Source organism: Melospiza georgiana, chromosome 12, assembly GCF_028018845.1.
Source record: "Melospiza georgiana isolate bMelGeo1 chromosome 12, bMelGeo1.pri, whole genome shotgun sequence".
NCBI lineage: Eukaryota > Metazoa > Chordata > Aves > Passeriformes > Passerellidae > Melospiza > Melospiza georgiana.
Window position 1 is genome coordinate 11403234 of NC_080441.1, and position 72089 is coordinate 11475322.

The following is a 72089-nucleotide window of genomic DNA, read 5'->3' on the forward strand; positions in this document are numbered from 1 at the left end:
GAGACTTGTGTGTAAAATAAAAGTAAAGCTGAGACTTCCTGAAAAGTCAAGTGGTTTACTGTATGCTGCCACTGACTGACTGCCAGGTGCTCCATGTGGGTGTCTCAGGGATAGTGTGAGCTGCAGAGATGTGTAGCTGTGCAGGTAAAGATGGAGGCATGCTTAATACTAACCATTCCTCTAATTTGCTAGGTACTTGTTTAGGGTTCACTTATAGTCTGTATAAAAGTTAGAAGATGGCTTGCACTCAGAGTTCGGCATTTAGAACTGAAATGAGCATTAGGGAGGTTTAGACCACAGAGGTGGTATGAAATATATGCATTCTCAAACTGCAAAGCCAACCAGAGTTACTTTGTTCAGGATGTTTCTCTAGATATGCCGTGTATTTAGAGGTTCATGCAGCTGCAGTGCTTGCTGAAGGAAATGAATGTGGTGCTTGGCATCTGTCAGTTCATTAATGTGGAGATGGAGTGGGTTGAGAAGGCCACCTGGTAGTTTACATTCTGGTTTAGTGCTCTTAGCTTGCACTGTTTACCAGGAGGTGTACTTGCCAAATCTAAACTTAGATGCTTTGTAAGATGCTGCCTCTGGATGGCAGCGTAAAGATAGTACTTCTAAGTTGCTGTTAAAGGAAATTTTTACCAATTCATACAGCCTGATGTAGAGCTGATTGGAAATCTGTGTTCATTAGGCCAGAAGTACTTGGCTTCTCAGGTCTCTTCAGCTGTAGCTTTGAAATGCCTGCAAGAAGGGCAGCAGAACTTGATCTGATTATTTTACTTTCTGTGTGTCTCACTCACTAAAATACACTGCACTGAAGCCCATTCTCAGGGGTGCTGTGTAGTGTATAGTGTTGTAGTATTGTAAGACTAATAGACTGCAGAAACCTTATGGTTTTCAGAAGTGGTGAGAACTGTCCATGTCCTTTTCCTCACCTGCACTTGAGTGCAAGGCTGGCAGTGCCCCTTAGAGCGGAGGGCAACAACCATTTTTGAAGATGCAAGGCTGTGTAGAAAGTAGGAGTGAACTACTGTGAGTTGTAAGGGCTAACTGTTCCTTCAACTCTGTCCTTAAAGTTTCTGCCTAATGTTTCTTCATGTCCTGAAGAGTTGTCAGCCTTAGCCCTCTTAAAACCAAGTATTGAGAAGGGGAGTAAAGTTTGGGATTTTGGGAGAGTTAGATGCCCAGCTGGGCACTTCTACTCTCTGTCCTCTGTTCTGGTTCAGGAGTCAGATACTGAGAACTTATCAGGTTGCGATACCTCCCATTCTGAATGGGTGAATAGTTGCAGTTTGGGGATTAATCCAAGTTGTTCAAGTTTTGGGGTGTTCATTCAGTAAAGAATCCTTGACTCCAAAAGTTGCCTGTAGTTAGACTGGTCTAGGGGAAGATCTGTTGCTGCAAGTGTTGCCATTATTTTAACTAGAAGCTTCTGTGAAAGATACTCTTTATGAAAAACTATATGTTAAAGAACCATAATTAGTTCTGTTTAAAGCAATAAATTCCATCTTGTTTTAGTACAAGATACAGGCAGAAAAGTTCAATCCTCTTTAGGTAAGAGCTCCTGTCCATTTCTTATAATGTTTTTAACACAGACAAATTTGTTTTGATTTTTGCATATTCTGAAGATAGTTATGCCAAGCTTTTCTTGCTGATAATTTTAGGGTTTTTCTAAGTACACCTTTAATTCTACCCAATTTGTAGTAACTATATTCTAAGAGAATTTATTAATTCTTAAACTGTGCATTTAATCAGACCATTCATTTGGGATGTGATAGCTAGACTTAGTTGTTCCATGTTGTTATTGTTAGTAGCTATTCATGTATCTAAATAAGCACATAGTGCTACCCCTTCAGAGGAAAAAGAAGGGTTGTTTATCCATCAGATGCTTGAGAATGATTTTTAACCTTTGTGCTTTGTGTTCTCATTCACTGTAGCTCATCCACTGTAGCTGCTACAACTAAAAGTTTCCTCTGCCAGTCTGAACAGGTCTTATATTGTACAGGTTTCAAAGAAAGATAGTGCCTCGAGGTGCAACAGATGAAATTGCATGCCAGGAGTTCCCTTAGTTAAAAAAAATGGCCAAGAACTTTTGCAAACCTATTTTGACTTTCAGATTTTAGACAATATTTATTCTTTTCACATCTTTGGGTAGATTGAGGGAAACAATTCCTTAGAAGGGCATGTAAAAGGCTTCTAATTCAGATTCTGCTTTAGCAATATTACTGCTCATAAATACACCACTTCAGTGAGAAAAGGATTGCTGTTGGATTTGAGACCTGTGATGGCTTTGCTGCCATAGCTGACTTCACACAGATATATGAGTAATAAATTATCTGTAAATTTGTACTCTGCTTAAGCCTAAAGAGCATGGAAGTGAAATCATAATTAGAACTCACAAGAGCTGCTTTATCTCTGCTTGTCAAATCCCCACAAAACCTTTTTTTTGTTGGTTATATTTCTGTCCTGGCAAGTGAAGGGAAAATCAACTTGCTGAAGATAAATGGTGAAATCTTTGACTTGGATGAGCAGTAAATCCTTAGCTAGAAAACTGCACAGGTGTTTTGTTACACAAGCTAATGAATATGAAGACACTCTTCAGGACCACCACCAAAATAAATCTTTGTTTGGAACTGAAAGGCTGAACTTATTGGCATTATAAATAAAGGTATGAATAATTTTTTGTGTGGTTACAGCAGGAAGATTATTTAAGCCATCCTCCTAGAGCAAAAGGATTTGTAACTGATGCTTTGCTATATGTTGAATTTGTTGATTTAGGTCAGAGTGAATTTTTAACAGCAGTGAGTCTTTGTAATTGATAGAATTATTCAGTATTTATGCTCCTTTTTCCTGAAGCTGAACTTATGCTGACAACTGGTAAGCTGTTGTATTTGAATGCAGAGGGTGATATTAGTAGCATTAAGCATTTATTCACTGTGTATCAGCTTTATTCTAGAAGTATCTTTCACAGATGTCTAAGAAGTAATTGCAGGCCCTACTGTGAAAATTCTCTTCTGCCACCCCTAAATCATGAAGAAGAGCAGCTTGAAAATCTGCAATTTCCACAGTGAGCTTTCATGAGCTACAAAAGACTGTTAAACTGCTTCTCAGCAGTAGAGTTGTGTGTATTTGAGTTAATTTAGATGCTGTAGAACACTCACATTGTTCTCCAGTTCAGTCAAGTTCCTGTCATCAGTGTCTGTTGCAGTTTTCAATTGGTTTTGAAATTCTGGCCATCTTTATTTGGACAGAATTTATTTCAATGATTTCTGTGCATCTTTTTCCAACTAGAGGGAACAATCCTTACCTGATGAGGCAGCTGACAATGTTGTGTCAAATAACTGTCTGGTTCCCTTCAGGACAGCATCTGTTTATGAAGTTAGTGTGGGCAAGTTAAACCTCACTGAAGCTTCATCATTTAAGTCTCTGAGGAGGTCTTAATGCATTACAGGTGACACCAGCATTTAAAATCAGCAGCTGTCCACAATCAGGTTTTTGATTCTTTTCTGACCTCCTGCTGCTATCAGAATGGAGCTTTCAAGAAAAGCATGCAGTCTGTCAGTACAAACTGCATGGCTGCATTCAGTAATGTCACTTTGCTCCTCTAGAAAAGGGAGGACTTGTCAAACAGGAAATTCTCCATTTGTGATAAAATTATACATAAGGAGGATGTCAGAATAAATAAATTGTTTGAGCTATTTCTCTTTTCTTATCCAGTTGTCTGATACCTGATTTGAGAAATTATTTGGAAACAACTTGGGTGATGTCAGAACTCTAATTGAGTTACCTACTGTGCTTCTGTAAGAAGCCTCACCTTCTCCTGATTAGTAATTTGTAAGTGTCAAGGTTTGGAAATGATTGGCTTCCCTCTTTAATCTTGCTTGTGGAAAGAGTATTAAATTACTCTTAAACTCCAGTATGCTTTAATGCTAATACATTATTAAGTGCTCTAGTGTAGGGGTTTGGGTGCTCCCTTAAGCCCTCCCTATGTGCACACTATTAGCTGTTAGGTTTCCCTGCAGCTGTGGATATGTAGTGGTAAATCACTTCTTTTTCACTTCAGTTTTGCAAAGTCCCAAGTTACTGTTCTCTCAGCAGCAGCATTCATCTTCCTGGGAGTTTTTACAAACATTTTGTCCAACACTGTTGTGAGTGGCAGCTGGGAGGTGGGGTGGGAATGGAATATGCTGAAATTACCTTGTAACCAAGGTCTTTGGGCCTGATGAGAAAGGAGTGGAATCTGCCCAATGCATAAGGCAGGCTTTTAACCACAACACATTTTGAGGATGACTTAGGTTATTCATTTCACTGAGCTGACTTGTAACAAACCAGGAGTGGGAATGTGTACTTTTTTTCTTCAAACTGAAAAACAAACAAACAAAACTGCATTCTGTTGGTGGCATACAGCAGTTTTCCTCAGTCCATGTAAGACACAAAAGACCAAGCTTGTTGTGGAAGAATTATCCTTTGACCAGTAAACCAATACCATCCCTCCTTTTATATACTAATGAAAAGAACTTGTTCTCTACACACAGATTCAATGAGTGGAAGCTGTCAGGAAAATCCAGTGAAAGGATTAGCTAAACTTGAATAGATTAATTAGAGCCTTTGGTTGTGTCACAGCATAGGAAATAAGCAGTGATAGTGCCTTCATCTCTGCAGGTATGTGAGCAGGGAGGCAACAGGAGCACAGTAAGGAGCAAATCCAAGCAGTTTGTCATGAGTTCTTAAAAGCTGCTTTGATTCCTTATTCATCTTGGTGTAGTTGAAAACAAAAAGATTTTGATCGATATGGAGATTGTGACCTTGTGCTCAAGATAATACTTGCTATTATATCAAGTATTTTTTATTATCTTCTGTCACCTAAGACAACGTGTCCTACTGGCCAGAGCCAAGAACTGAACTACTGAAGGCTTCTGGCTGCCAGGTAATAATACAAGGCAAGAGTCTTGCTTGGTTTTCCAACTGCATCATGTGCCAAGTGTAACTTGGAGCTCCCCTGAGGATTGGAGTCATTCAGTTTTCCATATCTGGAAACCCAGAAGGTCAATTTTCAGAACTAGTGATGGTTAACTAGTTTCTTAAAGTAAAGTACTGATGGTAACCATCTAAATCTTGCTCTTAATGTAAATTTTTCTGCATTTGGAATGTCATTGCATCCATTTTCTTTCTGTGATTGAAGTGTAGATAACTTACTGTCCATGTGCAGGAGAAATTCCAAGTATTCCTATGCATAGTGTGAAGCCTGGAATTCCTTGGCATTCATGTGAGATACACAACTGATTCCATGACATCAAAAATCTCTAGCCTGTGGCTGCTGAGTGGTTTTCAAACTTGTACTAACTTGTTATTCAGTATGCAATCTCCTGTAGTGCAGTTTTTGTGCCTGCTTTGCCAAGTTAAAAAAAATGGCCTTGAGATTACAGAAAAGTCTAAACAAGAAGAAAGCTTTCACTCAGAGTAGGTCATTAAGCTTTTTTTTTCCTCTGTGCCGTCATGTTTTACTTTGGATTTTATTTTAAGCTATACAACAGTAAGACCTCTAAGTGGCATGAATTGATCTTGAGATAATATAGGTTCTGAGGGCTTTTTTTTATTCAGACTGTTTAATTAAGAATACCTTAATTTGGTGCAGATATAAATTAATGCAAATGAGAAGCACAGTCTGCCAAATACAGCTTTTGTACAGGAAGATAAGTGACTCTGCTGGGGGAGTGCTTCTTGATAAGCTTGTGGGTGAATAGATCTTCCCAGGATTTATGCCAAAAACTTACTACCATTTGATTACAGTGGGTATTTGAAGAGTTTTCTGGTTACAGACCTTTAGTTTCCCTTCACTACTGTCTGAGGAAGACCATGTTTCCTTCCCGCAAGTAATGCATCTGAACTGGATATCCAAAACCACTTGTCAAAAAGCATTCAGTGAGTACTCCTGACTCTCCCAGACAGGCTAATATTGTAGGTTAAGTTACTCAGAACATAAGAAATCCAGTCTGAATATATAAATTGCTTTGGAAGATAGTCACAGGTTTAAAAAGAACCCCTACATTGATTAAATCAAAGCACTTTGGTGCAAGCAAGATAAGGAGAAGAAGGATATTTTTTAGAAACTTTATATATGAAACTTTGAATGGATACAAGTTTCAACATAAGGAAGAGGCTGTGGGATCTCCACTACTGTAGTTATTCAATGTGCAACTGAACAAGGACCTGTGCACACTGCCTAAGCTGCTCTGCCTTGAGTGATTCCTTCCATACCAAATTATTTCATTTGTTTTATTAATCAGATCTATTTCATGTGGTCTTGATGTTGAATCACTGTTAAAGACGTGTAAGCACTGACAAAGCAGCTTTCTGCATACAGTAACAAGGGCAGAGATTCCTGAGCTTAATTGTCTAAAGATTCACCTTCACAACATCGTGCACCTCTAACTTGTATTGTGAAGGGGCCAGGTAATCTCACACCATCTTTCTCTCCCAACTTCCCTTCCTCCCTTTTCACCCCAATAGTTCCCTTGTACCTGAAAACTGAAAAAATTTCTATTAGAAACATTTTGTGGAAGCTGTAAGGAAGACTAAATGAGTCTCTTCTGTTCCATAGGCTGAATAAATCCTTCTCTTTGTGCAGGATCTTGATCATGCTTTTTCTGTATGTGCTATTTTAACCTGTGTGTTCTGCGACACTTTTTGGTTTTGATAAGTTTATTATTTTCCCCCACCTCTTGGAGGCAGCAGAGGTTTTCCATGTTGCTCTCACTGTTCCATCCTTGTAACACAGAATCAGTGCTGCAGCACAGTGAGCAAGGTTTGTACTGTGAGGGAAGGGAATATTGAATGTAACTAAGGTTAATCCCTTTTAAACAAAGCTTTGTTAGAGAGATTAATCCTAAAACTGGTTCACAAGGAACTTGCTTTTTTAAAACTCATTTTTAAAAGTGAAAGAGATCAGATACCAAATTCATAGGATAACTCGGACTGAAGAGGGCATCAGAAGGACAGGGACAGCCATGAGGTCAGACCACATTGCTTGTCCAGCCTGATCTTTGAAAGCTGGGCTAGGAAATTCTAGGAAATGGCTCAATAATCCCTGTTAATGAAGAATTTTGAGTTTTCATGTAGAAACATCAAGAAACTGGTGACAAAAGCCACGTGGAAGATCAGGAGAGACACTCTGGTCATGTCTGGAGTGTAACACCACTGCTGGCCTTAAAGCTCTGCCTTTTGGTGCAAGATGCTTTAATTGATTCTGGGATTTTGTAGTTCCAAGTGAATTAAGTTACTTCTGTATTTTCAATCTCATGCTTCCTAGTATGTTTAGGCTAAGAGCCAGGACATTCCTAATGCCAGGTAGGGGATGGGTCATGTCTCTAAATGCTTCTGTGGTAATGAGGGCTAGAATTCAAGTATGGGTGTATTTCAGATCTGACACACGGACTGGTTTCTTTCTTGATTGAAACTTTGTACATAATGTTCTCTGTTGATTGCTGAAGGGGAGGACCCCAAATGCTCAGTTTTTCAAACTTAAAGCATAAGCTCTGTGTTTTATACAATGCTGCACCTGTTCTCAGAATAAGTTGACCCCTGAAGTGTTTCAGCTAGTGTATCTTCTAATATGGCTTATAGTTTTTAACTATGAAGAGGTCTGAAACAGGTATTATGTAGAAATATTCTACCAAAAAAAGGATTTGTTCTAGAAATGTCACTTGTGTAAACACATTTGTTAATCTGAGATCAACACAGGGCTCTAATGTCCCCTGTTGAAATGGGGGTGGAAGAACACAATCTAAGCAAATGTGGTATGGGAGGGTTATTTAACTTGGATCTTCTCCGTGAACCAAACTTGTATATCCCTCTCCTTTGAATCCCTTGAAATCCACCTGACTGTCACCTTCTGCTAGACTGCTGTAGCTGGTTTGGCAAGCTTTGCACTGGTGTGGGAATGCAGCTACATGAAATCTAGAGGTTTTTAAATGTTTTTTTCTCAGTAACTAAGCTATGGGGGGAAGAATTAATCACATAGTAAGTATTTGTCTAATAACTAACTCAGATGTGCTCATAACCTTCAGGCTTGGTTTAAATTTTGTGCAGAACCTGACATCTACTGGTGGGAAGCATAACTTCTCAGCTGGAGATGTGCTGAAGAGCCTGTTTTATAAAGTGTTGGTGCTTTTGGCTATAAGTGTTGCATTGCACTGCTTAAGCATAAGTTTGGAAGTCTAAAATGAACTGTAAAATACTTACAAACAAACATAGGTATTATTAAAGGTGATTGAACTTTCAGTTAACTGTGTCTGCTTTGAACAGACACAGTTAATGTAGAATGGCTAGAGGACAAACTTCATGGGTTTACTTTTTAATTTTCTGTAATAACATTAAATATTTCATCCAGTCTTATGCCAACTAAAAACAATTTTTCCCCTTATGTTTTCAAGGCTTGCCATGGATGTACATCTTTATCCAAATGTGATTGCAGTGGAGTAAAAGGTGAAAAGGTAAATATTCTTCTTTTTATTTTTTTTAACTCTCAGATCAGTGCACAAACCACTGAGCCATATGCCAGCTTCAGATAACTGGATGATAGTTCTTTGCTTCTTGCTCATATATTTTTTTCTTTGATGGTAGTGTGGGTATGCACCAAAGAGCAGAGCTGTGTTAACAGTCAGGTATTGAGTCAGACTGATTTGGTCCATCTCACAGTGTAAGATGTTCATATCATTATTTTCTCAAGAAGGGGGATTTAATGCACAGATTTTTTCCATCTATCTGACTATTTGGGAAAAAAACCAAAAACCAGAAGAGACAAATTCTAGTAAAATAGAAAGAATTCCTATTTAGCCTGCCTATACTAACTAGCTAGTGTTGACAGGCTAAGGTGTGGAATGTAGCATAATGGCTATTCTAGTAGTGCTTCAGTGAGATTGTGAAATGAGTGAGTGTGGGTTGTTTTCTCTCTTTTCTTGCACTGTCATTTCATAAGTAGTTGATGCCCACTTGTGTGTTCTGAACTTGTACTGCTTTTCACCTCTTAATTTGTGCAGCTGTATGCAAAGATGATGATTGCTGTCACTGTCTAGATATGAACTGCACCATGGCAGTGACAAAATCTAGATAGAGCTTTCCCAACACAGTTAGCTGCCACCCAAGTAAGCAGCTAGTTAAAGGCCAAACATGTATTCTTGGATCAAGCAGAGTAAAAATCATCCCCATTGCAAAAAGCATCTCTGTGTGCCACATTCAGGTGCAGCAAGCTGTTTAGGTCTGCCCAGAAGGCAGATGGCATTCTCAGGCCAAGAGATGCATGTTGACATATTGCAGCTTTCCTTCTTCCTTGCAGCTTTGGCTTCCAGTCTCACTGCCTGTTCTCAGTATATCTGTACAGTACTTCAAGTTTGTCAACATTATTTCTTATTGTTTTACAAATTTTTTCTTTGAGGAAACATCAGGTGCCCAGCATTTCTTTTGGGTACAATGCACTGTAGATAACCAGCTCAGTACTGTGAACCCAGCAAGTACTTGGTTCTTTCTCCAGTGTGGGGGAGCCTGGTTGGGAGTAAATTGTGTTTAAATAGTTCCCATGTAGCTGCTGTTGTCTCAGGGAATGAATGGGATGTGATCACTGCAAGGGGCAGAGGCTGCTCAAAATGCTTCTACTCAGTCTTGTAAACAGTTTGCTTGAGATACAATGGAGCTGTCTTAAAGGTGTGAACTGATAACAGAGTTTGAGAAGCATGTCTTATCAAACTACTTACCCTATCTCAGCAAGGTTCTAGGAGGGTTTCAGTGCTCCAGATGAATTTCTGACACATTTCAAGGGTGGTTTTTTACTCGCATAAACAAATGTAACCTTTAATGAACAAAAGTAATTCAAAACACTGGCCCTGGCACTATAATGTGCTGGTACAGTGTTTTACAATTGGCTCAGGTTAAACAAGGCAACTGTCCAAAATTCAGGTTAATGCTCAATGCCACACCTGCCATCCAGATAGCTCCAGACAGATGAGGTCATTCCTTGGCATTTACCTGCTTTTAGTTCATTGAGTACATTCCCTATTTACATACCTAGTGAAGAATGGTATTCCCTTGATGGCAAGATTTCCAAGTTAGATTTGGTTAGCCAAACATGAACCTGGTTAATGTTCCTAGAGAATCTCAGATGCAGGTGCCCAAACCAGATGCATCCTAACTAGTCACAAATTATTTCAGGTTCAGTTTAAAGTCACTTAAAGATCAGATTTCTGTGCCCAGTGCAGTTATTGCACCTACAACTTTGGAGAACCTTTCTGTAATTCTAAGTTGGCTTTTTTTTTTCCGGCACTTGTCACAGCTTTTTTGTGAATTCACTGAGTAAGTAGCTGTTGTCTGGATAATGTGGACCTAATGCAATCTGTCCTTAGAATGGATATGAAATTGGGGAATTGTGATTCATTTCCACTGCAGCCAAGGTAAACAGCATAATCCTGAAGCATGTCAGAGGGTTTTTAAACAGTCCCTCTGAAGCTTGCAGACCGTCATGTACCTATGTAAAGGAAGGATGAAAAACAAAGCCCACATTTCCTAGGTATGATGTCTTGCTAGTGGAACTTGTTGGAGCATACATGTACACACCTCATTGTTAGTTGCCCTATAATTACAAAGCCCTCAGTATTTGATGCATTGCTGAATTCAGCAATTCAGCTTTGGGGAGCCCCCAGATCTGTCACTGAAATTCTTTAGTGCTTTATCTTCTAAATTCTTTGCTTTGGTTTGCTTAGGTTTTGAATTATTGTTTGAATCTTCCTAAATTCTTGTACTACTACAAAATGCCGAGGGCTGTCCTAAGATGATTAGCTGGGTCCCTCACCATGTATCACTTAGTTATACATTTGATCTAAGTTTCCAAATCCAATACTGCTTCTTTCTGCAGTGACCTCTGAACTAGGATTGATATGTTTTGAAGAATGCAAGTCCTGTCAGAGGGGATTTCTCTGTTTGTCTTGATTAAATACTACATTTTTAACTGTGTTAAATTAGTACTCTTGGAGTTGAGGAGGAATTTGTTGGCTAGCATTGTAATGTGAGGCAGCCATTACTTTCCTGTTACTTATAAAGGTGGAGAACAGTATGGGTGGCTGTGGCATCACCTCTTCCATGCTGTGTATCTTAATCTTACTATGGACATTTGTACATGAATTTAGTTTTAAGCAGCCACCCATAGTTCAGTGGTTTTGAACTCTTTAAAGTTTGCTATTTTTGTAGCAAGGGCAGGAAGAGCAAGTATATGCCACTCTTATCAAATGTTACAGCCATGCTCTTGAATGTGTTTAGACATTAAAATGGGCTCCTCAACTACTGCTTTTCTGGGTTTTGGGGGTGTTTTTTGCTCCAGTTTTTGGGTTTTGATTGTTTTTGTTTGTTGGTTTGTTTTTTTTTTTTTTTTGCCATGAGTATTTCTCATCAATGTAAGTAATTATTCTGGTTTCTCTCCCCATACTGTCTGTATATACTTTATATTTATTTCTAAATATGGGATTTTGGAGAACAAATTCTAGAAATGTGAATTACTTGTCCATGCTTTAAAACTGCACCTATCCCTGCTTGTGTCCTATTATTAGAGTACATGGAATTCTGCCAAACTTTTCTGTATCCCTGTTTAATTGGCTATATCTTGCTGCAGCAAAGCATAATTTTAGGGTGTTTCCCAACTATATTTTATTCTTTCTCTGCCCCAAGCCACAGTCATGTTCAAGCTTGTGAGCTGATGCTTTTGCCATATTGGTGTAGCTGATTGAGGGCAATTGAGATCAGAATCTGATTCATTGCCCATTCCTCAAGCAAATGATGGTTTATAGCTGGGGCAACTTTATTTTGCTATGGAAACAATCCTGTATTTTGTATTTTCAGGATTGGAAGAGGAGATCTGAGCTGACCTAAACCTTTGCTATATATGTTTTAATTTAGTAGCTTCCAGTCTGAAACAGGAGGTATCAAACCTTCCTCTGTTCTTTCTGTGTAAGCACAACTGGCTACTGAGCTTTTGAATTTATAAGAAAATTCATTGCACACTAACCAGAGACTTCAATCGCATTCTATCCCCAACAATGTCATGTCTTTTTTGGCATTGACTTGTTAAGTTTCTTTTCCATTTCAGTATGTTCCCGCAATGAGCAGGCAGTTTTTTCCTGCCAAATTTGTAGCATCCAAATCTTCATAAAAATCAGTATGGTGTGGGCAGTAGGAAAAATCTGGAGGCAGAAGCAACATGTGAAAATGATTATCACTTGTGGAATCATCTATAGGCTGTTTAAGTAGAAGACAGTTAAAAAAAAACTCAAAGAGAACTGGATCAGCATAGTTTCTCTTCCCACAAAATTTGCTCACGTTTCTTTAACCAATTTTTAAATCAAAAATAGGGATTATAGTGCGGCTATTTCCACTGTAATTATTTTAACTTTGATGTAAGTTCCCTTAGGATGTGTCTGATGTACTCCCTCAGCTACCCCCAGTCATAGTCCTTCAAATACTCTGTTTGCTTTTGGGAGTAATTTGCTGGCAAACTCCACAGGAGTTGCCCTGGCAACAGTTTCCTCATGCAAGGCTCTCCTTTTTGCTGCTCACTTTCAAAGGAGGCTTGGAAAATACTCATTTCAGTTTCGATACTACAGTTCACTAGCATCTCTTGTTGCCTCCTCTGTTCCTCTTAGCTGTTTGACTTCATGTTTCTCTTTCTTTGAAGGCCTTGGCTTCCCCATTCCATGACTGTTTGGAGTGGAGACCTTGCCATAGCTGCATTTTAGACAGCAGTTCTTCAGCCTCAAATGACACACAAGGCCAACCCTCTGCTAGAAGTCTGTTCTAGCAACCATTTGTAGGTGCTACTTGCTGTAACAAAAGCGTGAAGAAGAGTGACCAGGTTCAGATTAGGAGGCACTCTAGCCTGGCTTGCCCCTCACACATCTGACATGCCTCTTGTACACTGGTATGTTTTTTTCAGTGTACAAACACAGTTCATGCCAGAGCTTGCTCCAAAATCTGGTTTTGCCTAATGTTTTCTTTATCTGGCACTCCCGAATTCCTCATTTTCTCTCCTTCAGGGACACACTAACCCTTTCAGATCCTGGTAACACTCCTCCACTTTTCAGACCAACTCTATAGCATTCAGAAGTACTTGTATTGGGTTTGCAGGGCAGAACACACTATGGAAACTTGTAAACCTATGAAATCAGTTTGAGTATTGTAATTAAAGGTAAATCTGTCTGTGTTCAGGAATTTCTTTAGTTAAGCAGGTGAGATGTTTAGTCACTGTTAGTTTGTCAGTGTGATAACTTCCTACAGAAAAGCAGAAAGATAATGTGTGTTCTAAATTTTTCTATAATATATTTTGTTTATGTCATATTTCTCTTCCACCACTACCTATTCTTTTTGTAGGGTGAAAGAGGATTCCCAGGCTTGGAAGGACAGCCAGGTTTGCCTGGATTTCCAGGACCAGAAGGACCACCTGGTCCAAGAGGCTCAAAGGTAAGTCCCAATTCACTTGAATGGTATGAAGGTACTGGGCAGTGTTAGCTTAATTGTAGTGCTGATCCTAAGCAATTCCAGAACTCCTGATTATCATTGGTTTAATAGGTAAAATCTTCAGCTGTTGGGATATAACAGGTTTTTTGGTTGATTAGTTTGAATAGTCAGCCAGTGGAAAAAGATTGCTCTGAGTTTGCTATGCAGTTCTTCACCTGCACAGGTGCTTGGCATCACTGCCTTTCACTAGGTGCTGCCCATGAGGGTCAGAGAACAGCTTTGGCAGGTGCTGTGATGCAGCTTTGTTAGTCCTTGCACTAAGGAGATCCTGGCTTGGCTGAGTTTACTGATAAGAGCAGAGTTTTGCTCTCAGCTGCCCTAGGGCTCCCACCATGTAGGTAAACTGTTGTTTGCACCTGGTGGCATTCCTGGGATGGGATTCCTGGGCTGGGTTTGGGGTGATGGGTGGGGTGATGCAAATGAGGGCCTCATTGAACCCATGTGCAGAGAGCTGAGGAATGCTCCTGGCTTTCCCTGGAGGGCTTCCATTTACTTCTATTTACTACTGAATTGCATCCTTAACTCAGATGGTGTAATTCAGCATATATAATTCTGAATATATTTACCTTTAACATACATAATGATAGCCAGGATCTGCCATTTCTTTTATGAATGCTCATAGTATAAACCTAACAGAAGTACATAAAAAAGAAGCAAAGGAAAAAATAGGCAGGTGATAAGAAAAAAATAGGGGAGGTATACACTGAAAGAGAAGGTTGATTAGATATAACAAGAGTGATAACAAGAGTGAAACAGCCCAGAGGTCTTGGACTAGAAACATTGCTACACTTTTATTCCTTTAACGCATTTTCTTAAGATTTCGATGCAAAGTTCTGCATTGTGATTCTGTGATGATCACGATGCAAGGTAATACTGGTATGCTCCGACCCGTGTTGAATCGTGGCCGCCCTGCTCTGCCCACAAGGGGCCGCTGGAGGATGCTCCGTGGCTTGGCTGACCCTCAGTGTCAGGGACCTGACAGCACCGTGGCCTCTAGGAAAACTTTCCTCTAAGGCATGGTTAGTCAGCTGGAACAAATACTTTAGGTTAAAATAATTTTGAGCCCTTTGACTCGGGAAATGACAAATACTATAACTTTTAGCCCACTTACTGTGAACATGTAGGAGAAAGTTAAGGCTTACTGATTAATTTGATAAAAACACAAACTGCAGCTTGAATGTGGGATCTTGTTTGTTTCTGTTGTTGTCTTTTAGGGTGATGATGGTCTTCCAGGGCCTATTGGACCCAAAGGAATCAGAGTGAGTATGGATGCAGTGTTAGGGTGGTATGGAATAATGGATAAGACTGACAGGCATTTGTGTGGGTCCTAACAGAAGTGGTGATTGACAAGAAAAAAACTTAAATCTGAAGAGTAATCTACCCACCAGAAGAGATTGTACTGCTTTTTATAATTAATGCAAGATACATATTGTTTGTATTTCACAAACTGTTTAGGGAGAGCAGCCCTAATACTCATTTGATCTGTTTTGCAATACAGGACCTAAGCAAGTGCCAGTACTTTTGTTTCAGTGTATTCTGAAGTAGAGGCAGTATGTATACAGTCCATACAGGAAAGGTGGACTTGTCTGGAAGTCCTTTAGATTTTGTGCCTTTGCTTTTTCTGTCAGACACCTCAGCTGATAATAATTGATACATCTGACTTCATTGGGCTGCATCCATTTTTCACACCACAAGTGTTTGTTTATTTTCTCTTCATATCTATAATCTATTACTTCAGTAATTTTGCGTTATCTTTTCTATGTTTTTATGGCTATTTCCCTGAAAGATTGGTAAGAACTTTGAATGCCATGTAAGCACGGCATTCTTTTTTTTTTTGTAGAGGGCGATTTGGATGTTTGTCTGTCTTTACTTCTATCTGCACAAATAAATTATATTTAATGAAATCTTGGTAAATCCTTTTGCACACCCATTCATACTGAACTATTTCAAACACATGGTTAATTTCCTTCTAGGGACCGCCAGGGCTTCCCGGCTTTCCAGGAACACCAGGACTTCCTGTGAGTAGCAATGGGCTCTGTAGACACAAATCTGTTCCCTTTTGTCTTTCAAGCCCAGAAAAGCATCCTGCACTCTTAACTCTTCTTTCCCTTTTCTACTTTAAAGGGATTGCCAGGACAAGATGGGCCACCAGGACCTCAGGGTATCCCAGGATGCAATGGAACAAAGGTGGAATTCCTTAAAAAATCTTAATGCAACAATAATATAGTAAAACATTCTTGTTCTCCTGGCTGTACCCAATGAGTTTAGACTGTTGTGTGCAACAGTACTTGCTGTTACTGAGTTGTGAAGGTAATTCCAAGATAATTCATTGAGAGTAGGGGTCATGGTCTGGTACTTAAAGCACAAGCTTTGCCAGAAATTGCCAGCACCAAGACACCACACTGTGTGCTCTGCAGCCATTGTAGTTAAACTCCATGTTCTAATCCTCACTTGTATAAGTTGCAGCTGAGAGGTGTCTGATAATTACCTCAGATGCTGTGTCTCATCATTGTAGTAGATTCATGCTACCAAGAAAATCTCATTACTTAACAGTGAGACTTTTTAATTATAAATTTTTAATATTATATTGAAAATACTGATTCAGTGTTTATGTTGGAAGGAGAAATTTCATTCTGTCATGCTGCTTAGCTCCATGTTGGGATTTTCCCAGGGTAGGAGTTGATTTTCTGTAGCATTCTGTGAGTTTTCCATCTCTGTAGTGTAGTGCTTTGCCTGGAAGTATGCAGAAACACCTGACTGTGGAAATTTGTTTCCATCCATTGTGTGAGTTAACTAAGTGATTATTCTATCTTGTTCCAATAGAATTTTCTATTCTGGAGTCATAAGCTAACAAACTATACTTTTGAATCAGAATTTGTTTATCTGGTTTTGTTATGTTTTGGTTTGGTGTTGGCTAATCATTTTCTTCATCCCTAAGGGAGAGCGTGGATTCCCAGGCAGTCCAGGTTTTCCTGGTTTACAAGGGCCTCCTGTAAGTAAAAGATTTCCCAATCTTGTAATCCACTGAAAGACTTCTACTGTGAAAAATAAGATAAATATCAGTCTCTTTTTGCAGTTTTTCTTTTAATAGATAGAATTTTATTTTTAATATTTAATCAGAGCATTTTAAATGTCCAATGAAAGTGAGTTTTTCTGCTGCATGCTGTGGTAAAGCTTAAAAACCACTTTGAATTCTCACATGCTGAGATGCTTTACCACCTGCAGAAAAATACAAATACATGCATATGTGTCAGAGAAGGTCTTGTATATCTGAAGAGTATTACTGGTGATTAATGGGTGAGCAAAAAGATAAAGGGTAGAGTGTTTTATGTATAAAGCACCAGGATACAGCAAGTGACTGTCGGAACCAAAGTACAAACAGATGTAGTAGACAGGATGGATAATAGGAGGCAACATAGAAACATTGCTAAGAAAGGAAAATATAATCCTTCTAATGCTCAGCATTCTCTATGAAAGTTCTCTGATTTCTCCATTTGATTCTGAAATTCATTAAAATTTTATTTTCCCCTTTTCCATATATTTTTATAAGTTTCTGTCTTTAATGTTTGCCTCATGGTGTAGATCTGATTAGTTGATTTGCAAACAACATACCATTGATTTATTTCTATTGATCTTAATTTTTGTTTGTGTTTCTTTTAAACAAAGGGACCCCCTGGGCTGCCAGGTATGAAGGTGAGTGTGCTGTACTCTCACATCCAGGTACTTACCAGACATGGATGTGCAGTGGATCTGCTTGTTTCATGCAAGACTGTGTGCACCCACTGGAACCTGGAGAGACACTCCTGGTGTTTCCAGGCCACTCCAGTACAGCTAACTGGAAATTCTGCAGTGGCTTTGTTTGGGTCAGTAGCTCAAGAAGTAGCAGAGTGTTTCCTGAAGCTGTTTCCTTGGGCCTGTGAAGTGTCAGTGTTGAGGCATCAAGTTAACAAAATGCCTACAAACACCCAAATGCACCATAAGTCTGTCTGTGCATACTCAAAACACTCCTAAAGACTAAACAATAGTGACCTAAAATACCCAGTAACAAGAGTAGTACAACATCTTTTTGTTCTTTTGAAAATGTCTTTGTATTCTACATGTTACATAGGTGGTGTTTTCTCCTAATTTAGAGTCTCTTGATCTGATGTTGAACCTTTTATTTTTTGAATTTTGTTGTACCTTTGACCAATCAAGCATGGGCCAAAGCATCAGTTTTGGCCCATGCTTGAGGTCTATTTAGGAGGAAACTTGACCCACAGAATTACACTGTTAGACATGTCCTGAGAGGACAGCATAACACTGGTACTGGAAAATTTGGACTATAAAGCTGAATTATCTTTCTTAGCTCCTTTTCCCAGTTGTTTTCAAGATATTAAAGGACAATCTCATTAGAACATATACTTTCAAAACAAAGATATTCCCTGAAATCAATAAGAAACTACTTCAGTATGGACCACAAAGCATAATTGTTGTAACAGCACACTCAGCACTAATCTCATGGGATGGGACATTGAAAAAAGCTGAATGAGCCTTTTTTCTGTTGTGTCCTGTCCACTGCTTTCACATGAAGCTGGAATGTTTCTTTTGTGAAGAATTGGTATTTCAATCCCCTAATCTTTTGGAATTTAAATCAATGCTGCTATCTTTGTACAAATTAAATCTTTTAATAGTTGTTAGTTTAGCTGTTTAGAGTCTTCATCTCTCCTAAACAGAACTATTCTTGGAGAATCTATGCTTATATGAAAGTTTACTGCTAGGGTGTAGCATAGCTTAGAGTCTTAGGGGCCACTGTGTGCCCTTTGGAGCCAAATTGGTTGTAAGGAATTGTAAAATGTATTATTAATAAAGACAACTGTATTTTTTCTAGGGTGAAGCAGGTGAAATAATTACATCCTTGCTGCCAGGACAGAAAGGTGACCCAGGATTTCCAGGTCTTCCAGGGATACCTGTAAGTCGCATAAAATGTTATTAGGCTGTGTTCTGACAGACGATAACATCAAAAGTACTCCTATTACAGGAAAATTAGCAACTTGATGCTTGGGGATTCATATGTATTCTTGGAGGTGCAGGGCTCACATTTATTGTACCTCTGATTTATGGCTTGAGGGAAAGTGTGTGATTCCATATTGCTCTTAATAGGGTGACCCACAGAAGGCAGAAAGGTCCCCTGGTCAGGAAGGTGGTATCTAGCAGACAGCAGTACTCAGTTACTGATTTGCTTCTCTGCTTTTCCTGCCTCTTCCCCCTTCCTAGACATTCTTTGTATCATTTCTGGAGTTCCCTTCCCTTCTTTACCCTGAGTCGGTCCCATCTGGCTTTCTGGCTGTAGCTGCTGTTTTGGATGGTGGGAAGGAGAGAGTAATGCCTCAGCTGTTCTCCTCATGTTGCACCTCCTGAGCAGTGTTTCTGCTCTCCCAGCAGTGCTCTGTGAAAACAGCTAGTGACTCCAGGCCCTGTGCTTCCCCACTGAGCCATTCATTGCTTTAGTGCAAGAACAAGGGGAGCCGAAAATGAGTCTATCAGTCTGAGCTGGGCAGGAGCCAGGCCCCCATTTCCTGGGACAGAGAGGCAAGCCCCACGCCATTCTGTGACCAGACTGAGCCTGTTAGCATTTCTGCTCCTCTGATCTGTGCTTCCCTATTGTCTCTTTCTGGCTGGGAGGAATCACAAATACAAAGTGTTTTGTTGTTCTCTCTCAGTGCATGAAGAGAAAGAAAGTGCAAAAGTAGTTCAAAACAAACCAAGAAGCATTCCCTTATCCGAGCCAAAGAGATGCATTGATGTTAAGAGCAGAACTCTTCTAACATGATGTACACTCATTTAGGCCTTTTCCCAAGGACAGATTGGTAGGGTAGTGGTAGCTACATTGATTTGATATGTATGGGATGTCAGCTGTTGGGGTTATTTGAACTTAAAGCTCTCACTGGGTTTTTTTTCATAAAAAAGGTGCCTCTCATGGCCTCTTCCCCTTCCTCAACAGGGCCCCCCTGGCTCCGTGGGAATACCAGGTCCAGTTGGCCCTCTAGGGCCCCCAGGTTTGACGGTAAGCTTCTTTAACCTGCTGTTCATCAAGCCTTAAATGGGACAGTTACTGCTTCATTTCAGGTTCTCAGAGGCAGTCAATAAAGTGCAGAGATCATGGTAGTCAGGACTTGGTGAGGACAGCAGCAAGCATGCATTCAGTTCAGCCTGGAGCTGTTACTGTGCATCTTAAATAACACACTTCTGAAACAGCCTGTTCCCAGAAATCTCTTTGCTTTAAGTTGTGCTGAATCATTGTGCAGGCTTCTTAATGTAAAACATGAGAAAAGATTTAGCTTATTTAGACTATGATGTTTTAATACCTGTTTAATTTCATTTTATGGTCTCACCTAAGGGAAGTTTCTTACATATTTGTGATGTTGAATAGCATGAGTTTTCAAAGGCAGGCAAGGTGCCTTGTCAGCATGGAGATAATTCACAGGAATCAAAGCCACGACATTGTTGGGGGTTTTTTTTCTACAGGGTTTTGTAAAGTGCTTTTAAGTGACTTGGTTTTTTGTTTCCTTTTTCAATAGGGACCTCCTGGTCCACCAGGGCCGCCAGGACCCAAGGTACTGTCTTTGTCATATTGATGGACTGTTTTCTTTCTCTTTTTGTTTGTGGCTTTTAAGGGCTGATGAGTTATACTTTTTGCAGGGTAATATGGGTTTGAATTTCCAAGGACCCAAAGGTGAAAAAGTGAGTAGGTGATCATAATGATATTTTTACTTATTACTTCTAAATACTTGTTCTTGCCATTTTTGCTTGTACTGCCTGTAATAAGCTGCATCTTCCTACACATTAGGGTGAACAAGGTCTTCAGGGACCTCCAGGGCCACCAGGACAAATTGGAGAACAGAAAAGACCCAATGACATTGAGTTTCAGAAAGGAGATCAGGTGAGTGGGACACTACAACCATCTGTGGTGAGCATGTGATCAATCTGCAGCCTCTGTTGGTTTGGTTCATATATGCTCACATCCTGCTTATTGCAGAGGTTCTATTTTTTCCTCAGTGTACTGAATATTCCAGGCCTGAGTACTTTTTCTTTAATAGAAATCATGCCAGTCACATTATATTTTATTTCTCTTAGTAAAATAACTATTCTAAAACTCTATAAAAGCAGTTCACAGTAACATTAAAAGCAGTTAAAATACTCCCATTCTTTGGAACACCCAGAATTGCAATTTCCAAAGCAGTCTGGGGATTCAGATTCCCACTAATTAACCAGCTGTGTCATCCATTGTGAAGAAGTCTTTCAAAATTTTAATTCAATTTCTTCTTTTTTTGTTAGTGATGCCCCAAGATCTTTATTCCCTGTGGTCTGAATAAAGTGCTTTCCCTGTTTCTGGCATCTCAAAAGTAAATATCAATCATATTTTTGCATTAAGCTCAAAATACTGGTTTGATTTGTATGGATCCCTCTCTACCCAAAATGTCAGAAGGTCATTGGGAGAGTTAGCATTTTTAAAGTTATTACACTTTTTTGGTCTTTCTTTTTCACTGTGGAGCATTCTGCAGTGCTGTTTAATTGTGGGTGCCATAGACAGTCTGAGCAAAACCAGCAGGGCCATGGGTGCCTGGATGTCACATTTTCCTTGAAGTTTTCGTGATGTTCTGAAATACCACCCAATGGAAGGGCAATAGAAGAGTTGAGGTAGATACTTTGAGGAAAGTGTTGAGTGATGATTTTTGTGCTCTGACTGTTTTGCAAATGTCACTGTAGTAACTGAACTTTATTAGTTTCTTCCATTGGTGTTTGGGTCACTTCCTTCCTTTCCATCTTCATATCTTGGGAGATGTGTCAGAGAAGAAAGCTTTGGGATGCAGCAGTATTTTATTTGAGCAGGGTGTAGGGCAGTTCTGCCTTTCATCTTGATCAAAACCATTTGTTACTTTTCCTTTCAGAAGAGCATTAAGCACCACTGAGGCATGAAATAGAACTATGTGCTGCTGTACACTTGCAGTGCAGTCATCCTAGGAAGGTCTCTGGTTTTGTCTGTAACTGGTCATAGGACAGAGAGTCAAGAGCAGCATTGTGTGTCTTTATAATTCTAAGAAAACACAAAGTAACATTTTGACCACACTGTTGAAGCAAAAATTAATCTGATTTTATTGGGGTCAGAGTAATTTGCTTCTGTCATTAGGGACCCCTGAAGGACTAATTATACTGGCACTAATTTATGAAAATGCACAAAGTAAAAGCATTCTACCTACATTCCTTTTAAAGCACTAAGAATTATAAACATTCTGAATGCATTGCCTTTGACCAACATTTAGAATGATTTCCAAGTTTGCAAATTGGTTTTTATTTCAGCAAAATTTATGCTTGGTAGTGCACAATCAGTAAAAAATGTCAACATTGCAGTGATTTTTTCGTGAAATGCATGTGGAGTTTTTGTATGTGCCTTCACCTATGGTCTCTGACTAAAATCAAGTGTGTAGATGGGCTTGAGTCTGGGATGGCTCCAAGAAAATAATGGAAAATGCTCAGAAACTTTTTGTGGATTCAGTAACCTGTAACTGTTCTTCAGGTTAATGGTGAAAAGGTGTAATAAGACAAAATAGAAATGAGAACTTGTTAACACAATGATCCTGTGATACTTTTCTGACAAACACACTTTTATCCTGATGGCCTCTGAATTTCAGCAATTACCAGTCATCTAATGACTGTTGCTCCTATAATTTCAGCAGGATTTGGCATTTGTTTTTTCTTTCTTCCTTTTTTCCTTTCTTCTCTTTACTATTGGATAGCACCTGCAGGGCCACCAAGCCAGCTGCAAGAGGCAGCTGTGTTTTTAATGGAGTGAATCATCTAAATAAACAGGATGAGCAGTTAATAAAATTTATAGATTCACTTGAAATTCCACACAAAGAAAGAATAATTTTGATCCTTTATAACTTGGAATCTAAATGACAGCAAAAATATTCTATTTAAGAAAAAAGTCAACTAAGCTGCTAGGGAGTGATGGAAGCTTTAATTCTCTTTTTCTCTGCCCATGCTTGACAGGGTATTCCAGGTGATCCAGGCCCACCAGGATTTCCTGGGCCTCCAGGCCCTCCTGTGAGTAGAACTCTTAGTTCTATTTTGTTGCATCTGTATCAGAACTGTAACTTCATTCTGCTCTGGCTTGTGGGCTCAGTTTAAGATGACGTTTGTGTGTCCAGGGTCTTCCCGGTGGTGTGAAAGGTGAAAAAGGTGAGCAAGGAGAACCAGGCAAAAGAGTAAGTAGTCTGTTTAACCAAACATTTATCTTTCCATTCAGTGTTATCTTTGACAATTAAGCAAATGTTGAATTCAGGTGGGGCCATCAGCTTATGGGTAAGAGACTTTTTTTTCTCCTTGTAACCTGGCAACTCACAGATGACACACAGGGGTCATGACAGTGCTTCTAGCTGTGGCTCTCTGTGCTTTCTGATAGAGTTATCTGCATGTAGATCTTAGTTTAGGGGGCAGGAGAAAATAATTTAAACTATGTTATATGGATAGTATGTGAAAACCTTCAAAGTTGCTGGACTGCTTGTCTGAAGCAACAGTTTTCTGTTTCCTTTTAGGAAGGGTCTTCATTCAGTTTGCCCTGTACTGGGTTGCCAAGCAGCATGAGATTGGTGTGTGCATGTATATATATATACACCTTTTATATATATATAAAAGCTGGTCCAGGTAAACTCATTCTTGGTGGGTTTGCTTGTGAGGTGAATCACAAAACCAAGTCTCTGAGTACTGTTAAGACCAAAAGTAGTCAGATTGTCACTTCCCAAGAGACTGCCTCAATTTATGTGCTATCTGGGGAGGGCACAAGTCAGGATAGCTTTTTCTAAGGATAGCAAGAGTTTGTTCCTGATCAGACTCAAATCTATCCTGGAATTTAAATGTACTTGTATATCACAGCTCAGAAAAGCTGAAGAAGATCATAGAAGTGCTAGGAAATAGGATAAAAATAATATGGGCTGGACCAGCAAAAAAAAAAAAAAAAGAGGCTGTAACCAGCTTAAAACATTCAGTATCTTCACTTCCACAGCGTCTGAATGCATTGTTTCATCAACAAAGTGCCTTTGAAATTCGAGGCACAAGTTCTGCTCTGGTTAATTGGACAATATATAAACACTTTAGAAACATGCTGGCAGTAGGTTTTCCAATTTCCATAGGAAATAAATACAGTGGAAAAAATGTTTGGTACTGCAGATAAAATCCTTCATAGTTGCTGAGATTTACAGAAGGGCTTTGATTTGTCCCTTTTAAAGAACACAAAAAGCAGATTTACCAAACCACAAGTCTCATTATATATTGAGTGGGCTTTGAATTGTTGCTTCTCTCTGCAAAAGTAAATGGGAACCACATAAAATTGCAAAGATCTGAAAGGATAGAAGTCCTGAGGGGATATGTCAGATGCCTTTTGCCAAAACCTTGTTTACCAATATTTTTGTTTGGTTTTATTACTCTGAATCTGAGCATGTTGCATGCTTGAAGTGCAATTTTGCTATTAAGTTACTTTAAAGTTGCATTTTAGGGCTCCATATGATTCTGTGAGGTCAAAGCCATTTCAGATATACTCATAAAAATTTCAGTCTTCATCTTCAAATAGTTCTGCACATTCACAGGAAATCTTAAAACCTCAGTTTTGAGAGTTAGAACTCGTCACTAGTGAAAACAAACTTCACAAATCACATTATACTCTGATTCACTAAATCTGTGAGGTATTATTATCAATTTCTCAATGACTGAGCTGATCTTGGCACTGAGGAAGATTCACTAGGAGAAGCTCAATCACCTGCTCTAGTTCTGTTTCAGCAGGTGCCCCCAGACATGACTTCTATGACTCTGACAATAAAGCGCCATTTCTCTGCCCAGTGAATCACCTGGAATAAAGTGGAGCTTGCCCTGGTTTTATTGCAGCAATGACAAATCTGTTCAGCAAGAACACGCCTTTTAGAAGTCACTTCTTTTAGCAGAACTTCATCTTATATTTTCATTGATACTAATGAGAAAGTCATGTTGATTTAAAGGAGAGTTAAAAGTCCAACACCAAGTTTTATTTAGTTTCTCTGGTCACATTATACTAATTTACTGATTAAATATAGTGTTCCACTATTTAGGGATTTAGGATCCGTTTTCCAAATAAAGAACTTCTATATTGCTAAAATAAAAGGAGTAGTAAGCACAATGAATCAGCAGTAGTTAACTGGAGATCATTTTTTGCTGTATTCACCTAGCATTACTTTGAGACTGTCATGTCTTTGTGCTCTGGTTTTCAAAAAGGAAACCTCAGTTTAGGTAATGCCATTGGTTATGGTTGATGTCTTTGTGTTGTTCCAAGGACTGCATTCTGGATGGAGTTTGGTTTATTGAAAAACGGGAAACAAGTAACATAATTTCCATAAGAATTCTTTACTACTGAAACATTTTATTTCAATTAATATTTGTCTTTGAAGGGAAAGCCTGGCAAAGATGGAGAACCTGGTCAACCTGGTAGGGATGTGAGTAATTCATATGTTTTTAATCCAAACATATCTTTATAAGCTTTTGATATGGAGAAGATCTGAGTGTGATTATATTTCCCTTTTCTTGAAGGGTTTACCTGGTGGGCCTGGAATAAATGGTGCTCCAGGAAGAGATGGTGAAAAGGTATGCCAGGATTTTTGTCAATATTCCTGTAATAGATGGAAAATTTGCCATCACTTAGTTAATTTCTGCCTGAGTAGTAATTGCATTGCCTTTGCTATTACAGTGTTGAGAAATATTTGCAATAGCTTGTTTATGTAGTGCTGCACAGTATCAGAAATGCTCTTAATTTCATTGGTAGGGTGAAAAAGGTGACATGGGTCCCCCTGGTCCTCCTGGAATTGTAAGTTGCTGATCCTTTATTTTGTTGCATTTGCTTGACAGTGTTGTTTAGTTGTAGTTCTTGGCTGACTGAGAGTCCTATCTCTGGGTACAACACCAAGAGAACCAGAAAATTTTTCATACATACAGTAACAGAAACAATGGTTTCCTTCTTTCAAGATCAGTTCTGTGTTCTGGGATTTGCTGGGTCACAAACACAGGCTAGACTATAACCTCAGACCAGCAGGACTGAGTCAGCCTCACTGAAGCCTGTTGTAACTATGTTGGCTTGGCAGGCAAACAGCTTCCTATTGGGGAGTGCTCTTTACTGGAATTTTCCCTGGTAATTCAGTGGAGTGGGGAAAGCATCCTGTCATTGGCATAAGGTTCAAAGTATGTTGAACTTTCCCTCCCTCACATCTCTTTATGATTCCAATGACTCTTTTCTTGGCAATTAGCTTTACATGAGCATGTAACATTTTCAGGTTGTTCCAAGACCAGGCATTGATGCAACAGTGGGACCAAAAGGTAGCAAAGGATTGCCAGGACTTCCAGGAGCCAAAGGGGACCGTGGATTCTCTGGTAGGCCAGGCCCACCTGGCTTGCCAGGATCTCCAGGTAGGAGGGCAAGCTTTAAATGAAATTGTATGCTCAAGCATGTGGTTGGGTATTTGGCTTCACAGCCTTTACGCAATCCTTTTAACAGAAGGCAGAAGATTTAGAACAACCTTTGAGCTTGAGGGGTTGAACTTCTGGGGATAACGTGAGGAATTCTGAGCATTCATTGCCCTTGCTGTGGTGAACTGAGGATGCTAATCAGATACCAGCTTAATGCTTCTAGGGATAATCTGTCATATCACTCATCTATCATTAATATATGTTGTCCATTGCATTACACAGAGAGAGTGTTGTGTACTACATGTCTGGTAGGAGGTGATCTGAGTCTACAGTGGGAGTGAGCAGTGACACCTGTATGTGCATTATACATGCACAGAGAGGAGCATAATGATTCTAATGATACAGCTTATATATGGGGGTTTTTTGTCATCAAGAATTCTTTCATTAGTCCTGGTTTTTGTTTGTTTTGTGGGATTTTTTTCTAATCATAAACTTAGTTGTTGAGTCTCAGGTCAATTTTTCAAACAAACATTTCCAAAAATGTGAGATATGTATCATTGTCATCCTTACAAAAATGTGATGTAAACCATTAAGATAGCAAGGAACTAAGTCCTTTCTGTCTTAGGGATCACTACTGTTGGACCTCCTGGCCCACCTGGCTTACCTGGTGAGAGAGGACAGAAGGGAGATCCAGGTTTACCTGGGATTTCTATTCCTGGGCAACCAGGAGTTGAGGGACCACGAGGACCGCCAGGACCACCAGGTCCCCCAGGGCCACCTGCACCATCTGTTGCTCCTGGTAAGTGATGATCTCATAAACAGCAAGTAGAAGAGACTAAACAGCTTTGACATTTGCTTAGGTTTGGGTTTCTGTGGTTTGTTTGTTTGGGTTTTTTAATTCCACCTCCAAAGATGTTGTTTATCAGCAGCTGAAGTCCATGAGATTCTATTGCTATAGGTTCTCCAAGTGGCTCCCCTTGCAAATCAAGACATCTGTAGGAGAACCTTAGGCTTAAGGAGGGGTACAGAATTTTTTCCCTACTAAGAGCTGTGATAGAAGGAGAGTCAAAGGTGTAACTTTTCACAGAGTTCCAGTTCCATTTCATAAATATTCTAGTGTGTAGACCATGTGAAATGAGCTTTGGAGTGGACACTTTGGATGAAAGCACTTAGCTTTTTTTTTGGTATAAGGAGAGTAGGGAATGGCAGATGGAATGTAAGAACTGGAAAGCTGTAGTGGAGAGTGGCTAACGTGGTTCAGGAAGGAATTTCATGTCTAGATGGCATTGGCATCTGAAGTGTCCTTGCTCTGATGATGATTCATAGGCATGTTTTTATGATATGAGGCTGAACATTAGAATGAAGTGTAGAGATGGAAGTGTGTAGGCTGTGGGAAGCAGTGGGAGATGGTTGAGGTTGTAAAGAATTGAAGATTGTTGTGTAATATCACTATTTCTTTTTGAGATTGAATTACATGTGTGGGTTTTCACCAGCAGTCCTGTCTGAATTGCCAAAATGTTTGGTCTGTGATTATGGTGGGTGTATTAGAATCTCCACACAAATACATTTTTGTACTGAATGCATCTATTTGGTGCTGCTGTCAGTCTAATTCAAATAGATAATAAAACCTCTCCTGATTCTCCTTAGGTGAAGGGTTATGTGAGCAAGGGCCACCAGGTCCTCCAGGAGTTCCAGGACAACAAGGTTTTACAGGGGAGCGAGGCCAAAAAGGTGCAGTGTCATGGCTATATTTTCTATTTTTCTCCTTTTTTTGAAGCTTGGTAAAAAATGTAAAGGCTGCATTAAATAATGATTAATGGTGCCCCTTCCTAGTAGGGTTGAGTGCAGATGTTTTATGTCTCTGTGTAAGAAAGCTGTTTGCTTTGAGTGTAGGATACTCCTTAACACCTAACATTAAAGCACAGGAGCCTGAGTGGCTGAGGTGTAACCAATAATGATCTTGAATAAAGTGAAATGGAACCTGAGGTTTATGATTATCTCCCAGGCAGATAGAAACTGTGCTTTGTAACAGCCCTGGCCAAATCTGTTTCAAAATTCATTAATATTATTCATTAATAAATTTGACATTTTTTATGGAAAGCAACATTAAAGTTATAAATACAAGACTCCTAATTTGAGCTGGTCAGTCTGCAGTGAGTTTGTTTGTTTGCTAAGCAAAAGAAAGTCATATTTAATATATATCCTTGTTTCCAAAAAGACAACCTTGCAATGAGGATGCTGATATGGGTAAGTGAGAATCTTTTCCTAGCCCAACCATGGACATCATAAATTACTTTAGACATCTCGCTTTAATTTTGTACTCACTTGAAAGAAAAATATTTTTTGTCATGGAGATTGTAAAGATTAACTAATTAACCTAAATGAAATGTTCAAATATTTCACTGATGACTGTCACATATGTCTGTATGTGAAGGAAATTCCTAAGCTTCTTGAAACAAATCTTTTTTTCCTCATTAAATACTTTTAGTCTATTTTCAAATCAATGAAACATTCCCAATATTTATTTTCCACTCTTGGAGTTTGTTTGGGATTTTGATACATGTGGTTTATAGTTGTAGTTAGAAGTGTCAAGTACCTACTTTAAAAGGGGACACTTTTGCTGAGAAGAAAAAAAGTCCATGGTTTTATTTTCTATTTCTGAAAGCCCTGCTTTTGTTTTAATTGTTTTGCACTGTCATAACTACATCCTAATCTTATCTGATACTGGTTGTCTGACTCCTAGCCACCAAAAAGCTTTAGTTTTAACTTACAGGGAGGGGGAGGCTTCTAATTTTAAGCAATAATTATTTAAAGTAGTCACTTTGGACCTGTATTATAGATCAGTAGCAAGAAAACAGTTGTTTTGCTGAATTCTTTTAATATTTTCTAAAACCTCATGCTCAAGTACACTTTTTCAATGCAAATCTTTTTAGGTGACCGAGGAGACACATGCTTCAACTGCATAGGAACTGGAGTAACTGGTCCTCCTGGGGAGAGGGGACCACCAGGACCTCCTGGTAGTCCAGGTAGGGCTGGAGTCTTCACTAGATTGCTTAATATGTTCCATAAAGTCACTTTTTATCAGAGTTGTCTGGGTACAATGGTCACAATATATCTGTGTATCGTGTACAAGTTCAAATGTGCATTTGTCAGCTCCAGTGCACAGTTGGTGCATGTTGTGTTTTGCACAGTTGGAAAGAAACAAGATGGGCATGTGTGAAACAAACACTCATTCTTTGAAAATCTAGTCTTTGAGAAATATTTCTCTGTTCAAGACAGTCTTGCAAGCATTCTGCATTTTGAAGGTTTAGGGTCTGCTGTAGATTTAACTGAGAGAGAAAAATCAACTTCTTCTACTGCTATTCCTGGAATAATGGAGGAGCTGGTGCTTTTAAAAAGTGTGATTTTTTTTTTTTTTTTTTGACACTACTGGCTCAACTAGAGTTGCAAATATGTTTCTACTCAAATAAAAGTAAGATCTCAAAAAAACCCCAAAATTGTAAACTTTGTCTAGTTTTAAAGCTATTATCAATGAAACATAATGTTTGATATTGCAGCCTCTCCAGATTTATGTTTTTCTTTTACGTTTTTCTGCACTACTCAGGTTCTCCTGGTTTTCCTGGACCAAAAGGTGAAAAGGGGCTTCCTGGATTAACTGGCCTTGTAGGGCCACCAGTAAGTGGTGGTATTATGTTCTGGTGGGGAAAAGTATCTCATTTGTCTTGCATGACAGGTAGATCTGTAAACAATAGATTTAATTTTTTGTCTAATATATATTTGTTGGTCCATACCTATCCTGAATGCATGATTCGTACTGTGTTCCATACTCAGGGAGTGAAAGAAAAACTAAAATACCTTCTTTTTTTTCTTTCTTTTTGTTTTTTTCTCCCTCAGGGCTTCCCAGGCACCCCAGGTGCTCCTGGTAGACCTGGTCCTAAAGGTGACCCAGGGGATGTCCTGACTTCTCCAAGATTGAAAGGTGACAAAGGAGACCCTGGCTTCCCAGGACCTCCAGGTCTCCCTGGCATAGATGGCACTCCTGGACGAGATGGACTGCCAGGTTTGCCTGGCCCTAAGGGGGAACCTGTGAGTGCCATTTCAGGCTTTGACTGGATGGGTGTTTGGGAAGTCCTGCATGCATTTGACATAGTGCAGATAAAAGAACTGGTACAAATGCACTTTGTCTGTACTTGATAAGGCAGGAATTCTCTTCAGTAAATGCCAATCTAGTGATGGTACACTTAGGTACCTCCTGAATCTGCCAGTGCTCTAGAAATAAGCTGAGGCTCCTCTTGGGCAGTGTCAGAGGGTCCCTTCTGCCATTGTCTATGTTTCACCTATGTACTGGGAGGAAGTAACCAGGTTTAGGCTTGCTCTCTACCGTGTTAGCAAGGTGTAGGCAGCTAATGAGAGCTGGAAGGATGGAAACTGCCAGAGAGTTTCAAAGCAGAAACGTTGAAACACTTTACTCTTTAGATAGTAAATACATTATCTTTCCCATCATGCTCTTTCTATTTCCAGGGCAGTGTTGCATTCAAAGGAGAAATGGGTATTCCAGGTGACCCAGGGATACCAGGTCTTCCTGGTGAAAAAGGGCTTCCTGGACCTCCTGGTTTTGGTCCACAAGGCTCACCTGGTGAAAAGGGCATCCAAGGTGTATCTGGCCGTCCAGGGCCTCCTGGTGTCCCGGGTGAGTTGGTCTCTGTGTGCTGTTGAGCAAGGGCTGCAAAGCCAAACTTTGTCCCTTCTCAGAACTTAATGCTGCTTTTTAGCTTTTCCTAGAAGCTTTATGTGACCTGTTATTTGTGTGCTCCCTTACTGAGGGTCCTCACAGAACCAGAGGGAGGGCAGCATCTCTGCCATATCACTTTAGGCACATGCCTCACCTTCTGCTCTGGCCTCCAGGGAAGCTTCTCCTTCCCCACTGACTGCAGTGGAAATGCACTGTAACTATCTTTGTATGCTTGGCTATACTGCAGCTAAAACAGGTTGGGGGAAAAAAAGGGTTGCTTTGAACAACTTTGCTTTTGTTACTTTCTTGTCAACTACACAGATCCTAATCAAGTTGTGCTGGTGTCAGCTATGGAAATACTATTCACATGATGGTACCTAGGATGAAGCTATTAAAAAATAACAGTTCAGAAAAACTGTCTGAACATTGAACAGGGCTTCTGAGCCTCTAAGTGCTTTGTGGGGCCTGGGATAGAGAACCTATTGAAAAAAGTATTGCTGATATCTGAGTTCTCTGTAAGCTTGGGATGGGACTGGCATTATTTCTGCTTAAAGAAAAACAGAAAAACAACTCCTACTGAGTGATGCATATCTCTGCTTTTTGGTTTTAGGTCCAAAAGGTGACCCTGGCCAGACTATTACAGAACCAGGAGTTCCTGGTCCCCCTGGTCCTCCAGGAAGAATTGGTGATCCAGGTCTTCCAGGTAAAGCAGCAGCTAGATACCCAGGGGATTCCAAGAGCTTTTTATTCTGATTCTGGATATAACTATGTTGATTTTCTTTTTCCAGGAGATCCTGGTCAGCCAGGTCAGCGTGGTTTACCTGGCATCCCAGGTGCAAAGGGAGAGCCAGGTATTCCTGGCATTGGACTTCCAGGTCCACCAGGCCCAAAGGGTATGTTTACTGCCCTGTTACTGTATTGTACTGGCTGGAAGGGGGGGCATAAGGGGTCTCTTCACTTTTCAATAGTGAGTTGACTTCTGTCTCCAGAGTCTTTTAGAAAATATTTGTCCTAAAGCTATACATCTTTATAACAGTTTCAGAAGTACCAGGAGAAAAAACTGCTGAGCTGTTATTAGTCTGTTCACTGTCCTGCTCCTTCTCAGTAGCTTACATTTTTCAGTAAACCAATAACACTTTGGTAAAACTTTGGGAAATGAGCTTGAATCAATTAATGATCTCCTAATGGTGCCTCAAGATGTTAATGTTTCTGATGCAAACTGCTTGTGATTTTTGTAAAAGCTCACAGCATATGGAGTGCCCACTCGGAGAGTCCCAGAGACCCTTTGTGGCAAAGACTGAATGCTCAGAAGTTCTCTCAGCTGAATGGGTACCCCTTCAGTGCTTGGACTAGCACAGAACCTCTTTTAATGGGTTTTAGGCATGTCTGGAGGAGTTGTTCTAATGCTCTCTGGTGTCCTTTCTGCTCCCTAATTTTCCTGTCATGTGCAGGTTTCCCAGGGACTCCAGGCCCGCCCGGAGCTCCAGGAACTCCAGGTCGCCCTGGGCTGGATGGACCTCCTGGACCACCTGGTTTCCCAGGAGAGAAGGTTTGTGTTTACTATAAAACTTCCCTTAGAGGTTTTTCTGTGTCACTGGGAAGATGATGAGGAGGATTTCACCTCTTGTTCTCAGCTTTTGATGATGGGAAAGTAAAATATTTTACTTGACATTTTGAGTGAGGATAGTAAATAGAAATTGAACTCTGAGATGGTGGCCATTTTTAATTTTGTTACTTCTAACATTCTTAGGAGAGGCTAAACCTAGAAAATCACCTTTTACTTTTTTAAAATGTATTTGTTATAGGGAGAGCGTGGATTTGGAGTTCCAGGACCACCTGGGCCCCCAGGACCCCCAGGCATAAAAGGAGTTCAAGGACCTAAAGGTGATCCTGGTTTCCCAGGAAACCCTGGTCTACCAGGCCGGGCAGGATTTGATGGAACCCCAGGGCCCAAAGGTATTGAGAACTCTCCCTGCTTTGTTCCCCTATTGAACTTTTTTAAATGTAGCTGTGCTGGGAGGCATGTGGCAGTTAAATACAAGCAGTGCTGACTTTAGAGCCATTACTTCTAAATCAATTTTTCCAAAGCAGACACACCTGTGTAAATGGCAGAATGTGTTCTCAAAAGGCAGTTAAGGGAATAAATCTCAATCTGTGGGTCAGTACCTGAAGCTCTGTGTTCTAAAGACAAATAATGTTTATATGGGGTAAAACTTTGTCAACAGAGTAATTTTCATTTAGATGCACTGTGCTTCCACATGCACAGTTAGCAATTGATTTACCTCTGCTCTTGACCATGGTCTGTACTGACCTTCCCAGCATGCCTGGTTTGCTGGGGAGCATCTTTTGAGTTTGATGTGGATGATAGTGCAATATATGTGTGTGTAGCCTAGAAACAAAAACTTCATGAGGTCCATGTTGAGTGAGGACAAACCCTGGCCTTGGGAAATAGTCTCTGGAGTGTGTTTTTTTTCTCTGTTAGATCAATGTTGGTTTGCTTGCAAGAATGAGATTTCAAGTACAATGTGCAGGGACTCTGCTCTGAAAGCAAATGTCTCTGAAATTAGTTCACAATTTGACTAAACAAGAGTGTTCTTTTAGGTGACCCTGGACCAAGTGGACCACCAGGACTTCCAGGCCCACCAGGCATCCCTGGCATTGGTGGCCAAGGTCCTCCTGGATCTCCAGGACCTCCAGGTCCTGTTGGCCCCCCAGGTAAAACTTACACAAATGGTTGCCATAGGTTATTTCTGGCATATACAAGCAGGGACACAAAGGGCTGAAGGTCCAACTCACAGATAGACAGTGATAATTAAGTTTATGTCTCTGAAGGGAGTTTGGTTGCTTTTTGTCTAAAATGACTGGTGATTGATGAAGATATGAACTTGTTCCTTCTCTGCACAGAAGGGTACATGTGCATGCATGCATATCATTCTATTCAGTTTGTTCAGGGAAATTTTTTTTCCTTTCATTCAGTGAATCGGCTTGCTGTGCACCAACTCTTGATGTTGCAAATATGTGGCAGTCACCACAGTGAGAACACTTCCTGTGGTCCTCAGCATGCCTTGCACCAAAGCCATTCCAAACACATCCAGTTCCAGTATTAAATTAAATATTTAATTCTGCCATGCCTGTAAAATGTTTGTGTTGCATGTCTGTGAGCTACACTGTTTGAACATGTTTGTGTGTCAGCACTGGGCTTGTCATTGTTTGCAATGCATGCTGACAAAATCATTGCCAGCTCTAAGACCATGGATCATGGATTGGTTGGTCATATTCAGATCTTTATGAGTTGTGAGCTGAGATTCAGCAAAGTGCCGAACTTGAAGGTGGACAAGCACTTGAGTAAACAGACCCATGGAGTCTGAATTCTGCTTGCATGCACAGTGTGGGTCAGGTTTCAATCTGTTCTTCCTGAGTGGGGCAAGGAACATGTGGTCAGGGCACCAGCCAGCCTGGGGTGTGCCCAGTGCTGGGAGCAGGGCACAGGAGGGGTTGGGACAAGGCACACAGGGGTGCCCTGGGGCAGCACTGGGTGCTGAACCTGGCTGGCTGTGCTGACTGTAGGATCCTGAGCTGCACTGGAGGCTACACTGAAACACAAGGACCCGATTTTAGGGTTAGGGGGGATGGGATCAGTGTGGGTTTGAATGTTTCATCCAATGCATGTTCTTTTGTCTTCCTGTAACATCTCCTCTGGTGCTAGCCAGAGTTTGATTTTGTGTGACCACCAATTTATTCTGCAAAATACCAATGTTGACAAATGCACAATGATTACTAGAGCTGATGGATTTGAAATGCCTCTATTTTCACTCTTCATGTCTGTACTGACTAATCAGTGTGGCTATTAACAGCATGGGACTCTGAAATCTGGTGCATGCTGGAAGGTCCTGCTTGAGAAATCTTTATTTCCCTTGGCACTGCTCTGTCTCTGTTCTGTGCAGAATGCCTTACATTCCCTTCTCCCATCCCTCATGTGTATTACTAGGCTGTTTTGATTCTGATCCTTTATGCAGCATTAGGGTAAAGTTTCTGGGACTCTGTTTTTCAGGTAATTTAGAAAATTCTTGGAAAATTCTGTTCAGAATTTGCTTCCTCTGCACCACCATTTATTCAAGTAGTTTGTAATAGGTCAACATTTTCCTTTTTTGAATATGTAACAAATTACTTTAGAATTTAGTATGTTGTCTACATTGTTCTAATTATGATGTGGTTACTTTTTTGAGACCAGAAATTAGATTGGAATTAATTTCTATTTGAAAAAATATCTTTGCCATTCTAGGTATGGAGTTTGTCCTATATATTCTGCTCTCTTTTTTCTACTTGGTGATAGAAAGTCCTTGAATACAGAGCATGTGTATCCCCTGTCCATCATCTGGTACTGTTTTTTTTTTCTGTGCAAAATAGCCACTCCAGGCACATGACACCAGGGTTTAAAGCAGTGATAAGCTACTGCCAGAGCAGAACACTTAGAATTAAATAAATGCAATTCCACAGGTTATGCCATCAAGAAAATTCAATCTACCTTTTTTCAGAGTGTGAAGAACACATGATGACATCACTCCTAAACTTGTTCCTGCAGCTGAGAGTGGGGTCACCATTACAGAGTTGGAATTCTGCTGCCTTGGAGTTATTTATGAGGTTTTGGCATGGTGGTGTCAATTATCTCAGACTGTGCCAGGGCATGCAACATGCAGTATACCATCTGTGATGTAACAATGTGTGCTTACATAATAGAACTAAAAGAATGGGGGAAAATGTTGAAAGTTTTTTTCGTGTAATAATGAAGAAACATCTTTTGAAAATCCCTGTTTGGAGAGATTTAACAGAGTGTGAGGCCAATCAATGAGAAGCTGATTGATAGGGGGTACTCTGGTGTTCAGAAGGGATCCAAGCCAGTGTCTAGCAATGAGAGTTTTGTAAGAAACATAGCAGAAAAATCTTGTTCCCCATTTTTGTAGAGAATACTAGACAAGGAGAGACAGGAAAACAAAATGAAAATGTACTATCAATATTTGAAAATATGTTTGTGGCTTCTGCATACAGAGATGGAAGCACTTTGAAGATGATCTCCAAGTTTCCCTGCAGTCTGGTTTCTCTTAGCTGCATTAGCTTTGACTCTTTGTATTTAGATCTATTTTCAGTAACTTTAGATATATTTTTTTGTCTTTGTTCTAATCCATATGTGCTTTATTTTGTTTCCTAACTTAATGACTATTACAACTGCTTACTGCTACCTGTCTCAACTTCCTGATGAGCTCTAACTCGTTGGCTTTTCAACCTCAGGTCCCCCAGGTACTGTGGTTTCTTTACCAAAGGCTTTTCTTAACTTGAGATTTATGAATTCTCCTTTTTGGTCAGCTACATTTTCAGAGTGAGCATCTTCACTGACTCTGTGCACTGGAGGGAAATGAGCCACCTGCTTCCTTCATTGCCTTGAGCTCAGGGTCATTAGCACTGAACAATCTTAAGCATATCTTGACAATTATTATTTTTCATTTAGGGAAAATAGAGTGCAGTGCAGAATTTCGCTAACCTTCAAAAATATTCAGCTGCTGTTACCTTAGAATGTAGGAAAACTGAGTAATTCATGGACATATGCAAATGTGAATACCTAATTTTAAAATACAAATAAGTCTACTAAATTTGGCTTTTTCTTTTAATATCAGACTTAAAATATTGTTGAAGAGAGTTGTTTTCCTTTTGAGATTTGAATTGCATTTGCTGCATCTTAGTAAAATTTTAGGCATGTTTCTTTTCAGGAGAATTTGGCCTTCTAACACTTGGAAGCCATTAAAAAATAATTGGTTTTAGAGGAATTGCAGGGTTGTCAGCAGTACTAGGAATGGATTGCAACTAAAACTATTCCTACAGTATACCCCATCACACAGATCTCAGCCTTTCCTGACTTTTTGCTAAAAGGTTTTGTCTTAACCACATTGTCTAGGGCTGCAAGGCATTCCAGGGGAGAAAGGGGATCCAGGTCCTCCAGGCTTCGATATTCCAGGTCCTCCAGGTGACCAAGGAGCTCCAGGATATCCAGGACCCCCTGGACTACCAGGGCCTCAGGGTTCACCTGGGCCCCCTGGCAGGGATGGAATACCTGGATTTCCAGGTAAGTTCATGTATTTTACCTGTGGAGAAAGACCAAACTGCAGTTACAGGTGATAAGCTCTTTATGCTTGGCTATGCCAGCTTAATGTGCTTAGGTGTTTATCCTTCCTATTTAAAGTTGGATATATGTGACCATTACACCTCATACTTTAAAAAAAAAAAAAGTAACAAGATTTGTTGCATTAAAATCCTTGTTACCTTTTCACTCTTCTCTGTAACTTGATTTAAATATTTCATACATTATTCTTTTTCATAACTTTCAGATATGGCTTTGATCATCATTGTTATGATACTTCTCTAATTTATTTTGTGATTGTTTTCTAGTCACTGCTCTAATTAAGAACAGAATTTGTTTAAAGAAAATCATGGTAAATGCTACTTAGTTTTAAGTATTAATTTCCTTATTCTAAGTGTTAGACTGTTCAGTTAAGCTAGTCTGTTTTGGCCTTTGAAATAGAAATACTAAAAATGAATTTTGATAATATCTTGGATAGAGGGAGCAATACAAAAGATTCTACAAGTAGTGTATACTTAATTGTCTTCTTGCCTTTCACTCAAGTCAAGTTTGTTCTAACTAGTATTTGTGTTTCTAACCAGAGAACTAAACCTCTTGGAGATATAAACATGCTTTCTACCATAGCAGAGCAGTGTAAATTTTCTTCTCAGAACCTAACTGGAAAAATTGCCACAATTTTCAAGTGTCATTTTGTCTGATATTAATTTATACAATAAATGAGTGCTTGTAATTCCCTTAAAACACACGTGTGCTGGTTAATAAATAACATAGAGATCCAGGGAAGCAAATTTAAGGTGCCTGTTAGGTTTTGAGTTTCTATTCAGAATGACAATGTGGTTGGTTCAATGCTTTTAGGTGCCAAAGGTGAGATGGGTGTCATGGGAGCTCCTGGTCCTCCGGGGCCTCCAGGAACTCCTGGAAGAAATGGTCTGCCTGGCTTGAAAGGTAATGTTTGTTTTATTCACCCTTGAAAGGGACACAGAATGCTGTTTTCCCTCTCCTGTGTTGTAATACTAACATCTAGATTTTAATTTCTCACACCTGCCTAAGTTATTGTCTTGTTACAGTGCTGATGTTCAGAATTACTTTGCATTTTTAAGCCATGGCATTCAATCACTATTTAGTTGATGTCATGAATTGTTAGCTATTTTAGAAACATTTCCTTCGGATTGATGGCATTGAAGTAGGGCAATATTTCTGCAGTGTGTTTTGAAGCCTGCTTAAAGCAGCAGAAAGAAGAAAATCAGTAGCTTAGAGTTATGGAGTCATCAAGAATTAGCTATATAGGTATCAGAGAGTCTCTTCTCTGCATTTTCCCAACCCCCTTGTTGGAGAAGAATTTTGAAAGAGTTTGGTAGAAGAAAACCCAGTTCACCTCTCCAGAACAAGGAGGCTCTGAATCCAAAGTTGCCATAGCTGTTGTGCTGGTAGCACAGCGTGGCTCAGACAGGCACAGCTGCTTCTTCTGCTGCCCAGAGCTGGCAGACACCCCTGTGCACTCCATTCACTCAGCTTTGTTCCAGGGCTAAAGGTGCTGTGGAGCACCTTCCATGAACTGCCTGATCATTGGCTGAATTCCAACCTCATGAATAAATCATGGAATGCCTATGTAAGACAAAGCATGACAAATACATTAGCCTACCTTTAAGGATTATTTTTTCCTTTTGTTGGCTGTACCTTCTGTAGGTAATAGTGGATTACCTGGTCCACCAGGACCTCCTGGACCAGTGGGGCAGAAAGGCATCAAAGGTGAAGCAGGTCTGCCAGGTCCACCAGGAACACTTGATCCCAAACAGCTGGGAGCAAAAGGAGAAAAAGGCGAGCCGGGTGTTCCAGGTAAGGAACTTTGCATGTGGGTGTGGGGAGGTGCTTTGTCCTCTACACATACTAGTGAGCTGTGACTGAATCCATTACTATTCATTCATTCTTACAGAAAAAAAATTAATTTGGAATATAGATGTGGTTTAAGGGTCTTGTGTTTAGGCTTTTTTAAAAGGGATTTTGTGACCAAGTTCCTTTTTATGATTAGTCTGCCGTGTCCTTGCTCATTAGCTATTACTATTATTTGGCACATGGCAGTTTTGTAATAGCACTACGATGCTTTGAGCAGGATTACAATTCACTCTTCTAGGAGTTATTCCTAAGCATGATGAGAGAGTTTTCATAGCTGCTGTCCTGGCTGCATTCCTGCTGTCTCAAAGGCCCTTCAGTCTTTGCCACGTAGAATGAAGTTGCTCAGGTCATCTTCTCATGCACCATCTTCTCCCTTTGAGTGTCTCTCTGTACCACCTATGAGCTGAATGTCATCTCTGTGTGTGTTTCTGCTTGGGAAGTTGGCAGCCTGGAAGTCTTTTTCAAGTCTGTGTTCTGTCATTCTTACTGGCTTCTCCCTCCTCCCCCACCAAGGGTTCTGATGTCTCCTTTGAACTCTTAATTTAGTCTTGAAAGGAGTAAAAAATATTCTACCCTAGAGAGAGCCAGAATGCTTTTCCCTAATGTTGTCACAGCCATTATTTTGCTAATTTACCTATTGTATTAATTTCTCACAAGTCAAGATAGGCTCCGAAGACACTATTTTTCTTTTCCTATGGAAGTCAGGTTTAACTATGTCAGCAGGGCAACACAAAGTTCTTATGGGATATCAGCCACATAGAATTTGTAAAAATATGCTAAAAAAAACTTGCATTAAATTTTATAATATATTAGTCCCAAAGTGATTTTGATGTAGCAATGTAATTTAACTTGTATATAAATAATCTGGGTGAATGCAGAGATTAGAATGGAGTCTGCTCATCCAGAAGACAGCCCTTGAGTGAAGTATATTAGCATTAGTCATGAAGTTACTTTTTTCTCTACTTACTATATTGTTCCTGTTCTGTAGTAATTTTAAATTTTCCAGAACAAATACTTTGTGTTCTGTGATACTTTTCTTTGCTGAGCTAGGGCAATTATATTTACTGAAGAAAAATCCCTATTTGGTTTTGTGTTCATCCACAGCTACATCTGATCTCTTAAGGTAAAAGAAAACATACAGTAGTAGTGATAGTAGTAATAATAAAATGTATCTTTTTCCTTTGAGGTGTTCCTGGTTTATCAGGCCAGAAAGGTTATCAAGGTCTCCCAGGTGACCCAGGCCCACCAGGACTTAGTGGCCCACCAGGTGTGCCAGGATTGCCAGGTCAGTAAACAAGGCCTCAGCTGGACAGTTTTGATGAATAAAGATTTGCATTTGTTTTTATCATGGAGTTGGACTGTTAATCCACTTATATCTAAACTAACCTTAGGGATTTGCACTTGAAACTGCAGCACAGTTTTGGGACATTTAAAGTCATTATCCAAACACATGCTTGAAGCCCTTTCCTTCCAGCAGACTCAAGAGCAGGTTTAAACTGATCCCGTTGAAGATTAAGGTGTCTTTCAGGATGACTGCAAAAGTACTTGCTGCCTGAGCAAGCAATGTGACTGCAGAACCTGCCAAAAGGACTTTCATTTCATATGTTTATTTCGTATATTGCTAAGCATTGTATTTTGAAAATGGCCAAATAGATGTATTGCAAAGGCTGTCAGGGTGTCTAATATTTGCTTTGGAGAGTATTAATGAAAGAATTGCAAGGACCAAGAAAACTAATTCTGTTTTGAACCACTTCTCCCTACAGCTATAACAATTTATCTGAGATCTTGAGTCCTTTTTTGCTGTGTCTAATGTAGGCCTTGCTCTAAATATTTTGTTGGGCTTAGGGATTATTGTTAACATCCAGGACTCAAACTAGTTTGGGCATTGTAGGTTGCATTTAATTCTGTAAAAGAAGCTGCTGAATACTTGTTCCACATAAGGGATGATGTGTTCATTCTGCAGAGGAACTCATGACAGACCATGTCACACCTGTCAGTGCTGAATCCTTTCAGATGGTGACTGAATCCTGGTCTGAGATTTGACCTATTTCATTAGACTTGTTTCAAAACAAATCAGCAGTGGCCCTGATCAAATCTTGGCTTGCAACAAAATGAAGGTGTTGAATATTTTACTACAAATAAGTGTGGAAAAGCAAGTAGGAGCAGTATGAGACCTAAAGCAACTCCAAATCCATTGCTTGTAATCAGATAAGCATGTTCGTATGAGAATGCACGGATATCAGAAACCTGTAATTATTGCCATTAATTAACTCAATCACACCTTTCCTAGGCATCAAGGGAGACATGGGGCTTCCTGGGCAGCCAGGACCAACAGGACCTCCAGGATTAAAAGGAGCTATGGGAGAGATGGGCCTTCCAGGTTAGTTTCTGTGCTTGAATTGTACTTCATCTGGGCCAGTGGTCTCCTGTTATATACCCCAAAGATGACTCTATTTGTGTCTAGTATGTAATAATAGCAATAAATATGAGGATTGCATAAAGCCCTACATACATAATGTATGGAGACTTTTAGGTAATTGTTTTAGTTTGGTTTTAGAAGGAAAAAAACATTAGGTATTCAAGGCCAGCCAGTCAAATTGTTAGGCCTTTCTAGTTGAGTTGCTGTATTTTGAATTATTTCTGTAAATTACTGCAGAAGTTTTATTTTTTTTAAATTTCATTTTATCTTTTGGACAGGTCCCCCTGGGCTTAAAGGCAACCAAGGACTGGCAGGACGTCCAGGGCAGCCTGGGCCTGCAGGATTTCCTGGACTGAAAGGGGAGAAAGGTGACCCTGGTCTTTCAGGCATTGGTATTCCTGGTCCCCCTGGACCAAAGGTACCTTTACAAAATCCTTCCATTGAAAATTACATGAGGAAATTAAATTTTGTGTTGATTTTTCCCCCTCAACTATTACTTTATATATGTTAAGTATAACTGTAAATATGTATATGAATATATTAGAAGCAAGCAGGGTTGACTTTTCAGGTGAGATAAAAATTTCTAATTTTAAAGGTGAAAATATTTATATATAACTTAATCAGGTTAAAGCAGAAGGTTGTTTACCAGACTTTTCCAGTTGGATTTACTTAGTGGCCTAATCTTCACTGTGACACTCCTGTAGTTGCTAAGGATTTATATAATTAATAGCATTGTCCCCATCTAATTATGTAGTTAATTCCTAAAAATTTCAGACATGCATTTAAGAACAAACTACTAATAATAAAGCATGGTTACTGCTTTTTAAAATTTTAAATTCTGTATAAAGTATTTTAATTAATATTACTTATATTATCCTTTCTGCCACCCACAAAAAAGTGAGAAAAAGATCTTCAGAATATCTTAGTCTTCACTGATGCCTTGCAATCGATGTTGTGCACAATTAACTTAGCAAAAACATTGCATGATTAAAGCTGCACTGGTTTCATTTTTATTCTGCACTGTCATAGGATAAAAATCTCTGATCCTGCTGGAAGAAAGGAAGGTATTTTTTCTTCAACGTAGGCCTGTTCTGAGGAAAAACTATGATACAGTACACAAAATTATAGGGGAAAACTGTGGAAATCTTTACTATTGCTGGTTTTGCTTCATTTTGTGTTGAGATGATTCACATTAACTGGACATGGGGAGAGGTGTGCACAATATACTTGTGATCTTGATGTGATGGTAGGATGGGGAACACAAAATGAGGACTTTCTTATCTTAAGAAATCTGGGTTTGTATTTCTGCTTAATGTTTTCTAGGGAGATCTTGGCTTGCCTGGATACCCAGGCAGTCCAGGTGCAAAAGGTATAGCTGGAAATCCTGGTTTGCCTGGATTTCCAGGCAGTCCAGGTGCAAAAGGAGAACCAGGCCTTCCTGGATTCCCAGGTAATCCTCAACAGATTTTTTTTTTTTTCATTTCCCCTCTTGCTAATATTGATATGAACAGCCAAACACAGTGGGTAACTGGAGGAGATTCCAGCCTCTTAGAATTTCTGGTAATCTGCTGCTTCTAAGCTTTGTGCTGTTGGAATTGTCACTGCAAAAGTGTGGGAATGCCTCTCTTATGAATGCCTTCTGAAATTGTTCCTCTGCTTCTGAAATTGTTCCTCTGCTCTGATGGGATGGAGCAGCTGTGTTAGTTAATGCTCTCCATAGCACTCACTCTTACCTCCTCTAACACACAAATATTGGGGTGAAAAAAAAAGTATTTATATTTTTTTCCTTCATGAATCAGTAAAAAAGTGCCATCCTGGAAAACTTAGCAGTTTTTTCATATCATTTATTGTCCTAAAAATGTGTTCTAAAGAGAAATTTCTGAAATATAATTAAATTATGTTTTGCACTTTGTTCTTTAAAAATATTAATAATGGTTGTTCTGTTGACAGGTGTTGGTCAGTTTTTTCATTCAAAATTTAAAGAAACGAAGTCTTTATGTTGGCTGCATTTACAGCACTAAAGGCTGTTTTACAAATATGCTTGGGATGCTTTGATGTAGAAAATTAGGGAATTTACAACTGTGGTCATGGCAACCGGAAGCTTAGCAGAAAACAAAACCTGACCATGAACCTGACAGTTTTTACCCTCTGTTTCATGTCATGCCTAAAAGGCTGAACAGCCACAAGATGTATTGAGGCACTGTCTTGGTCAGGCTCAGGTGTTGTTCAGAGCAGACACTGCAACAGATCAGTGTCTCCTGCCTCCCACTCAGTTCATGCTGTAGGGGTGAGAATCCACTGTAAACCCTAAGACCATTTTTACTTTTTCAGGAAGGGAAAAGAGGATTGGGGAAGGACTATTCAACCCCAGTTCATAATGCTTTCAATTTGTTGTCAAGCAGAAACATCTGTCTTTAAAATGGTTACTGTTGAGTTGGTGTGTCCTTGGCCATGAGCACTCACCGGTTAAGAGGAGGCTTGAGAGTAGCAGTAAGGGCAGTTGTACCAGTATCTTTTTTTTTCTGTGCATCCTTTGCTTTCTAATTCATCTCCTTACCAGCTGTAAATCTGCAAAAGGATCATAAATACAATATCTTGGTAGAATTAGTTCTTCGTTAATCAGGGCATCTCAGATTGTAGCATTTCAAGATCTGCTGAAAAGTCAGTTTTGTTCATTATTTGATTGAAATGTCTGTACTTTACAGGAACACCAGGAATTCCAGGACCAAAAGGTATTGAGGGCCCTCCAGGTAATCCTGGCCTGCCTGGACCACCTGGGCCAGTAGGTGAGCATGGACAGTGCAGCAGAGATCAGCTGCTTCTGTGAAAAACATAACACATGAAGGCACTTCCTTTCTTTTTAGCATCATGGAAATGTATCTATATGTATATGGGTGCTCGAACACCATTGCATATTGAACTTAATTCACTGAAATTAAACAGCAAAGAAAAATTTTAACTTTATTTTGAGGACTTGTATTTGCTGTCAATTCATTAGCTATTGAAACAAGAAAATAACTGTTTCTGTACTTACTAGCTTTATTAATGCTATGTATTACAGTGGTCTAACCTGTTTTTATAGGAGCAAAATCCTAATTTATTTTAAAGGGAAGCATTATATTTTTAGCAAACAGTGACTGCTTGAAAAATCACAGGCCTAAAAGGCTTTTCTAAATTGTCAGGGCACGAGAGAGAGAGAAAGGTTTAATTTTAAGATTGCACCCTTGTAAATCTTTTATTGCATTACCACACCTTCAGATTCAGATAGTGGTGAAGGGGATGCTGGTTTTCTTTACTGCAGTTTAGACAAGACTGTGCTGATGTGTTCCATCCCTGTTTTAGGTGATATTGGTCGTCCTGGCCCTCCTGGTCCTTCAGGGGAAAAGGGACAGCCTGGTCGAGATGGTATCCCTGGACCAGCGGGTCAGAAGGGTGAACCAGGTTAGGTGTCCTTCCTGTTTCTTTCCTGCTCTTCAGTCTGCATTGATATGTCCTGTTTGCTCTATTCTTTCTTTCCTGTAAGTGCCCTTATACCTTCAAAGCTGCTCCTGTGGTTCCTGGCTGCTGGGTGGCTCACAAAGGGTGCTGGCAAGCTGCCAGGGAAGCACAGGGCAAGAATTCAGCCAGCTCTCCTGGATTTCATTACCTGCCTTTAACACCAGCCCCTGCTCCTGCATTCCATGGTAGCTGTATTGCTTCAGCTCAGTTACACAGTGGATAAACAGTGTAATCCCTGCTCTAAAGATAGATCTGCAGACAAAAATGCAAACATGGTAACTCCCAAAATCTGAAAGAATGTGGATTGCAAGGGGATGGAAACAGTTATTAAAGTTAGGGATGCATTCAATAGCAAACCCTCCAACTTTGGGGAAGACTGGTGAGTGAATGAGAATCCAAGTCATCTCAAGGAATCACTTATTTAGATGAACTGCACTTTCATTGTTCTAAGCCTCATATTCCTGTTTCTGGAGACCTGAAAGCTAAATACTCATTTTTGTCTAAATCTGTCTTTTTTCAGGTCTACCAGGTTTTGGGCGTCCAGGACCCCCAGGACTCCCAGGATTGTCAGGTAAAGCTTTTCTTTTGCCTTTGTTAAAAAGCTTCAATGTAAAATGCATTTACACACCAAAACCAAGAAGGTTATGTTGTTTTTTCTGTAACGAATGCTATAGCTACAAGTAATTTCTTTTCCTCAGCAGACTGTTTTAAATTAACCACAGGAATAAAGACATTTTAATCCTGACCACTGTAATTTTGTAAATTAGCAATTATGCAGCCAGAATAAATGCATACAGAGCAATAGCCTATTGCATTGTGTGGAACTTTGCTGATTGGTGTCAGTAAATAAAGCATTCATACAACAGATGACAAATGAAGCTACTTTGCAAGTATAGGTACTCAATACATTGCTCTTTTCTGGTAGCATTAAAGCTCCTAAATTCTCCAGGCTTATTTGAAAATTTTGCAAGTATGTCTTAATTTTTAGCAGCATTTCAAGAAAAGGATGAAGTCTTAATACTGACAGGTCTCTTCACAGAAGCCTTATTTGTAGGCTTACAGTCTGTAATGATGTTTATGAATTACAGCATCACTGACTTAGGAAGACTTTTTAACATGTTATAAGCTATAGCACTTTCTCCTGCAAGGATTATTAGCCCTCACTCTTTTCTGAATGTTAGAGAATTTTACCATCTCACCCTGCAAATAAGGGGAGTTGTGGCCCAACTTGTGCCTTCTGCAAGAGAGAAATGGCTTTGCAAGTTGGCTTTTGGGCTTTATGTGAATTTGTAACAGTATTTACAAAGATGACTTTTTACAGGGCAAAAAGGAGAATTGGGATTACCTGGTCCACCGGGACCCCCTGGACTTCAAGGCCCGAAGGGAGAACCAGGTTTCCAGGGATTCCCTGGTCTGCAGGGTCCACCAGGTCCACCAGGAATACCAGGGCCACCTCTGGAAGGTCCTAAAGGTAGCCCTGGCCCACCAGGTGTTCCAGGAAGGCCAGGTAAGAGCATGATCCATACCTGTGAACATCTGCCTATACTTTGATATTTTGCTGGTGGGTCATCAGCCTTTAAATTGGCTCCGTTTATTTGGATGGATAAGGTCAAGCCTCATGGCATAGATGTGTGGGCAACTAGAGAATTTTGTTGCCAAAAAACCCCAGTATCTATAAATGAACTAGCCTGAGTTTCTCTAAATTTCGGATGCCTGGCAGCAAAAATCAAAAGCGTTCCCCGCGGGAGGTTCTCAGCATGCTGCCCCAATAATCCTCACAAGCACGATCCGGCCTCTGAACGTCTGAGGCCTTGGCAGTGTCACACCATCAGCAAACATCACCGCGCACAAACACCAAACGTAACAAGCCCCATCATTCTGAGTCATGAAAATCAAATTCCCACTAGCATCCCAGCATGGTCAGATTGGACACTGCTCCTCATCTCCGGCCCATGTAACACAAGTCATTGCTCCATCGTGGCTCCCGTGGACTCTGCGCTCCATCACGCTGTGTTCATCTTTCCATTCCATGTTTGCATCTTATTCCTGCACCAACTAATTCTGGGAGTGAGAAAACACTTCACTGAGTTAACATTGCTGAGCAACTACCTGGCCTGTGTTAGAAACTGATTTTGATTTTGTGTTATAGAATGTTTATTTGCGTTTAGATACTGCTCTTGAAAAAATCTAATTTAAATGAACCTGCCACAGCTCCAGCTCAAGCTGAGTTCTGGATCTTTAATCCAGAAGTACTGTGCTACATCTAAGATTCATCTCACATAACAGGCTTGATATTCTCCCTAAAGGAGACTGCTTTCAAACCAAGCCATTGGTAGATGACAGGGATTTTTTTCCTTTGAAGATTAATGGTGAAGTAATATTTTTGTTTATTGCCCTCAAGTTATTCTTTAAATAAAAGACTTCTCAGAAGAAAGTTAGTTTTGAGATAGTACATTTGTAAAATAGCTGCAACACAGATGTTGTTGATTTTTCGGTATCAAGGGAGAGTTTAGCATTGCAGTATACACTTGAAAAAATTTAAAGGTTCCCATTTTCCTCATGCTTGCTTCTGGCACAAGAGGAGGCAGTCACACTGAATAATGTTTCTTTGAATGGAATTTTATCAAAATATTTTCCCTAGAGCTGGGATTGAATCATGTGTTATTATCAATGGCAATATGAGTTTTTCTTTTGCAGAGTAGGCTATGAACTCATACACCCTAACTGTGTGTTTAAAAAATGAGTCATTATAAACATTGGTTTAATTTATAGCACCTTAGAACTGGGGTGCTGTTTGCCAGTACAATGAGGTTTTCTTTTAGTGCCAGTAAAAATACTTCCATTGTGTTTCATCCTAAACCTGCTTTGTGTGTGACTGATGAGGGACAACCACTCTATGGGTTAATGATCCCCAGCCAGTCCCAATGTCTCCCTGGTTTCCTATTTGGTTGGTAGAATGAGGAGTGCATGCCTTCCCCCCTTTTCCTGGAGGAACTAACTGTTCCCTGCTGTGCCCCAGGGGCTCTAACCAGGCACTGGAGCATCCCTGCAGCGTGTTTGTAGCCCCAGTTTGCTTTGGACTTTCTGTAAATTCTTCTGTATATAGGGTAGTGCAGCAATTGAAATTTTGGCCCAGGACAGTCTGTAACAGTAAAGGCTTTCATTTTTAAAAGTTTCTTATACAGAGGATATCTCCAAACTTTAAAGAAGTATTTAAGAGTATTTAAGAGTACACCAGGCTAAGCAACCTCTGAGGTATAATAGAAGTACCAAGTGAGATCTCTGCTCTACTGTAGCATTGGGGTTTTATGGAGCTGCTCATCTGTTCACACTTCCCTGCGTAAATCAAGTGTTTACTGATTCTGATCAGCTGGGAAGGTGGAGCAATGGTGGGACTCATTTTGTGCAGGTTTATCAGCAGGGGAAACAACCAGTGAGGTTCTGCTCAGCCATGTTCTCTCTCTTTTTCTCTTTCTTTCTCTTATTTCCATTTTTGTTGCATGCAATGTATAAAGTGAAGCATTTGTTTTGCTCAGTATGTGTGAACTAATGTGGATAAACCAAACTATTATTGCAGTTCTGGTACAATCAGCACTCCAGCCTTTTGTTTCTGATGGTAACAGAGTCTATTGTTGGAATGCTGATTTTGTAACATTTCAACATAAGGCAGTTACTCATAAAAGCAGCTGTGTGGCTGTCAAATTACCCCTTCCAGGGACAGAAATAAAATCAGAAGCTGTTTGCGTGTACTGTTTGTTGTTGACTTCTGGGTATATTCTAAGATTAGTAAAAGAGATGAAGTCAAACATGGTGTAGCTCTCTGACTCCAGTTGAGTTACCCCTAAAATAAACATTGATAGATGATGTTGGCATAGATTTAATAATTCACTATGAAATTAAGCCAATTTCCAGGGCAACAGCACACTGCTGTTACTCCACATGTCTGTTTTCCTTGCTATGAATAATAATAGTTTGGTGTTTTGCACACTGTATGTAAAGGAATATTGAGCTAAATCTAAAAAGAAAGGTTTAGTTGAATATGTTAGTTTGTTGATATTTCTAACAATTTTGATGTTTTTCCCCTTGTTCTAATGATGACCTTGGTGAATTCTGACCCCCTACTCCCAGGTCCCTCAGGTTAGCCCTGTAACGCCAAAATAATAACTTTGCATGAAAATGAATGTATTACTTTTGTAGTGTCTAAATGTAGATATGCAGAGTCATGTTTCAGACATACCTTTTAATTTGTGGTGGGAAAAAAATGCTCAGAGTTGGCTTTCAGCCCTCTCTTCCATGTTGTTGTGGGACTGACATTGGAAGGACACAGTTGCTCTGCCCATGGGGGAAGACCATATGAGTCTAGATTTGCAAGGCTTTTATAAAGTGTCTCCAGCTGCGAAACTTGTTTTTAGCATTTTTTTCCCTCAGTGCAGTTGGAAACAATATATTCTGATTTTCAGCTTTTTTTTAAAAAGCACATTGCGCTGTCCTCCCATGACTTGCTGCATAATTGTGTGTTGTAGCTTGGGCAAGTGACAGTAGTAATTTTTGTAGCACCTGCTACTGTTGATTTTGGACACTCTCAAGTGACTTAAATAAATTAGATGCTTCTTTTATACCAGCAGTATTGGTAGGAAAATTTATATAGACTAACAGTGATGCTTTAGATTCCCAACTTAGAGCCTTTTAAGTTTGCAGTGCAGAGAAATCCTTATTTCCATTGTTTCACTTCAGTAGCTCATTTAGAGGAAATGAGGAAAGTTCTTCCTTCCACAAGTATTTAATGAAAATAAAGCTCACAGCCATGTCCTCCCTGGCCCTAGGGCAGTGGGATAGAATTGGTGAGAACATTACTGAGACATTTATTGTAACCTTAGTGTATCAACATGGAGCACAAACTGGCACTTGGGAAGATTTTAACATCTGTGTCTAGACTGAAAATGACTTGGTATATCTATTTAATAATAATGATGTCTTTAGGTTTTGCTATGATGACTTTCAGGCAGCAAAGAACTGTCATGAAAATTTAATAAAGGAATACATTTTAGTTTTCAGCCTGCTGTCCTGAGCACCGCAAGGTAGCAAATTTGGTAGCCCCTGATGTTCGACTCCTATCTTTATGCAGCCATGTCAAAAAAAGGAAATGTGGCTTTACCTTTTAATTTAACTGTGGTCACTCAAGCAGTAACCACACTTTCAAAGAGAGCTGCCATCATGGGGTGCTGAGAGGAACTGAGCAATTGCATCAAGTTTTGTTCCACCCTGTGACTGTGATCAGCCAGAATTCAGTGATGAACATGTGTAGGACTGCTTTATAAATCATAGCAAAACTTACCTATCAGTGAAATATAGTTTATAAGTACTTAACAGTAACAAGGAAATGTCCATGTCATTATTTTTAACAACTGTATTACAGTTAATATTTAAATTAATTTACCAGATATGTAAGAAATAGTGCTGTGAGATAAACCTGTATATTTATTGTAGTTTTTAGCTGCAAATTGCATGGTGATATGTTGATATATTGAAATCATTTCACTGACATGAAATATGCAAGTGGCACAGGAGCTAAAATATATATTAACTTAGGAGCATTGTAGGGACAACCAGCTTATCTTTTGAGAGAGAACATTTAAATCATTTTTCTAAGGATGTTATCACGTGCCATTCTCCATATAATCTTGAGCAGGTAAATTAGCATCTTGATATATTTTTATCAAAACAAAATAATGCCAACAGTAAAGACAACAAACTCTAAATTTGCAAGTTCTGCTGTGTTTTTGCTTACAGCATTTGCAGCCCTGTTGATTCATGTCAATCCTGCTTACAGTTTCACAGAGGGCATAAGCCTACTTTTCAGTCCTGGAATTGTATTCACATATAGTTGAGGCTCATACCTGATTAGTAGTGATAAGTCCTTCTGTTAGTCACACTTCCCCTCTGCCCAAAGCAGAATTTTGCACAAGAGTGAGCTATAATTCACAATTTTCCTACTTGCCAAGCACCAGGCTCTGAGAGTATTGTCAGTGAAATGGTTGCATAGTCCAAACCCTGTTGTGAGCAGGACTAACCATTTATAGGCCTTAGCTGTAATGTTAAAGCAATAATATGTTCTTTAGTGAAGCTTAAGTTTGCTGTTAAATGAAGTGTCAAATTAGTTTCAGTAGAGCCTAGTCACCAGAATAACTAGTATCTGAAATACCTGTTTGTGTATTCATGTGTGGTTTTATGCATGCATGTGGATTATACTGTAAATACAAAATATGTTGGTGAAATGGGTTGTTGTGTAGTGTATATGCTGTCATCTGTACTATTTCTAACTAGTAATCTTGTTTTGTACTGTGATGTCTGACCCTTCTAACATCGATCATTGGGCTTTGGTGAACTCTGATCCTTCCAGGGCCTCCAGGTTAGACTCTTAACTCGGGCAATTTGTTTTACTGCATTGCACTTGATGTAAGAGAAACAGATGTTTTCTGTAACTCTGTGATTGTCTTTTTAAGGGCTGTGGTTACTCTGCAGACTGTGTGTGTTTGATTAGCATGCCCCAGATGGTAACCTGGTATTTTTTGCATGTGTACAGTACCAGACCAGTATGAAAGAGCAAAATAAACACAAAAATCCTCTCATGGCGGGATGTTTTCTGTAGCTGAAACTGCTACAGGATATGTGTGAAATCTAGTACAAAACTGCTGTTGATTTTAAAAGGGAAGGAATTCTATACTCAAACTTGCATGCAGAAACACAAATCATCAAATTTATCCATTGGGTATAGACTATGAGGATGTCAAAGGAGACTCAAAGTTGAGAAGTACTGAAAATCCAGCACACTGATAAATGTTAGATTTGTACTACATGAGAGAATGTCATAGCACTGTCCTGCAAAAAAATCCTTTTGTTAATCCAGTTATGAACTCTAACTTGTAAAATGTTATTAGCTGTTCTGCAATTGCTTATGGTTTATTTTGCCACAAAAATTATACTGGTTACCTTCATTTAGATGGTGGGACAAAGGTGGAGGTCTCATCTTTGAGTTCTCCAGATATCAAAGTTTCTTTTATACCCACTGCTTTGTTTTCTATTAATCTAGCTGTAACAAAAGCAAAATATTTATAGACCAGCCCAGTTTCTCTATTAGATTTACACAGTGTAAGTCTACTAAAGATTTAAAAAATCAGTTGCAGAGAGAGTCATTCAACATAAGGAAGTTTCTGCAGCTCATGTTATGTAGGCAAGGCAGAATGACAAGCTTCCTGCTGCCCAGCAGTCAGGAGACAGCACACGTGTGCTCCTTAATAGGTATGTCAAATTCTAACAAGAAAGCAGCACTACAGTATTCACACTGTACTGTGCTAGTGTTGAGACTAGCTTACAAAAGGAATTCAGGCTGTTAAGAAGCACTTAAGACATGGTGAATGTAATGAAGGTCAGCAGAGAGGATATTTGTACCATCTAATTTTGGGTTTCTTGGCTCCTGGTAAAGGCACTGGTCTGGTCACCAGTAAGCTGCTAATGCAGGTGAGCTGCACTGCCTTCTGGAAAGCCCTGCTTCATCAGCTAGATAAGGGGCCTTGGTTCCTGAGTTGGGTAGTACAAATAATTCCTCTTGCTTGTTTTCCTTTTAGTTTACCCGGAATTTAGCACTGAAATAAAGCTGGGAAATTAAGCCAAAATAAAAATATCTTTTTCTTTTTTTTTTTTTTTTAAACACTCAAGGCACAAACTTGGGGAAAATTAATGATATATACTGATGCGTGCATATTTGTTCTGCAATGTTAAGGTCCACCAGGCCCAGAAGGTCCACGAGGGCCACCAGGCAGTGGAGGACTTAAAGGGGAAAAAGGGAACCCAGGTCCACCTGGTCCACCTGGCCTGACTGGTCCAAAGGGAGATCAAGGACCACCTGGACGCCAGGTAGGACAAGAAATGGAGTTTTCCCCTAGTTAATTTTTAAATCCAATAAAAATGGAATATATTTGGGTGGAACATGCAGTTTACCATAATAAAAGCCAAAATGTGGTAGCTAACACCCTGTCTTTTAGCAAGGCAGAGGATCTTTTCCTCAGCTGTCCCCCAGTATCGAGGCAGGATGTCCCTGCTGTATTCCCATGGGAGCTGGAGCTGTCCATGCAGCCTCGTGTTCCCTCTCTCACTGCCAGCCCCCCATGGCCTCAGCCCTCTGCAGCCCCCAGTGGGCTTTGTTGTCCCCAGCCACCTGTTCCATCCTGGTTCTCTGGAGCTGCTGAGATGAGGAATAACATGAGGCTCTTCTCTTCAGGGGGATCCTGGGCGTCCAGGTCTGAATGGAATGAAGGGTGACCCCGGGGTTCCAGGCGTTCCAGGATTCCCAGGTATTTCACTGGCTATTCCCAGGTATTTAACCAGCATTCTGAGCAAAACCTCCAGACACAGTAACAGCCTGTTTAGGCCATTCCTGCAGCAGACTTTGTAGAACAGCATGTTCTTTCACTGGGTAACTGTGTGAATTTGATGTTTCAGGTATGAAGGGTCCCACTGGACCTGCAGGACCCGCTGGCCTCATGGGCAGCCAGGGACTGCCAGGCCCACCAGGTAGGAGTCCAGGGTAGTGGCACTGTCACTTGTGCTCCCTGTCAGTAGAATTTGTTACACAGATTACTTGGTCTCAGCCACCAAAGTGAGTGAGCAAGATCTTCAGCATAATTCCAACCTGTACTTTTTAGCCCCTACCCTACAAGTAATTCTAATGTGTTTCATACTCTGTATCTGGTCTATATGGATTAACTCCTTGGGGGTGGGGGAGTCACCAAGAGTACCTTTTTGTCCTATATATACACTTATTCTTTCTTGCAATTATGGAGCTCTTGGCTGCTGATTTTGAAATAAAGAAACTGTTTCTAATGCTGACTTCCACCTTGTTTATCTAACACCAATCGTCCTTCTCTCAGGTCCACCAGGTTTACCAGGTACCATTGGACGAAGTGTTGTTGTCAAAGGTGATCCTGGTTCCCCAGGTCCTCCAGGACAGCCTGGCTCCAAAGGGCCACCTGGATTGCCAGGGCCACAGGGATTGCCAGGTATGATCCAAGGTGGCTGCAGAGGACATGGTCAGAAATGTGTCTGAGTGCAGGTGGCAGTGCCAGTGACATGGCACAGGCTGCAGAGATGAGTTACTGAGCTCAGCAAGGGACAAGAGAGAAATGCAGGTTAACAGATAAAAGATGAACAGAGGATTCCACCATGCACATCTGGTTTAATGGGCTGTTCTTCTCTTGAGTCAGAAAGAAGCAACAGATGAGTCATTGACAACTTGAAGATTTCTGTAGTGAGATTTCAAGAGATTTTATTTCAGTTATGCTTTTGTGTGTTCTAGGTCCAATTGGTCTTCCTGGTGACCCAGGGAGAGATGGACTTCCTGGTTTTGATGGTCCAGCAGGACGAAAAGGAGAGAGAGGTCTTCCAGGCCAACCAGGTAGGGTGCTGATGCTATGAGGACTCACTGGAAAAAGAGTGTCCCATTTCTGAATGGAGGCTAATACTGGGAAGTAAGATCTTTGCTTCATGGGAATAATGATAAAATCATTATTTCAGGATTTTCCTAATGCAAAAATATTACAAACACCTGAAGACACTTTGATTTGGAATATTTTCAGCACAAATATATTGCTGGTCATTGCTGAATAACATTGTCAAGTGCTTTACCTCAAGCTTAATGGCATCCCCCCTTTGTAGCACAGATGATGCAGAGGAGATAATGAAGATTGTAAGAAACTGAAGAGAGAGATTAGTAAAATAATGCTTATTTTGCATGGAAATTATGAATGGGGAAAATTGGCTTCATGAAAATGTTTCACTAAAGTCAGACACTGGACTACCATTTAGGTATTTCTTAGAACTACTGAACTAGGATTTGAGCAATCAGACAAGGCACTGGGAAAATTTTCTAAAGGTAATAGATATTAATTAGCTCTGTATTGCAACTTTTGAGAAAAAATATTAGAATTAAAGCAGGTGAAAAGAATACAAAAATCCATAACAACTCTTTTTCCTTTTTGTCTGAGCAGCTCTATGAAATGTTAGCATTATTTTAGTAAAAATATGTAAATAATGACTGCAGAATAACACAGCCTAAATATCTGTAGTTATATTTCCTGATATTGCTGTTCAAGAACAGCCTTTTCTTACACATTTATCAGTTATATTACTCATTTTTGCTCACATTCAAGGCTGTTCTAGCTTATTTCCACTTTTAGTAACCTATTCCAAAATTGGCAGCAGCTTTTCATTTTGATGAACTTTGGCTCAGGTGTTACCACAGCATGGCCTGGAGTAAGACTTGCCCCTGTTTCTGGCTCTGTGATTTATTTTGTGATCTTGATCTCTATTTCAACATTATCTTAAGCTGCATGCACAGTTATGTTTTGGAAGTGGGGAGCTGACTGAAGTCATTCCAGCAGCTGCTGTGTTTTCTGCAGTTATTATAATGCCTGACAACCCTGAGAGTATTTAGCTTCACAATACCCCTACAAAACAGAGAAGTTGCACTGTTACAACCACCTATGGCAATCTCCCTGATTCAACCAAGCTTAATTAAAAAAAAAAATCCAGGAAGACAGTGTGTTAGGAAATACCAGGTGCCCTAAAACAGAAAACAGAAGCACTCCATCATGAGACCAACAACCTTCCAGAGATGTGTTGGTCCTAAAAGAGCAAGCAGTGGTGTTAATCAACACTGTGTGCTGTGTTTATCTCCTGTGGACAGGTTCACGAGGAGTACAAGGACCTCCTGGTCCTGATGGTTTACAAGGCCCACCTGGTCTTCCTGGAACAGCTTCTGTTGCTCATGGATTCCTTATAACTCGGCACAGCCAGACCAGGGATACACCACTATGTCCACAAGGAACAGCAAGAATATATGATGGATTCTCTCTTCTGTATGTGCAAGGAAATGAGAGAGCACATGGCCAGGATTTGGGTGAGATATTCTGTATGCTCTCTAAGAGGAAACATGCTGCTTCTTCAAGTGCTTGGGTTCTTTGAAGACAGAGCAGTCTTGGAGATTTCTAGAGGAGGATGGGGATTGCATGCTGAGATCTGCTGTCTCCAGAGGATGCACACTGTAATTCAGGATGAAGGAATGTAAACCAAAATGAAGTTTTTTCCCCTATGACAATTTGATGGCCCTTGCTGTGCACTCACAGGAGGGAGAGGAAGGATCCACAAGTACTGCTCTCAAAGAATTGCTATAAAAAGCAACGAAGTGAAAACTTTGCTGTCTTGTGTCTGACTCTGTAGGTACTGCTGGGAGCTGTCTTAGACGTTTCAGCACCATGCCCTTCATGTTCTGCAACATCAACAATGTTTGTAACTTTGCATCAAGGAATGACTACTCCTACTGGCTGTCAACCCCCGAGTCGATGCCGATGAGCATGGAGCCACTGACTGGGCCAAGCATCCAGCCCTTCATCAGCCGGTGAGGCACAGCAGGCCAGCAGCTGATTTAGTATCTGAGAAACAGTATATCTTACCCCACGTGTTTCCAACATGCACCTTGGGAATTAACAGATAAATCTGTCATGTTTTGTTCTGGGAGAGACTAGAAAAATAGGAGCTTTTTAAGTATTCATTGTCTGCAGAGGTTCATTTCCCTGCAGCAGTGATAAGAGGCTGTACAGCTTTCCTCAAACAAGCAATCTCTGTAGTCAGCAGTGTGAGATCACTGTGGAGAGGAAAGAGAACTTGGAAGCCACTGGCTTTAGGATTAAGGCACTCACCTGGGAACTTTGAGCTTCCAGTTTTTGTTTCGGGGACTGCTTCAGTATTTTACCCAATGTAGTGAAAATACAGACAGATTTGAGCTCCAAACTACTCTTATTGCAGTTACAAAATATGTGAGAAATAGAAGTCTGGGTTAATAGGTGAGTTTTGTTCTCTTTTTCAGTGTAAGAATTCTTAATAAAGCAAAACATACTCCTATTATATTTTAAAATCACGTGTTTCTCTGGTATTCCCGTGTGTCCAGGTGTGTTGTCTGTGAAGCTCCTGCTATGGTGATAGCTGTCCACAGCCAGACCATTCAGATCCCTTCATGTCCTCCAGGCTGGGACTCCCTCTGGATTGGTTACTCTTTCATGATGGTAAGAACTGCCTCCTACCCCAGAAACAGCTACTGCCTGCCCACCTGTGTCCTCAGCTGCTTTAGGACACTGATAAGTACTGCAAGGGTTGGCATGTTACCTTCAGCCCCTAACCAAGGTAGCCAGGACTGACAGCACACAGATCTCAGCGTCACTGAGGTTTATGGAGGTGTCTGACACCACACTATCTCTGCCAAAAATGAACAGTAGCTGACTGCTGTGCTATCCAGTTTTAACACCTAAGATCCTTGTTTGTGTCCTTCTTCCCTCCACTAGCACACAAGTGCTGGAGCAGAGGGCTCTGGGCAGGCCTTGGCCTCTCCTGGCTCCTGTTTGGAAGAGTTCCGCTCAGCGCCGTTCATCGAATGCCATGGCCGGGGCACCTGCAATTACTATGCCAATTCCTACAGCTTCTGGCTGGCAACTGTAGAGGTGTCAGAAATGTTCAGGTAAGAGAACCTGTTTCTTGTCTATTGCTTTATTCCAGAATGAATGCTTTTGAAACTGAATTTATTCCAAAGATCAAAAGATATTTGTTTATAGGGATATAGGGAAATAACTTAGCTTGTTTTCCCCCTCACAACCAGTTTTTCAAGTGTTTCTTTGGTACGCCTTTAATATTATGTGAAAACTTGCTAGGGCACATTCTGTTTTGCAAGGAGCCAGATTCTTTTTGTGTGAGCTCTCATTCACATTTTGTTGTAGTACCTCCTCTGAAAGTAGTCCTACTGTGTTTACTATATTTGGAGCCCAAAAAAAATTTTTTGATTTTTTTCTTGCCAAACCTTTCAATAAATCCAAATATTTTGAAAGGTGATTCACAGATATACAAGGGATAGGAGTGAAGGGCAAGATCAACTCTACTTAAATCTTTTGAGGCAGAGGTTCATATGACTTGTTTTTAAAAATCTTACGTGAAGAAGGTTTCCTACCCTCCATGGCCAGCATTTCTTCCACACATTGCAGAAGGAAACAGGATGATATTTTGGCTGCAAGGAAGCCAGTGGCCATTGTGTCCTCAGCTTCTTTGCAGTCAGCATTTCAGCTGGAGTCTCTCAGCTTCTCCAACTTTTTCCCTTTCAAATTGAGTAGCAAATCATTTCTTCAATGAAGAATCATCTCTTTTCATAGAATAAATAGCTACTGCCCCGTTTGTGTGCTGATAAACTCTTTAATATTCCCACTGCCCCCTAATTGAAAAGTGTAGCTTTGTGGCACAGGGCTGGCCCTATGCTCTGAGCAGTGGGGGCCCCTAAGTTGGTTTTGTGTAACACCTACAATCAGGGAGGGTACTTGACATGATAATTCATCACTCTTCAGTTTTCTGGGTAGCTGATTATTGGTAATTCACCAGTGAAAATTTCCTATTGGTAACTGCCATGCACCTTGAGATTTGCCTTTAATGTTTTGTCCCTCCCATTAAAACAACTTCCTTCTTCATTCTGTTTTTTAAATAAACTTTTAAGCATTTGACTTGTGTGCACACATATTACACTAATTGCATTAATCTCCCACCTTGTTAGCCTTTCAAAATAAAAATAAATTATTTGGTAAAGCTACCACTTAAATGCAGCTCTGACTGTAGCAGTACTTTTGGTGTGTTGTTAAAGTACCCTTCAACTAAAGGCCAGAAACAGACCCAGATACAGTCTCAAATGTACACAGTTCACCTTCCCCTTGGGTTGTGTTTGTGCTCCATCATCTGCCAGACTGAAACAGTGCTTAGCATATCTTGGGGACACTGACACAACTGAGCATCTGTCACCTGCTGCTGGCAACAGACTGAATGAGCCCTCTTAGAAAAACTTGCCAATTCAGGATTCATTCCCTGCTCACATACGTCAGTTTTAAATGAAACAGTGAATTCAGTGGAAGTTGAACTGTAAACAAAGAAAAATCTAAACTGTAAACAAAGAAAAACCTAATGCAACCTTTCCTTTGTGTCTGTCAACCAGCAAACCTCAGTCTGAGACACTGAAAGCTGGAGACTTGAGGACGCGGATTAGTCGTTGTCAAGTTTGCATGAAGAAGACGTAACATCTTGGAGAATGTTTTATAAAACAGTTGAAAATTCCTAAGATGCACTGTCTTCCAGCTGCAACAATGGTGCTACTGTGCAGAAAGAAAAGAAAAAACAAATCCAAACTGTTTTTACCATGCAAATTCAAGTGTACCTCACTCATGTGCCAAACTAAGGGTTGTTCAGTATGTATTTGACAACAGGACTAAGATGAAAGAATTGACCTCTTGGAAACAGAAAAGAACACTTGAGGTTCACCAAGGATCAGAAGATGAATTTTTTCATTTCTCTCCCTGTACCAAAATGGCACCTTTTTGATCAACCAAGAGAATTGAGAAGAACACGACGCACTGAGTATGTTTAAAATAACAAGACTGCAGTTTTGAAAAACATTTTTCATGGTGCTACTAACCCTACTGTATTTTTAATATGAAATTTTAAGCTTATTTCTCTTTGTAAGTAATGAAATGTGTATATTGTGTAAACACCTTTTTAATCTAAACTTTCAGTCATCTAGAAACAAACCAGACTGATATAAAAATTCTTATGTCTAAAATTAAAAGATAAGACAGTATTTTATTATGAAACTTGTGGTACAGAGAGAATTTACCCCTCTTATGCCAATTTATTCATTTAATTTTTCATTTCCTTCTCAGTTGCCAACCTGATATATTTGGGGAATGCACAATTATTCTGAAGTAATTTTGATCAGGGTTTTAAATGTTTTACACCATACTAGCAGTGGTTTTATTTGTGCTTAGAAAACCCAATCCACTTGAAAAGGGGTTTTTTATCTTGTGAAAATATGTGAAATTATTAGCCATATTCTATATCCTTCTTTTAAGAATACAAGTCACATTCACATTTTAGTAATCAGTTTGGTTTAACCAAACCTGTCCTTTGGGAATATCCAGTTACCAAAGCATTTAGGGTGATGCTTACATGAAACTTCACCACTGAAGTGGTGTCATATGTTTTATCCAGAATAGTATACACACTAAGAAACCTTCTGAATAAAATAAAGCATAAGCTGGTGGAAACCTTCCTATTTACAAATTTATCTTTTAATCTTATGTGAATTTATACACATCCACAATGTATTCACAGTATACAGCAACTCCTGTGTATGTATAGTTCACATAAGGCCTTGAAAGATGGTGCATGCAGTCTTTCTGATGTCAGTTTGTAAGAATCCTCCTATGTATGTCTAAAGAGTGTCACTACTTGTGCAATAGCTGAAAAGTGATCACTTTTGTATGCATGACTGTTCAGCTTCTATGGTCAGAGCGTTTCATTTACCCTCGTGTATAAACAGCTCCCTGGCAATGCAGGACTCTGTCAAGTGACAATACCTTCATATTTTCATTGTATATTGCCACCTCGACTTTCAATACAACCTAACTTGTGAATTAACATTCTGCTCTCTACAGGTGATGTGTATTTGTTTATTGAATACTGTTAAGTAATTTATCTGCTAATGGCTGTTCTTACCTTCCAGTTGTCCCTGTAAACAGAGCATCAGACATCTCCTTGTTTTACACATTTGACAAAAGACATAGGACTGGTGACTGAGCAGGTGGCAGTGATATACAATGAGTTGGTGCTGATTTCTAAAGCTTTCAACTGAGTATGAAACTGAAGTTCTTTAGTTTAAAGTGCAAAATAATAATAGCTTTGTATTTTTTTCATTAGCTGCAGTTATATCTGTTGGTAGAGAGTGGGAATTCAGCAATGTGTATCTTTCAGCTCAGTTTAGTTTGGTTTGCTGATGCACGTAGTAATAAACTGAACCTGCTGCTACCTCCAAGTCAGGAACTTGTTACCAAAGCTGAAATAAAATAGTCTCTTCATGTAAACACAAGCCCTTATCTTGCTGCTGGCTCTGCAGAAGTCTAAAATGAACATAGCAGCCAATCCTTATTCCTAAAACAGCAGAAAAGTGGATGCTAAGGCCAAGGAGCTCTCAAAGGAAAGGGCTCTGCCAGCCCTCCCTACCAACACCCCATCTTGTGTTTACCAACACAAAGTGTTTAAATGTGGGGACATGGAATAGAGTGGACCATGTTTAGTAAGCCAGTGTTTAACTGGTAGCTTCTTTGTAAGATCTGGGCTTCTCTTGCAGCAGGTAAAACCAAGACAGGACATCCTCAGGGTACAGAGCACCCAGCCCTGCTGGTCTTGTGGCAGCTTCAGAGCCCAAAGCTGTGAGATGACCAGAGAAAAGTGAAGTATGTAAAGCAGCTGTGCTTGTGACAGCTCTGTTCTCTCTTCTGTTCCTGCAGCTCTGACCTTGACCTGGACAGGAGTCCTGAACCTTAATGAGCTTCAGGCACAGAATTCCAAAGGGGTGACCTAAGTAAGTGGTCTAGACATGAAGGAACATCTTTTATTTTGAGATCTGCAGCACAGATTCAAGAGATATTGGGTTAATTCTCACCACACCTTCTGTGCCTTAGAGCAGGTAAATCACTTGACCTGTGTTGGATCGGAGTTGTTGATCTATAAAAGAGAACAAGGTTATTATTCTCTTCTGCTTCTTGATGCTTAGACTGTAAGCTCCTTGGGGCAGAGACATTGAGGGGGCTCAAATGTTGGTTGGGGCCTCTAGGTGCTATCCATCACTATATAAACATTAAACTACAGGTAAAAGTTTGTGTTTGCAGCTTTATTATTAACAAAGGAAAACAGTGCTTTGGCCATTGGATCCTTACAACAGTTTTCAACACCACCTAAACACAGTGCAGCTCTGGACACCACTTCAGCTCCAGTTAAGGCTCTTTTCCTGCTGTCTGGTATGTCTTTGCAAGTTTTTATTCTCATAACTAATCCTGTAGATTTGGGCTATTTTAGTTAATCTCAGCAGGCAGCTGGCACGTCTGAGCTGTTGGGGACATGCTGCAGCCACTCGAGGGCACCGTGTGGCTGTGACAGCAGCACTGCCGGGGCTGGCCCTGCCTGGAGGAGAGAGCACTGCAGGAAAGCTCGGCAGGAGGGGGGTCCTCACCCTTCCTTGCCCACTACACAGGCCCAGTTCTTGTCCTGCAGGTGGGGAACTGGGAATTGCAGCCAGAATGATGAGTGAAAAAGTGCAATTTTTCTAAAGGAATACTGGTTTTAATCCTAAAACCAGCATTCAGCAATCTTGTGCCTAGGCTGGATTTACACTGTTCTAGTGTTAAATAAATGTTCTGCTTCAGGCAGAGACTTTCAGTCCCTCTAGAAATCCTATTAAAAAGAGGAAAAAGCTTCCATCAACATTATATTCATTTCTAGAGTGGGATTTAAACTTCTTAAACACTTTTGCAGTCCGAGGACAACCTCAATGGGCACACAGGGCAGTGCAGCAGCTCTTCTGTACCCTGAACTAATGTCACACACAAGTGTTGTGCTGCAGAAGCTCTCAAGTCTGCAGCATTTTGTCCTCTGCTGTGTAAGTCAATTCCTCTCCAGTGACCATTTCCAACAGAGGGTGCAGGAAGGATATATTTTAAAAAGTAATTATACAACTTGAAAAAAAAACCATACTGATTTTGCAAGCAACAAATGCTCAAGTTCTAAAATCTGATGGTCTGCAAATATTTTCTATATCCTTTGATATCCAGCTGCAGTACTTTTGTAGTCAGCCTGCTGCCTGAACTGTGCTACCATCCTTGGGACACACCTGAGGGAGGGCTCTTGTGCCAGATTCAGGACTGTAGCAGCATTATGTGTTTTCAACAGGTCCTTCCCAGAAAAGTTGTGCTTCAGATAACCCAGCTCTGCTGGACACACAATATTTCTGCTGCCATGGCTGCTTCAGTAGAAGCACAAGCTGAAAACTGCACAAGAGACTGGAATAATTTTGTCTTTCCAGGTTAGTCCAGTGGAAAAAAGCAGGACACTTGCTAATGGGACACAGAGGCACTGACTAGCTCAGGGGAGCAGTAAGTGTTCTACATTTAAAATGTAGGGTAAGTATCTGGAACTCCCAAGCTTTGGAAAGAAAGATTATTAACTCTACCCCTTTGCAGCAGCCAGGTGAGCAGTGCCTGAGGACAGCCTCAGCCAAGGTGACAAAAACTGGTCAGCAGCAGACACCTGCTGTCCCTACAAAGGGCTCTGGGGGCTGAGGCTGCTCTGCCAACAGCAGCTTGGTGCCTGCTGAGCTCTTGCCTCACACTCAGGTTGTAACCATAATGCTGCTTTAAAAAGTTGGAAATTAACTCTGAAGAAACCAAAGTAACCAAAACTTGGTGTGTTTCTTTAGCAAAAGGGGATGAAGGGGAGAAGTTTCTATCTTCCAGACATGCCAAGCAAGCTCAGGCTCCTGCTTTACTACAGCTCTGCATGGACAAAGGAGGGGAGAAACTTCTATATATATTTAAGGAATCACTGTTATAGGCAAAAGAGGATGCAGGGATAAAAAACAATGCAATACAGATTGTATTGATACCTGGTACCTCTAACAAGGTCCTTCTTCCAGTGCTGTGAATTACTGACTCCCCAGTATTTGGTTATCTCCAGTACCACAGAGCTCAGGGAGATGCACAGGCCATGAGAATCGGGCAATGCATTTCCAAAGACTTTTAAGATGTATTCTAGTGACTGTCTTTGGATTAAATCAGGAATTCTATCTTTCCTTTTGGCTTTAGCTGAGAGCTTTCACTATCCTTCAGATGCATGAGAGCTCAGGCACCCAAAGGGGCTTGAAAAATCAGTATAAAACTGTCTCCCCACATTAAAAAATGCCACAACCCTTCAGCAGTTGGCCCATTTCAAATCCAATCAGTCAAAGGTAGTTTGCAGCACTTACTGTGACACTGTCACAACAGTCTGAACAGAGTTTGGATAATTGTCACTGTTTGTTTGCACTGCTGGTAGGGCTCTTTTTGCTGTAATTGAGCAGCACTATTCTCTTTTCCCTCCCAATACAGGCTCCACACTATGCAAAGGGGCCCTAAGGAAAAGACTGGTTTATTTGAGGAAAACCCAATTCTTACAGCAAAGCTGACCTTTCCAGGGAGTTGTTTCAATGTACTATTCTGAGTAACAGGGTAAGAATTAATTTGAGGAATTTTAAAGAAAGGTCTCATCCAACATATTTCACAGTAATCACCCACATCTACAGAGATCATATACATTCCCATCTATGGATAAAAGCCTCTTGCTGTAGAACATTATTTGCCATTTCCTTCATGTCAGTAAGGAATCTGAAGGCACTACCTTTTGTTGGCATTTTCTGACTTCAACTGTCTTTACAGGTGGGTGCATTACGTGAAGTGATGAGATTATCTATTTGTGTTTGACTTTCACATACTGAGACCTATTTAGTGTATCTTTAAAAGCAAAATGTCACTGCAAAAGATACAACACCAGAACATACCTGTTGCCTCCTGCCCCAAAGTCAGGCGTCTGTTTGATAATGTATTGCTGAAAATTTCTTTGAGGACCAATACTTTTTGATCATGAGATTTCCCTATCCAGTCATGGACAAAGTTTGTGGCAATCTTTTGTTCATGCCTTCTACATTTAAAGCAGAAAATGTATTGGTCACTGATTTTATATATATATTTTGCTGTTGCTGTTGTTTTCACTCCAAAGCATAATTGTTTACAGGCAGTATGAATCCATGGCAAAGAAAACTTCTGGGTGTTTTTCTGTATCTCAACTTCTAAACTAAGTGAAAAGGCAAAGAAAACTGGAGAGATGGGGAATCACTACCTTGAACCAGTGCTAAAACCTCTCCAAATCCTCAGGGATCCAGGGTGACAAAACCACTTTCAGGAGAAGCAGCTGCAGCAGGAGGTCTGACAGAAAAACCAGAAGTTTGTTTAAAAATAAAACACAGACACAGAGCTACATGAACACGTATTTACTGCAAGTAGCTCTATGGAAAGCCAAGTCAGATAAATATAAACACTATACAGAGCTTCAAGCCAGTCTCCCAAAACCGCAAACGCGATGTGTTTTACAAAGAAAACAACAGAACAATATTTACAATGGAAGACAAAGCCAGATCAATCAGCCCAACTTTAAAACAGATCTGTGGAGCAGAAATAGCAAATATAATGAACAGTTTCAACCATATATGTTTTAGTTTGTACAGACAATAACTGTCCAATATCAAATTAAATTTACAGGACAAACATTGTTCTATCATTGGTATTTTCGTACTATACAGCAGCATAAACGGGTAGCTGGAAGGTAGTATATATAGTGATATGTTTTACATCATCTGAAAATGTTCTTCCAGCACAATACTGAATAAATTAGTTGCTGTAAACTAAGAGATTCAAAAAGATTGCATATTTATTATGCCGTACCTATTAGTATTTGTACCACTATACTTGAGGTTACCCATTTACTTATTTATTCAGCATGTATTAAATCAGTGCTGTATATTGTACAATGGCAGCCTCAGGGACTCTAATATGAAATAAGTATGTAACAAATTTCTTCAAAACAACCTTTTCCTTTCACATTAAATGTTTAGAACTATCTTCACCAAATTTTGATTTCTTAGAAAAGATGTAAAGCTTTATAAAAAGCTGTCTACGTATTGCATTATTCATTTATGAGACCAACCAACAGCTATATGGCAAGACAGTATCATGGTCTGTAAAAGTGGTCGTGTTTTTAATTCCTGTATGTTTAGCAGCAAGTAATTGTACCAACTGAAACTTCTCTTCCAGAATCAAAAACAGGTCTGTGCTTTTAAACCCTGTAGCAACAGTTTTTCCTGTCACTATACACTGTGTAAACTGATTGGTACCATGTTTCCTAAAAAAACCCCACAACAATCACCTCGTATTTTAGTGACATGTACATTTCATTACTACTCAGAAATAGATCTGGGTACACGTCACTGAACAATCCAAGCTGACAGTGTCTGATTTGTTACACAAACTGTACCAGCAATGTGAAGGTTGGCTGTTGGAGTGAGGCAGCCTGGCCCATCCGTTGTACAATATACATGTGGAGGATTCCCAGCTGTGTGGTGCAGTACAGCATGAGGATTTGTGTACCACTTTGAAACCCTTTAGCAATCATCAGTGCCTTTTATAATCCATTGCATGTACCAATGACTAGTGTCATGCTCTTTTAAGTTCATTGCAGTGTTAAAAAGCTAAATTCATTTCAACCAAAAAAAAAATTCAGTACAAGAGTAAAGCACTTAAATTGTAGAAAAATCAGGGCTTATTTTAAAAAATGTCAAATAGTCATTGTTCACATTTCTGTCAGTGGGATAAAGACAATAGATGAGCTAACATTTTACTTTGTTTCCCCATTATGCCAGAAAGAAAGAACAAAAATAGTCCCAAATTAAAAGTGGGACTTTGGTTGAAAGTAAGATCAATTAGGGTGGTTTCCCTTTAAAAAGCTACAGCTGACAAGTCTAATGCAGAAGTCACAAACATTGGATACGACTCCGCAGTTCTCCATTCGAATCCATGAACAAAAACCTCATTTTACACAATTCATAATTATTAACAAGAACAAAAACAATCTACAAGACAACCAGCCCATTAATCCTACTTTGTACATACCAGAATTCTGAGCAAAAAAAAATTTCCATTTAAGCTCTGACAGACACTTGACTGAAAAGCCTCTAGCCTATGCTCAAGAAATACCTCTTGTACCATAAAAGCAAAACCTTAAAAAAAAAAGAAAAAAAGGCAGAAGAGGTCTCTTTTTCGCAGACCCGTTCAGTCCCACGGGTTCACCCCTCAAGCTAATGTGCACCTCTCCCTCCCTCCTTCTGCCCAGTCACCTGGAAAAATCCTGAACTGCCAAAGTATTTCTAAGCAATACATGTTTTAAGCTAACCACTTGTTAATGTACCAGAGAAGTAAAACCCATGTTAAACAGACAATCAGAAACCAGCTTTGACTTCTCAGAATATAAATTTTTTTTAAAAATTAACAAGAGAGGCAGGAAGAAGAAAGGGACATACAGGGATCTCCTATTAGCATTCACACTGCCTCCCAAATAGATATGACATGAAAGACCAAATTCCATCACCAAAGCACAGCTATGAAAAAACGTCAATTCAAATTAATTCAATTGTAGAGAGCCCGATGTCTGTGAAAAAAACTAATGAGAAGGATGTGTGTCTATGTCCGTGCTGGTGGAAATGAAAGTAGCTGGCTGGAGCTGAGCTTTGCTTCCAAAAGCACCACACAGTTTCTGGAGTCACCAGCAGAAAAGTCTTCTCTTCCAACAATGGTTTCCGTGGCAATGCAATCAGTCTAGAAAGAAGGGGGGGAAAAAAAAAGTCAGTGACATTTCAGTTGTAAGCTGTATCAGAGAAGAATGTTTTCTAGGGAGGAGAACACATGGAGCTTATCCACTGCAGGAGTGAGAGCTGCTGATTGCAGAACACAGGTCCTTCCCAGAGGGAGGGGACACTCCCAGCTGCCAACCCTCCAGAGATCCTGAGGGAAGGAAGAACCATGGAGCCTGAAACAAGCACTGGAGAGCCACTGCAGCCACAGTGACACGTGTACATGGGACAGGAACTGGGGCAGCAGCCAGCCCATGCTGGGACAGCCCATGCTGGGACAGCCCAAGGCTCAGAGCTCCCCTGCACTGTCCCCACTGCCCTGCCAGGACTGTGCAGCACAGAGAGCCCCAGCAGTGCCTCACCAGGTGTGACAGACCTGCAGCCAACACTCCATTGCCAGCAGGGCACAGCTGCAACACCAACACTCCTGCAGTGCCTGCTCCAAGCAGGGAGCAGCAAGTCCTGACAGCTGCGTGCCCTGTCCTCGGCTTTTCAGGAAAGCTTTATTTAGTTCTCATTAGAAACACCTCACAGCACACTCGTCCCTTTTTGAAGGAAGTCTCACTGAAAGGCAACACCCAAGTACAAAAGCACACAGCTACAGCCAGCTCCCTTCTTCAGGGGCTCCAAACTGACTGGAAAAGGCAGAAGTCCAAGTGCTTGCTAAAATGAGGGGCAAAAAATACTCTTGTATTGCAGGAAGGTACAGATGGGCCACGAGGCACAAATGAAAACAGGAGGGAGCCTGCCCTCAAAGCACAACATCAGACTTGCAATTAACCATGCACATGCCAAGGTGAGAGCAACTCAGGAGTTTCCTGACACGGAAGACAAAGTGATGAAGGGCATGCAAATGCTTTCTGCAGTTACATGAACACAAATGAGGAACATATAAAAAGTCACTTTCCAGCTCTCTACAAAACCCCTTCCGCTCCCAGCTGAGCCAACGTGAACATCAATTTTCAGTCTGGAGGGCTACTGTGAATCACACTCTCCCAGCTGAGACAGACTGGAGACTCTTCCATCATTTCTGTCCTCTCAGGCAAGACTGAGGGCACTGTCCTCTGCCAGGCAGGTGTCTGTGCCCACCTTCTCTCAGGGTTGGAGGTACATACCTGCAGGATGTTTCCCTGCAGTGCAGTGAAGAAGGAAACAGCCAGCTGCTCTCATTGAGAAACGAGTGCAAGAGATTTAGGCTCAAGAAAACAACAGATACAGAAATGTCAGCCACTTTTTCCCTCAAAGCCACACAGTGCCAGCTCTCTCCCTGTTCTGGGAGCTGTCTGAGCTGCAATATGGCAACACTTCATTACACAGCACAGCAATGGCAGCACAGACCCCTGGAACTGAGGAAGGGGTCTCAGGGCTTAATCCTGCCCATGCTCTTCTGGTGGGTCACAAGGACATCAGCTACATCTCACTGCTGAAGATCTCATAGCTCTTCCTTGCCTCTACTCCAAGGATATGCTAAAGAAAAGATGACCATGTAAAGAACAAGCATTATGTGTACTAATGCAAACCTGTATGGTTACTTACAAACCAATCATGAGGTATGCACACACCAACTCCACCCTGTGCTAAAGAAATTCTGACTTCTGTCCAGCTAAAAGTACTCTCCCTCTGAAAGAAATAAGAAAGCTAAAAAAACAGAAAAAAGACCAAAGCTCAGCTGAGCAGCCCTGCCCCATCCCAGCATTCAGCAAGGGCTGCCTGTGGCTCCAGAGACAGAGGGACAAAGGCAGTGGCAGGGCTGGCAGCAGCGTGGAAGTATAGAGGGGTGCTTCCACTTCAGGAGAAACTCCCTTTTAATCCTACACAGCCCTCACCAAGGTGCAGGCTGCTGTGTTTCATTTTTAAAATATTTCAGTCATTTCAAAAATACAGCAACTTAGTTCTCCTCAATTAAAGGAAGAAACAGCCAAAATACACCCACAACTTGAGAATCTCCATTTGTGTTATTTCACAGACTTCATAAGATCACTACAAAAAGCTATTGCTTGGAACACACAGAGTGTGATGTGGTCAGCAATGGTTTTGTTTTCACAAAAGCCAACTGAAGCTATTATTTCTGAAATAATTTTCCTCTTCAGAAAAATATTGTTTTGTTGTAAGACCAAAGAATGAAAATATGCACCACAGCTTGCAATGAATCACACTTCAGTGATGCATGCAAGTCAAACATTAAAACAGTTAAAGCTTCTATATTAAACTTATACTCAATAAAAATTAACTTTACCAGCAACCCCCCACCCTTTCCTTGCTGTGGACCTGTAAGCTCACATAAAAGGAACTTCAAAAACTGTCTCTGCTTTTGTCAGGACATTTTTCCTCCACGCCTTCCACACAAGACACACCTGAAAGCTGTTTGACAAGTTATTCTAATCTCTCCAAGCACATCCCCAAAACATTTTGAAGAGCAAAGGCCCAGTTGCTTGAATCAGACAATCCCATATGGAAGAACTCAGTATTTACACCTGAAGTGTTTTGAAAATTTTCATAAACTAATGCAAAATTACATTTAAGATATTTGGAGGGGAAGGTGAAGGGCTTATGAGCAAAAAAACCCCAAGCCTGCTTAAATCCTGAATTTAATTCTCTGAAGCAGCATGGCAACCAATTCTAAAGCAAGAGCATCAGGTAACTCTGGGCAGGACCTCAAACAGCACAGATTAATTGATCAGAAACCAGAAGAAAGCCTGGGACCTCCCTGCAGCATCTCCTCTTCCCAAAACTCTGCACATCCTAAACAAGAGCTCATTAATTTCCTGCCTCCATGATTAGAAACTACACTTCAACATGTTTCTTCTCCATTTTTAAGGTGAAACAGAATCGTGTGAACTGTAAATAAACATAAGCAAGTTTCACATAATCACCTACAAGCTGGTGTCATTCCATAAAGCCTTGAGTCTTCCATACATGGAGCTATTGGTTGTCACCACTTCTCTAATCCCCTTATTAAAGCTGGAAATTGCAATATTGCAGTTAGAGCAGTACAGCTGGCTGGTGTCCTGAGTCATCAGTACTTTTTTGGTATGAAAGTATCAAGCATATACATATACATATATATCACATTTATCATATATCTTTTCTCAGACAGAAAAGGCTTAAGAGCAACTTGTGAAATTTGACCACATAAAAGAAAAATATTTCATCTGAAATCTAAGAGGAGACCGAAGTCTTGCAAGATCCCTCCCACAAAGTGCTGCAGCCACCACCATTCCCAAGGGCCACCTCAGGGGTCCAGCCAAAGGCCCACAGGTCACCCAGCAGGAGCCTCCAGCATCCCAGAAATGCCCTGTCACAGCAGTGGAGGCTGCAGCCAGGGCTGAGTGGGGTCTGCAGCCCAGCCCAAGGCAGCTGTGCAGTCAGTGACAGAGCAGAGCCCTGGCAGGATTCCCAAACCCCCATCCCTGGAGCTGGGCTGGGTCACGGGGCCTTATTTTCAGAGTTTGCAAAAGAACTTGCACATGAAGCTTCTTGATGGTTCTTCTCTCCCACACCTGAACTGCTTCCATTTTTTCATTAACCAGTTGGTGAAGGAAACCTAATGAGGCCATGCAGTGCTTGAAGAAAACAGCAGTGCTTCTGTGAAGCTGAATAATCTTATTTCAGTCTCAATGTAAGACTCCTTAGACATCAATTTCCTATGTTAATAGTACAGATATGAGAATTGCTGATCAACAATAAAAACCAGATTAACACTTCATACCAGATCCCATATGAATGGATTTAACTCAGCACTGACTGAACAGTAAAGGAAGCTGACAGAAAATGGGATGAAGAAACTCTTCTACAAGATAAACAAATTATGGGATGTGAACTAGCAGAGACAAGAGGGACATTCTCACAGAGTACCCCAGCATTCCCCTGAAGTTCTCAAACACAAATGCCACCAAGTAAAGCTTGGTAGCCAGATCAGACAGAACTTTTTGCAGTGTAAACACACAGCTGTTCCTGGACAGTCACAAGCTCTTCTAAGAAAATCTACAGTCAAAAAAAAAAGTATAAATCTGATAACTGATCATGACAACAAACAAGCAGCAAAAAAACCTCTGCAAAAAACTTTTCAAGGCAGCCCAGAAATATACTACTCTAAGTAGTTTTCATTGCACTGCACCCTACACTGGGCTTTTCTATCCAAACTTCAGCTCTATTAATAGATTTTGCACAAAAGCTTCAGCCTTTATTCAAAATTGAGCTCTACTGCTTCAGACTATTGACAATAATACAAACTCAACTTCTTATCAATGTTTAATATGGAAAACAAGTCTAGACAGCATCCAAACATTTTCAAAGTTCATCACACCAAATACAGAAGCAGAGTTTGGAAAACTGAAGCAACATTCTCTTCATTACACAGTTCCATTTCAATTCATCAGTTTAAGATGGGATCAGATTATAAAACTACAGGCAGCTGTCTGAATTTTGCTGATGAACAATCAGAGGAAAAAGATCACAAGGCAGAAGAGAAACTAAGGGGCAAATATTTAAAGCAGGATGGCAGCATTGCTGAAAGATGTTCTATTTAAAATTAAGGAACACACTGAGAAAGCACTCTGCAAGTTTTCGATGCAAAAATCACATAGTTTTATAAAAATTAGGGGCAGAGATATAAATCAGCTGTAATTCATTAGATGCAAACCCAGTGTGTTCCACTTGAAAATGTATGAGATGAGAATATACAGAATTTACACTTCATTTCCTCTGAATTATCAAGGCCATACAAGTCAGGACACTTTGAAACATACTGAGAGGTTCTGAGAACACAGCAGACATACCCTAATTCTCTCCAAGAAATCCATCCTAAATAATACCTGTTCTTACAGGAAAGGCTTTTACTGACATAATTCTGCAATTGATTCCTAAAAGGATAAAAGCTTTGCTTACAGAAGATATTAATTTAAGATAATTAAATTATTAAAATCTCCATGTCAAAGACTAAGACAGCTTAATGCTTTCTGGAGAACATTGCTGAAGTTCTCCATTTCCTGAACTTCAGGTTAGG

At 40.2% G+C, this 72089-nt stretch overlaps 2 protein-coding genes across 2 annotated transcripts in view; one reads left to right on the top strand and one right to left on the bottom strand.

The window, feature by feature from the left end:
• The first annotated feature begins 17238 nt into the window (after positions 1-17238).
• Positions 17239-60230, top strand: COL4A5 (collagen type IV alpha 5 chain). The gene is made up of 46 exons (XM_058032586.1): positions 17239-17244; positions 18419-18499; positions 19532-19594; positions 20109-20144; positions 20230-20271; positions 20378-20470; positions 22582-22635; positions 22740-22796; positions 25005-25049; positions 25144-25197; positions 25376-25417; positions 25881-26013; positions 26639-26812; positions 27661-27744; positions 28947-29039; positions 29618-29688; positions 29908-30099; positions 30535-30703; positions 31356-31448; positions 31534-31638; positions 32197-32294; positions 32551-32701; positions 33347-33460; positions 36032-36040; positions 36693-36860; positions 37731-37820; positions 38562-38711; positions 39955-40053; positions 41059-41148; positions 41466-41605; positions 42511-42637; positions 43893-43973; positions 44530-44628; positions 45206-45256; positions 46007-46192; positions 51086-51094; positions 52466-52599; positions 52964-53036; positions 53185-53256; positions 53613-53741; positions 54038-54136; positions 55427-55639; positions 55960-56137; positions 56687-56801; positions 57078-57250; positions 58757-60230. Exons 1-46 carry the CDS (start codon positions 17239-17241, stop codon positions 58836-58838), a joined length of 4617 nt encoding a protein of 1538 aa, XP_057888569.1. The 3' UTR covers positions 58839-60230.
• Positions 60231-64657: 4427 nt separating this feature from the next.
• IRS4 (insulin receptor substrate 4) overlaps positions 64658-72089 on the bottom strand; it is a 22061-nt gene continuing 14629 nt past the window's right edge. The window contains exon 2 of the mRNA XM_058032759.1: positions 64658-67049. Coding sequence (XP_057888742.1) covers positions 67045-67049 — 5 coding nt within the window. The 3' untranslated portion in view covers positions 64658-67044. The remainder of the gene's footprint in view (positions 67050-72089) is intronic.

Excerpts from the sequence above, each read along its gene's own strand:
- COL4A5 (XM_058032586.1), top strand. Across the intron at positions 20,272-20,377 it reads AAGGACCCAAAGGTGAAAAA|GGTGAACAAGGTCTTCAGGG; the intron begins GTGAGTAGGTGA and ends CCTACACATTAG. Across the intron at positions 37,821-38,561 it reads TGGTCTGCCTGGCTTGAAAG|GTAATAGTGGATTACCTGGT; the intron begins GTAATGTTTGTT and ends TACCTTCTGTAG.